The sequence below is a fragment of the Trachypithecus francoisi genome, unplaced genomic scaffold, assembly GCF_009764315.1.
Source record: "Trachypithecus francoisi isolate TF-2019V2 unplaced genomic scaffold, Tfra_2.0 Lachesis_group3, whole genome shotgun sequence".
NCBI lineage: Eukaryota > Metazoa > Chordata > Mammalia > Primates > Cercopithecidae > Trachypithecus > Trachypithecus francoisi.
The window spans coordinates 84,651,493-84,723,057 of NW_022681468.1; the positions used below are offsets into that span (position 1 = coordinate 84,651,493).

Below are 71,565 nucleotides of genomic sequence, written 5' to 3' on the forward strand. Positions count from 1 at the left end.
ATGAGGGGACCAAGGTTGTGGGATGGGAGCAGGAGTGAGGAGGAGGGTAGGGAGAGGATGAGGACACCACAGCAGGACAGGGGAGGTATGGCCTGCCTGCCTGGGTTGTGGATAGTGCTAGGTGACGGATAGTGCTGACCGAGCCTGCTGCTTTCTTGCTATTGCTTTGCCTTCCCAGATCCCCATCCCACTCACCCCCACAGAGAAGGCAGCTCAGTTGTGGATGGTCAGATGCCCCATCTCCCACTGCCAATTTCTGGCCCCTACCAGCATGGAGCAAGTGGCAGCCGCTGCAGCAGCAACAGCAGGGTAACAGGAGGAAAGGTGGCCTGACAGCTGATAGCCTATGTAGCAGACTGTGGCACCGGGTATACAAAACCAGCATATGTCCAAAATAAAGAATCTCCATTTACCATCCCTTCCTGTACTGCCATCAATAACTCAGCAAAAGTGGATGATCAAGTTCAAAAGGAGGATGATGAAACATGCTGATGACCTAGACATCTTTACTGGTGATGACGCATTGGAAAACCTACATATACAACAAAAAGCCCATCCATCATGGTCTAGTTGAAGATGAGAACTCGATGGAAAGCTTTATAGAGCAAGTGATCTTTAAATATTTAAGGGCAGGGCCTGAAGACTATTATTTTCTTTTGACTGGACCTCCACTGAATACTCCAGAAAGCAGGGAACACACTCCTGAAATAGTGTTTGAGTCCTTCAATGTTCAGGTTTGTACATTGCTGTGCAGGCTGTTCTTGCGTAGCTACATCCTGGACCACAAGACAAATAGGGGAATAGATGTAGACAAGTAGAAACGGTGTCACTCATGGCATTTCTGCGCCTGAAGGGTATGTGATTGGCAGCTGTATTAAACACATTCCAATTGCAGGATGAGCTATAACATATTTTATTCAGCAACTACTGAGAGACCAAGAAGTAGGAATCCCTCCAGAGCAATCCCTGGAAACTACTAAGGCAGTAAAGGAGCACTATAGTTATGCTAGCTCAGATTTAAAAAATAATTTAAAAAATAAATTAAAAAGTAAGGTGCAGATGGGTCACAGCGGATTTAAACAGTATATAAGAATCAATGCCATATCAAATAAATAATTTTCCACTGATATTGGATATGAGAGGTTATTGGGACCTGAAATCTTTTCTCATCCAGAGTTTGCTAATCCAGACTTTATACATCCCATCTCAGATGTTGCAGATGAAGTAATTCAGGATTGTCCTTTTGATGTCAGACATCCTCTCAACAAGAATATTCTTGTCTAGGGAGTTTCAACTCTGTTCAGGGACTTTGGACATCACTTGCAATGAGATATGAAAAGAACTGTAGATGTCAGGCTGACCTTAAGTGAGGAATTAAGTGGCAGTAGATTGAAGCCAGAAGCTATTGATGTACAAGTCATTACACACCACAGAGAGCAATACACAACTTGGTTTGGAGGATCAATGCTGACTTCTGTGCTTGAGTTCTATCAAGTATGCCACCCCGAAAAGGATTATGAAGAAATCGGACCTAGCATTTGTCATCACAAGCTAGGATTTGGAGTCATGCCATAAAATTGAGTTTATACTTACCGGGGTTAGGGAGGTAGGGCAGAGATAATCTTTCTGATTACCCATTTTGTCTGGATGGCAGATTTTCAAGTTTTATATCTGACTTGAAATAGTAGGCCGGGCACGGTGGCTCAAGCCTGTAATCCCAGCACTTTGGGAGGCCGAGACGGGCGGATCACGAGGTCAGAAGATCGAGACCATCCTGGCTAACATGGTGAAACCCTGTCTCTACTAAAAATACAAAAAACTAGCCGGGCGAGGTGGCAGGCGCCTGTAGTCCCAGCTACTCGGGAGGCTGAGGCAGGAGAATGGCGTGAACCCGGGAGGTGGAGCTTGCAGTGAGCTGAGATCCGGCCACTGCACTCTAGCCTGGGCGACAGAGCGAGACTCCGTCTCAAAAAAAAAAAAAAAAAAAGAAATAGTAATACCAAATGTGATTATGCAGGAATATTTTAATAAGTGTATCAACATGCAACTTAGAACACAGTAAAAATGATTGCTTTTCTTCAGATTGACTATTTGAATCTTACGTGTGACAAAAATAAAGTGGGTTTACTTCCTTCTGTGCTCTGATATTTTGTATGTGCATGAATTATCCAAGATTTTATGCAGTTTATCAGTGTGTAAATAGTTCTATAACTTCTTTTTGTTTTTTGGTTTTTTAGTTGTTTTTTTTTTTTTTTTTTGAGACAAAGTTTCACTCTGTCGCCCAGTGGCACGATCTCAGCTCACTGCAACCTCTGCCACCCAGGTTCAAGCGATTCTCCTGCCTCAGCCTCCTGAGTAGCTGGGATTACAGGTGCCTGCCACCATGCTCGGCTAATTTTTTATTATTATTATTATTTTATTTTTGTATTTCTAGTAGAGATGGGGTTTCACCATCTTCAACAGGCTTGTCTTGAACTCCTGACCTTGTGACCCACCTGCCTCAGCCTCCCAAAGTGCTGGGATTACAGGTGTGAGCCACCATGCCTGGCCCGATAGTTCTATGACTTATAACTGTACAATACAAGAGCTTGTTTATATTTTATACTTCATATGTTTTATCCTTTGAGGGGAAAAAGTTAAGGAAAAATAGTACTTATTATTTGAGAGAAAAAAATGACCAAGTAAAGGATAAATTCAAAAAACAGCCTCATGAGACTTGGCACAGTCATGGGATTCCAGTTATTACGATGTGCTTCAATCCTCCTCCACCCCTCCCCCTTAAAAGTTTTTCTTTGCAAGTGCTTTTGGAATTAAGAAATTAATGTCTTGTGTTAACTGATGTCTTCTACTGCTTTCTGATTACTCGCATTCTGTTTCTTGCCTTAAAAGACAAGGCAGACTGGGTGCCGTGACTCACACCTATAATCCCAGCACTTTGGCAGGCCGAGGCATGCGGACCACCTGAGGTCAGGAGTTCGAGACCGGCCTGGCCAACACACTGAAACTCTGTCTCTACTCAAAATACAAAATTAGCCGGGCATGGTGATGTGCACCTGTAATCCCAGCTACTTGAGAGGCTGAGTCAGGAGAATCACTTGAAACTGGAAGGCGGAGATTGCAGTGAATTGAGATCATGCCACTGCACTCCAGCCTGGGCAACAGGTGAGACTCTGTCTCAAAAATAAATAAACAAACAAAAATAAAAGACAAGGCAAGACTGTGGGACGGGGGGAAAAAAAAGATATTTGACTGTCATGTTGCTAATGGGTGGTAGAGAAAGGCTTTACTGGAGGGACCCAGTGTTTTATCTGGTAAATGCACATGCCTTTACACAAAATGTACTCTGATTAAATCCTGGTATGTCCTTTAGTGAGACATCATGATACAGTGGAGTAGAAAGAGCATAGGTATTTAAAAACTACACTGGATTTGAATCCTGACTTTTCCACCTACTGGAAATATGGCCTTGAGCAAAATTCTAATTAAACTCTCTGAACTTAGTTGCCTCTTCTGTAAAATAAGGATATTCATATCTACCTCAATAAGCATTGAATAACACTTGTAAAGCTCTTAAACATGGGAGGTACCCAATAAATCATAATAAACATCATCATCCATATTGTATTATTAGTAGTAGCATAAATAAAGAATCTTTAAAAAGATGTGTCAGAAATTTGAGAACAAGGATCTTGCTCTGAGATTACCAAGTATGGATGACTGTGGGATGAGAAAAATTATTTGATGAAAATGGCCACAATCCCCTACAAGAGGCAGAGTGGGCCATTCTACGGCAGGTGACCAACCAAACCAAAGAGATAACGTAAAAAACAAAAAGCGTCCAGGCACGATGGCTCACGCCTGTAATCCCAGCACTTTGGGAAGCTGAGGCGAACGGATCACAGGGTCAGGAGATAGAGACCATCCTGGCTAACATGGTGAAACCCCGTCTCTACTAAAACTACAAAAAATTAGCCGGGCGTGGTGGCCGGCGCCTGTAGTCCCAGCTACTCGGGAGGCTGAGGGAGGAGAATGGCGCCAACTCGGGAGGCAGAGCTTGCAGCGAACCGAGATCGCGCCACTGCACTCCAGCCTGGGAGACAGAGCCAGACTCTGTCTCAAAAAAAAAAAAGAAAAGAAAAGAAAAAGAAAAAGAAAAAAAAAGTACATTTCTTAAGTAGTAGAAAAAAGCAAAATGAAAATAATATTTCATGGTACATGAAAATTATGACATTCAAATTATAGTGTCTATAAGTATATAATTAAGTAAATAAATAAAACCATGACAGGGCTGGGCTAGGTGGCTTATGCCTGCAATCCAAGCACTTTAGGAGGCTGAGATGGGCAGATCACCTGGGGTCAGAAGTTCGAGACCAGCCTAGGCAACATGGTGAAGTCCTGTTGCTACTAAAAGTACAAAAATTAGCTGGGCATGGTGGTGGGTGCCTGTGATCCCAGCTACTTGGGAGGCTGAGGCAGGAGAATCGCTTGAAAGCGGGAGGCAGAGGTTGCAGTGAGCCAAGATCCTGCTGCTGCACTCCAGCCTGGGCAACAAAGTGAGACTCTATCTCAAAAAAAAAAAACCATGCGCATTTCTACGTGTATTTTATGGCTGCTTTCGCGTACAATGGCAGAGCTGAGTAGCTGCAACAGACACTGTATGGTCTTCAAGGCCAAAAACATTTGTTATCTGCCCCTTTAGAGAGAAAGTGTGCTTACCTCTGCCCTAGACACTTTAACACAATTGTGGCTTGGAAGCTATAGAGACCTCCACAAAAGTTTGGTGATAAAAATAATAAAACTAAACCACATACAAGGTGTTCTCTTACAACATAAACCATCTCTGGACATTTGAAGAAAGTTTGGGAAAAGGGTTCAGACAACACCAAATATAAGTCTAGAGGAAAATAAGTTAGATCAAACTCAAAGTATTCAAAGAAACAAGACCAAGAAATACTAAGAAAAATAACAGGCCAGGTGCAGTGGCTTGCACCTGTAGTCCCAGCATTTTGGGAGGTAGAGGCGGGAGGATCACTCGAGCCCAGAAGTTCAAGACCAGCCTGAACCATCTAGTGAGACCTCGTCTCTACAAAAAATTTAAAAATTAGTCAGGTGTGGTGGTATGTGCCTGTAGTCCCAGCTCAGCCACTTGGGAGGCTGAGATGGAAGAATTGCTTGAACCTAGGAGGATGAGGCTGCAGTGAAGTGAACCGTGATTACGTCACTGCACTCCAGCCTGAGCAACACAGCAAGACCCTGTCTCAAAAAATAAATAAATAGGCTGGGCGCAGTGGCTCACGCCTGTAATCCCAGCACTTTGGGAGGTGGAGGTGGGCAGATCACGAGGTCAGCAGTTCGAGACCAGCCTGGCCAACATGGTGAAACCCCGTCTCTACTAAAAATACAAAAATTAACAAGGCATGGTGGCAGGTGCCTGTAATCCCAGCTACTCTGGAGCCGAAGGCAGGAGAATCGCTTGAACCCGGGAGGCAGAGGTTGCAGTGAGCCGAGACCGCACCATTGCACTCCAGCCTGGGCGACAGAGTGAGACTCTGTCTCAAAAAATAAATAAATACATGTATACATACATGCATACATACATACATAGTAAAATTAAAAAAGAAAAATCACTGTTCAAGGAGCTTGACTTAAAACACTACAGATAATAGGCCGGACATGGTGGCTCACGCCTGTAAACTCAGCACTTTCAGAGGCTGAGGCGGGAGGATCACGAGGTCAAGAGATTGAGACCATCCTGGCTAACACGGTGAAACCCCGTCTCTACTAAAAATACAAAAAATTAGCCAGGTGTAGTGGCACGTGCCTGTAGTCCCAGCTACTCAGGAGGCTGAGGCAGGAGAATCACTTGAACCCGGGAGGCGGAGGTTGCAGTGAGCCGAGATCCTGCCACTGCCCTCCAGCCTGGGTGACAAAGCAAGACTCGGTCTCAAAAAAAAAAAAAAATTACAGATGATAGTTGGATCGGATGACCTCTAATGTCCCTCCAACCTTGAAATTCTATGTTTCTTCTAATCTATGAAGATCTATGTTAGCACCTTAGTAATTCAAAATGTGAATTTCATAAAATGTGAATGCACCAATAAGAAAACATCTCTTGGGGGCCGGGCGCGGTGGCTCAAGCCTGTAATCCCAGCACTTTGGGAGGCTGAGACGGGCGGATCACGAGGTCAGGAGATCGAGACCATCCTGGCTAATACGGTGAAACCCTGTCTCTACTTAAAAATACAAAAAACCAGCCGGGCGACGGCGACGAGGCAGGCGCCTGTAGTCCCAGCTACTCAGGAGGCTGAGGCAGGAGAATGGCGTAAACCCGGGAGGCGGAGCTTGCAGTGAGCTGAGATCCGGCCACTGCACTCCAGCCTGGGTGGCAGAGCAAGACTCCGTCTCAAAAAAAAAAAAAAAGAAAAGAAAAAAAGAAAACATCTCTTGCCAAGTAACAACCATGTTAGCTTTTTCTTCCCTTTTTTTCCAAATTTATTTTGGAACAGAAGGAAAACCACAGATCTGAAGATTTCAACGAGACCTGTTAAGCCCCACAGACTTTGTTCCACCTGCTGTTACAAAATTGGAAAAAGCTAGAAACCCCAGGGAGTCTCCTAGGAAACAAACTTGGATATTGGTCTTGCCTATCACAGGAGTGCTATTACAATATTCCCCAAGCTAAAGGTTTCACACATAAAAACTGACTCTGAGAGAAATAAAAGAAGTAGAAGAACACAGGAGAGACCAACCTTAGCAGTTACCTTCAGTAAGAGCCGTAGCTCTTCCCCCAGTTCATAATGAAGCTGGAAGCAAACATATACAAATAAGCAGGCAAAGAATAAATTAAGTTTCCATAGTTTGACCCTTTACTTTGATCCAGCCAAAAGTAATTAGTTGGGTCTTCTGTCACGAGCTCTTCACAATAATTGCTGCTGACTCTATGAGATATTCAAGTTTCTCTAGGAATAGATTTGTATCCTTTCCCTCTGATTGCAAGAAGAATTTTTGATGGATGCTGACACCTCCAGGTGAGAGTACTCTCCTCTTCTCAAAATAGCACATGCCACTGTTCTAATCCCATTTTTCAGAGATAAATGTTAAGTCCAAACATTGTGTAAGGGGTTTCTCTACTCTGAGTCACTTCATCTCTCTATATCCTTACTTGTTTAGTTATTTAGTACAGTTATTTTTCTGCTGTCACAAAAATTTTCTTTACTGTTCTGCTTATATGACTATGTAACTACCATTTAGCCTTTTTACAAATAGTGGCTAATAGGCTGGGCACAGTGGCTCACACCTGTAATTCCAGCACTTTGGGAGGCCGAGATGGGCGGATCACCTGAAGTCAGGAGTTCAAGACCAGCCTAGCCAACATGGTGAAACCCCATCTCTACTAAAAATACAAAAATTAGCTGGGGGGGGTGGTGGGTGGTGCATGCCTGTAATCTCAGCTACTTGGGAGGCTGAGGCAGGAGAATCAATTGAACCTGAGAGACAAAGATTGCAGTGAGCCAAGATAGCACCACTGCATTCCAGCCTGGGCAACAGAGCAAGACTCCATCTCAAAAAAAAAAAAAAAATAGTGGCTAATAGTAGGATAACACTATTTCCCTCAGGCCTTTAATCGGCTGCATTTTCCTCCAAAGCTATTCCCCATTAAAGGACCATTCACTGCCTGGTTTTAATACCAACCACACTAGGAAGAGCATCTTGGAGTTCTGTGGTGGTGCCACCCTTGCTCTGTTCTTTTGGTCCTTGCCAGGTCCCTCTACCACCTATAAGACAAGTTCTCTGCCCAAAATTTGAAAAATGGACATGAGTAAAGCTATAATCTGGTTTCTTAGTTGGCAAATATTTTAAACAGACAATTCTAACTCATTGCTAGTAAGGGTTTTACATTTTAATAGAAGTTCTCTCTCATGTCTCACAATTTAATAACTCAAACTTTTCTCATGGTGTATATGTATATATTTGTTCCAATGTTATTCATCTTTAGATTGCTTTCCATTTTATATGTCTTATTGTGAAATTCATTTTAAAAAATCAATTGTGCCGGGCGCGGTGGCTCAAGCCTGTAATCCTAGCACTTTGGGAGGCCGAGACGGGCGGATCACGAGGTCAGGAGATCGAGACCATCCTGGCTAATACGGTGAAACCCCGTCTCTACTAAAAAATACAAAAAACTAGCCGGGCGAGGTGGCGGGCGCCTGTAGTCCCAGCTACCTGGAAGGCTGAGGCAGGAGAATGGCGTGAACCCGGGAGGCGGAGCTTGCAGTGAGCTGAGATCTGGCCACTGCACTCCAGCCTGGGTGACAGAGCCATACTCCATCTCAAAAAAAAAATAAAAAATAAAAAATCAATTGTATTAGCTTTCTAAATATTTGAAACACTTTTTATAAATACAAAAGTGTGCTTTGAGTCAATTTTCAGATAATAATAAAAATTTTTAAAGTTTTCTTCATGGCCATTTGAAAGATGGGTTAGGGATATAGTTTGGGACCAAAATTAAGTAAAATTCATTTGCTGAAATGGTGTTAAGTCTGTGCCCTTTGCCTCACTGGAAAAGGTGTCTAATCTCCTTGGTTAATCAAAATTATACACATATTTAGTTTGTGGTCCCCTAATATTTCTCATATATTTTTCTTTTTTTTTTTTTTTTTTTTTTTTTTGGAGACAGAGTCTTGCTCTGTCGCCCAGGCTAGAGTGCAGTGGCCAGATCTCAGCTCACTGCAACCTCCACCTCCCGGGTTTACGCCATTCTCCTGCCTCAGCCTCCCGAGTAGCTGGGACTACAGGCGCCCGCCACCTCGCCCGGCTAGTTTTTTGTATTTTTTAGTAGAGACGGGGTTTCACCATGTTAGCCAGGATGGTCTCGATCTCCTGACCTCATGATCCGCCCGTCTCGGCCTCCCAAAGTGCTGGGATTACAGGCTTGAGCCACCGCGCCCGGCCATCTCATATGTTTTTCAAACATTCTTGTACTAGATGGTCTTTATTATTTATTTTGTTTTGTTTTATTTTTATTTTATTTTTTTTTTTTGAGACGGAGTCTGGCTCTGTCGCCCAGGCTGGAGTGCAGTGGCCGGATCTCAGCTCACTGCAAGCTCTGCCTCCCAGGTTTACGCCATTCTCCTGCCTCCGCCTCCCAAGTAGCTGGGACTACAGGCGCCCGCCTCGTCGCCCGGCTAGTTTTTTGTATTCTTTAGTAGAGACGGGGTTTCACCGTATTAGCCAGGGTGGTCTCGATCTCCTGACCTTGTGATCCGCCCGTCTCGGCCTCCCAAAGTGCTGGGATTACAGGCTTGAGCCACCGCGCCCGGCCATTTTATTTTATTTTATTTTTGAGATGGAGTTTTGCTCTTGTTGCCCAGGCTGGAGGGCAATGGCGTGATCTCAGCTCACTTTAACCTCTGCCTTCTAGGTTCAAGCTATTCTCCTGCCTCAGCCTCCCGAGTAGCTGGGATTACAGGCGCGTGACACTATGCCCACCTAATTTTTGTATTTTTAGTAGAGATGAGGTTTCATCATGTTGGTCACACTGGTCTCAAACTCCTGACCTCAGGTGATCCACCAGCCTTGTCCTCCCAAAGTGCTAGGATTACAGGCGTGAGCCACCAAGGCCAGCCTTTAGATGGTCTTTAATATTTGATATCAGATGAGAATTCAAAAATACATTTCATCAATACCTCCAAAGACTAAGTACCTGTGAAACAAAAACACTACTAAACCTTCAGGCTTTTTTTTTTTCTTTTTTTTTTTTTTTTGAGTCGGAGTTTTGCTCTTTTTGCCCAGGCTGGAATGCAATGGTGCGATCTCAGCTCATCACAGTCTCGGCCTCCCAAGTTCAAGCAATTCTCCTGCCTCAGCCTCCCGAGTAGCTGGGATTACAGGCATTTGCCGCCACGCCCAGCTAATTTTGTACTTTTAGTAGAGATGGGGTTTCTTCATGTTGGTCAGGCTGGTCTTGAATTCCTGACCTCAGGTGATCTGCCCGCCTTGGCCTCCCAAAATGCTGGGATTACAGGTGTGAGCCACCGCACCTGGCCTCCCTCAGGCTTTTTTAAGAAACACTCAGTCTGGCCGGGCGCGGTGGCTCAAGCCTGTAATCCCAGCACTTTGGGAGGCTGAGATGGGCGGATCACAAGGTCAGGAGATCGAGACCATCCTGGCTAACACGGTGAAACCCCGTCTCTGCTAAAAAATAAAAAAATTAGCCGGGCAAGGTGGTGGGCGCCTGTAGTCCCAGCTACTCGGGAGGCTGAGGCAGGAGAATGGCGTAAAACCCAGGAGGCGGAGCTTGCAGTGAACTGAGATCTGGGCACTGCACTCCAGCCTGGGCGACAGAGCGAGACTCCATCTCAAAAAAAAAAAAAAAAAAGAAACACTCAGTCTAATAGATTGTCAGACAATGAAAGAAGTCGGGCAACTTCATGAATTCATGTTAACAAAATTTCACTCTAGTTTGATTTTAGAACTTGCTCTTAACTCCACTACACTCAATTTTGAAATAGGGTAGTAACACCAGTTTAGAATCCTTGACAGAATGTACCATAAAACTCTTAAAAGTGTTATTCAGTTCACGTGATTTACTACATTATTTTGATTTGGTTCCTTGTGGGAAGGAATTTTCAGTGAAATGGAGAAAGAGTGCTGGACTAGAAACAATACGATCTGGTTGGAGTCCTCGCTCCAGCATTATACAACTATGAGACTCCTCTGTCATTTAACCTCTAAGGATTATAAGAACACTACACAGGTGCAAAATACCATCATTATTCTCTGACTTTTTATCACTCTGGTCCCCTGAGGTTTCATAGGTGCCATGTTTCCTTCTCCCTGTGCCATGTCTCTCTCTCTCCCTCCATGTCTCTTTCTCTCTCTCCATATCTCTCTCTCTCTCTCTTTGATTTTTGAAAGTCTCAGAGCCACATGTGGGATATTAATGAAACAGAGAGCATACAGAAGGGTGGTTACCTAGCAAATACTAAGCTTTACGCTTGGAGGTTTATGATAATGGCAGTGACACAGGGAGAAAGGTCATAACAGATCAGAGGTAAAGGGAAGTTTTCCTATTAATATTTATAACTTAATGAGGAGGAAAAAGTTAGAGAAACAAAAAGAAGAAAACAAAAAGAGGTAACTGGGATGAAATCACACCCAATAAAGATACTTGGTATTACAAATAAAACTGCATTCCTTCCTCTCATTCTTCCCACTAAGATGGTTCTAAATTCTAAGGATAAAGTTAGAAAATACTATTCTCTCTGGTTGAGTAAAACAAGAATCATCATACTATGGGTGGACTATCATTCCCTATCAATGGAAAATTTTGCAAAAGAAATAACACTTTTTAGAGAGTAAATCATAGAATATTCTCCAAAACAAATAAGAAAACAGTATGAAAAATAGGGAAGAATAATTAGGGAACTCTAAAAAGTTAGGAAAATGTTGAAAAAGAGCCAATGGAAATAACAAAGGCAATCTAAAAAGATAGAAATTCAGGAAGAAAATAATTAGAATAAAACTTTGTTGATGTATCTTCATTACTGCTCAAGGGAAAAAGATAACTGTATCTGAAGGGAAAATTGAAGTATTCCCTTAGATAAAGATGCTGTGTGATTTACCAGGTGTAATTCATTGTGACCTAAATTAAGTGTGCTTCATGAAATTCCCCTTGCTGTGATTCAAAACTCAGAAATACACATTTGATTCCTAATTTGATTTCCAGGGACCTTGATAGTATTAATAAGTGAGTGCCCTAGGTAGCAGACACATCATTTCTGTCATGGGAGCAAGATCTCCCACTGTAAAGTAACAAATTATTTGTTTGGTTTTTAAGACATTCTCTCAGGTACTTGAACAGTGTGAATTGATTTCCCACAGCCTGATTTCCCCCAGAGAGACCTAACCAAATCAGGCTTCTAAATCTGAACACTTTAACATCAGACCTCAGTGACCTCAGAAAACTACAGCATCGGCCGGGCGCGGTGGCTCAAGCCTGTAATCCCAGCACTTTGGGAGGCCGAGACGGGCGGATCACAAGGTCAGGAGATCGAGACCATCCTGGCTAATACGGTGAAACCCCGTCTCTACTAAAGAATACAAAAAATTAGCCGGGCGACGAGGCGGGCGCCTGTAGTCCCAGCTACTTGGGAGGCGGAGGCAGGAGAATGGCGTAAACCTGGGAGGCGGAGCTTGCAGTGAGCTGAGATCCAGCCACTGCACTCTAGCCTGGGCGACAGAGCCAGACTCCGTCTCAAAAAAAAAAAAAAGAAAAGAAAAAAAACTACAGCATCCCATGACACGACACACAGACCAGAGCAGCCACCTGACCTCCTTCAACCCAGGGCTGCCATTGTGCACTGCCATTAATTTCCCAAGGAACCTGTGTGGGAACTTGAGCTTCTATACTTTCTGAAGTCAAGGAACTCGGGGAGAAGGCCAGCATCTGTAGCTCTGGCATCTGGAAGAGGATTGTGGTCAGCTTTTTGAAGTTCAACCACCACTGTGTTCCTGTGACTATAATGTTTAAAACTGAAGAATTTATAAACTGCGTTTTATTTACTTGAAAGAGGATAAAATGGCATGGGGTGGCAGGATTTACTGCTTCTTTTTTTAAGTTTCATAACAGAGATGGTTAAATGATGAGAGTTAAGCTCTGAAAGAGCTTGGGTACAGCAGTTTTAAAGCTAAGTGTTTAACGTAAAGACTATTGAGCCGAGCACGGTGGCTCACGCCTGTAATCCCAGCACTTTGGTAGACTGAGGCGGGCAGATCACGAGGTCAAGAGCTGGAGACTAGCTTGGCCAACATGGTGAAACCCCATCTCTACCAAAAATACAAAAATTAGCCGGGCATGGCGGCACATGCCTATAATCCCAGCTACTCGGGAGGACAAGGCAGGAGAATTGCTTGAACCCGGGAGGCAGAGGTGGCAGTGAGCCGACATGGTACCACTGCACTCCAGCCTGGGTTACAGAGCAAGACTCCCTCTCAAAAAAAAGATTTGAACATAACTACGCCTTGCTTTTCACTATTTGCCAAAATTGGGTTCACAGTCTCATTCCGCATCCTCACAGCCCCAGTGAAGAAATTGAAACCCAGAGGAGTTGGCTTTTTTGTATGTTGTTTATGTTTTTGTTTTGAGACAGAGTCTCTCACTCTGTCACCCAGGCTGGAGTGCAGTGGTGCAATCTGGGTTCACCTTGACCTTCTGGGCTCAAGCAATCCTCCCACCTTAGTCTCCCAAGTATCTGGGAACAGAGGTGTGTGCCACTACGCCCAGTAAATTTTTTTTATTATTTTTTATAGAACACGGTTTTGCTATGTTGCCCAGACTTGTCGCAAACTCCTGAGCTTAAGCAATCCTTCCGCCTCAGCCTTCCAAAGTGCTGGGATTACAGGCGTGAGCCACCACACCCAGTCCCAGAGGAGCTTTGAGACTCAAAACCAAGAAGTGAGCTAATGAACAGATCCATTATGACAAGCTGACGATTGAGATCCATTATAATGTTTACATTTGTTGTTCTCAGCCAGCAGCAGAACCATCTGTCTATGATGACTTACTTCTTCACAAGGGATGCCAGTTCCCTGCTGTCCACAATCCCCTGACCCAAGGCAGAATGCTACCCTGTGCAAGAGTGAAGGTAGAGGGAATCATTAATCAGAAAGCTCCTGACATTGCCCTGTTAATCTTACTCTCTTCCTTCTGAGTGTATGGAAATGAGTCCAGAGAAAAAAAAATCAATCGATTTCAATTTTTTGGACATCCTACCTCAAGCCATGAGTATTTTTCACTAAAAATTTACATCAAGTCTGTTTTATTTAAACTTTTATTTTTAATTAATAAATAATAGTTATATCTATTTATGGGACACAATGTGATGTTTTCATAGATGCATATACACTGTAGAATGATTATATCAGACCTGGGGCAGTGGCTCATGCCTATAATCCTAGCACTTTGGGAGGCCGATCACCTGAGGTTGGGAGTTCGAGACCAGCCTGACCAATAAGGAGAAACCCCGTCTCTACTAAAAGTACAAAATTAGCTGGGCGTGGCAGCACATGCCTGTAATCCCAGCTACTAGGGAGGCTGAGGCAGGAGAATCGCTTGAACCCGGGAAGCAGAGGTTGCAGTGAGCCAATATCGTGCCATTGCACTCCAGCCTGGGCAACAAGAGCAAAACTCCGTCTCAAAAAAAAAAAAAAAAGAATGATTATATCAAACTAACATATCCCATTACCTCACATACTTGTCATTTTTTTGCAGTAAGAATGCTTAAAATAAGCTCTTTTAATAATTTGAAATACATTACGTGTGTGTGTGTGTGTGTATGTGTGTGTGTATTTTTTTTTTTTTTTTGAGACAGTCTCGCTCTGTCACCCAGGTTGGAGTACAGTGGCATGATCTCGGCTCACTGCAAGCTCTGTCTCCCTGGTTCACGCCATTCTCCTGCCTCAGCCTCCAGAGTAGCTGGGACTACAGGCGCCCGCAACCACGCCCAACTAATTTTTTGTTTTTTTTGTTTTTTGTTTTTTGTTTTTTTTTTTTTTGAGACGGAGTCTCGCTCTGTCGCCCAGGCTGGAGTGCAGTGGCCGGATCTCAGCTCACTGCAACTCTGCCTCCCGGGTTTATGCCATTCTCCTGCCTCAGCCTCCCAAGTAGCTGGGACTACAGGCGCCCGCCACCTCGCCCGGCTAGTTTTTTGTATTTTTTAGTAGAGACGGGGTTTCACCGTGTTAGCCAGGATGGTCTCGATCTCCTGACCTCGTGATCCACCCGTCTCGGCCTCCCAAAGTGCTGGGATTACAGGCTTGAGCCACCGCGCCTGGCCTTTTTTTTTTTTTTTTTTTTTAGTAGAGATGGGGTTTCACCGTATTGACCAGGATGGTCTCGATTTCCTCACTTCGTGATCCACCCGCCTTGGCCTCCCAAAGGGCTGGGATTACAGGCATGAGCCATTGCAACTGGCCTATTATTATTAATTATGGTCACCATACTGTTCAATAGGTCCTGAAAACTTACTTCTCCTGTCTAACTGAAACTTTGTACTTTTTTTTTTTTTTTTTTTGAGTCAGAGTCTTGCTCTGTCACCCAGGCTGGAGTGCAGTGGCACGATCTCGGCTCACTACAACCTCCGTCTCCTGGGTTCAAGCAATTCTCCCACCTCGGCCTCCTGAGTAGCTGGGATTATAGGCACATGCCACCACCCTGGGCTAATTTTTTTATTTTTAGTAAAGACAGGGTTTTGCCCCCACCCTGGGCTAATTTTCTTATTTTCAGTAAAGACAGGGTTCCGCCATGTTGGCCAGGCTGGTCTCAAACTCCTGACCTCAACTGATCTGCCTGCCTTGGCCTCCCAAAGTGCTGGGATTACAGGCGTGAGCCACTGCACCCAACTGAAACTTTGTACCTTTTGATCAACATCTCTGCATTCCCCATCCCCAGCTTCTAATAACCACCATTCTCTTTTTCACTTTTGTAAGTTCAATTTTTTTTTATTCCACATATAAGTGAGATCATGCAATATTGTCTTTCCATGCCTGGCTTATTTTGTTTAATATAATGTCCTCCAGGTTCATTCATGTTGCCACAAGTGACAGGATTTCCTTCTTTTCTAGGGCTGAATAGTATTTTGTTGAATATATATGATATTTTTCAGACAAATGTTGTAGAACTTTTCCCGTTTTCTTCTAGTAGTTTTACAGTTTCAGGTCTTATGTTTAAGTCTTTAATTCATTTTGAACTGATTTTTGCTAATAGTGTGAGATAAAGGTCCAATTTCATTCTTCTAAATATGGATATCCAGTTTTCCCAACACTATTTATTGAAGAGACTGTCCTTCCCCATTGTGAAACAAAAAGACACTGAATAGCCAAAGCAATCTTGCACACACTCAGAAAAAGTCACAGGCATCATATTATCTTACCTTAAAATATAAAGTTATAGTTATCAAAACAGCATGGCACTGGCATAAAAACAAACACATCAACCAATGACAGAATACAGAGCCCCAAAATCAACCCTCCCATTTAAGGTCAGTTCATTTTCAAAAAATGTTCCAAGACATGAGTTTAGATAACTGAACTAAAGGTACTAGGAGGAATTTTAAAAGCTCATTGTTCCAACCCTTTTTGTCATTGTTGTTTTTATTTGTTTGTTTGAGACAGAGTCTCGCTCTGTCACCCAGGCTGGAGTGCAGTGGTGCGATCTCTGCTCATTGCAACCTCTGCCTCCCAGGTTCAAGCGATTCTCCTGCCTCAGCCTCCCAAGCAGCTGGGAGTACAGGCGCCCACCACCACACCTGGCTAATTTTTGTATTTTTAGTAGAGACGGGGTTTCACCATATTGGCCAGGCTGGTCTCGAATTCCTGACCTTGTGATCCACCCACATCAGCCTCTCAAAGTGCTGCGATTATAGGAGTGAGCCACTGCACCTGGCTTTTTGTTTTGTTTTGTTTTGTTTTGTTTTTTGGAAACAGAGTTTCACTCTTTTGTCCAGGCTGGAGTGAAGTGGTGCAATCTCAGCTCAATTCAATCTCCGCCTCCCAGCTTCAAGTGATTCTCCTGCCTCAGCCTCCCGAGTAGCTGGGATTATAGGTGCCCACCACCAAACCTGGCTAATGTTTGTATTTTTAGTAGAGGCAGGGTGTCACCATGTTGGCCAGGCTAGTCTCAAACCCCTGACCTCAGGTAATCCACCCTCCTCGGCCTCCCAAAGTGCTAGGATTACAGGCATGAGCCACTGAGCCCACCCTCCAACCCTTTTCTTTAGGTTAAAAAATGCCTGTCAAGCTGGGTGTGGTGGCTTATGCCTGTAATCCCAACACTTTGGGAGACCAAGGCGGGCAGATCACTTGAGGCCAGGAGTTCAAGATCAGCCTGGCCAACATAGTGAAACCCCGTCTCCACTAAAAATACAAAAATTAGCCAGGCATGGTAGCACATGCCTGTAATCCCAGCTACTCGGAGGCTGAGGCATGAGAATTGCTTAAACCCGAGAGGCAGAGGTTGCAGTGAGCTGAGATCGTGCCATTGCACTCCAGGCTGTGTGACAGAGAGAACTCTGTCTCAAAAAAAAAAAAAAAAAGTGCCGATCAATGATTTGGACTAAGAACTTAAAATAATTCTTCCACACTGAGAGTGGTTTGCTCTGGTCTAGCAATCCTCTCATCCTCTCTAATCATTCTTTTTTTTTTTTTTTTTTTTTTTTTTGAGACGGAGTCTCGCTCTGTCTCCCAGGCTGGAGTGCAGTGGCGGATCTCAGCTCACTGCAAGCTCCGTCTCCCGGGTTCCCGCCATTCTCCTGCCTCAGCCTCCCGAGTAGCTGGGACTACAGGCGCCCGCCACCTCGCCCGGCTAATTTTTTTTTGTATTTTTTAGTAGAGACGGGGTTTCACCGTATCAGCCAGGATAGTCTCGATCTCCTGACCTCGTGATCCGCCCGTCTCGGCCTCCCAAAGTGCTGGGATTACAGGCTTGAGCCACCGCGCCCGGCCTCTCTCTAATCATTCTTTAATTTTCCTTTAATCCCTGACTTCTCACTAGAGACAGCCCTCATTTCTTCTTTCTGTCCTCTCTTTGACATGTCTTAAGGCTAAATGATTACATACAAAGCAACTGAATTATATAGCACCAAGTACCAACCACAGTGCATGGTGGTGATAGTCCTCACTTTATTTATGTACTTACATCTTCATGGTCATTCTCCTCCTTTTAATGGTAAAGAACTTGGAAAGTAGATCGTACAGCATCAAGCACTATCACACATAAAAATTTTGATTAGCCATTTAATCAAAATTCTATTTCATTCTTTATACACAAATGAGTTTCTGCATTTCCTTTCTGCATATTCCCCACTCTATGTAAGTTTATGTCTTGGCAGAGATAAGAGTGAGCCAGTGGCCTCTGGAAGATTCTGAGCTGGCAGAGCACCTAATGAAACAAATACCCTTTCTCACATACGTCATGTTTCCGGGAAATCCTGACCTGTACTAATAGAACAGTCAATGATTATTTGCCAAAGGTTATTGGAAAAAGTGCTCTGAGTGTACAAAACCCTAGGTGCAAACTTTTTCTATAAATGTCCGGGGAGTAAATAGCTTATGTTTTGCAAACTAAATGCAACCACTCATCTCTGTCATAGTAGCTCCAAAACAGTTACAGACAATATGTAACTAAATGAGAAAGGCTGTGTTCCAATAACATCTTGTTTACAAAACACCTACCAGAGAACATTGTTTCTGCCTACTTGTCATCTTTCCACATAAGAAAGAAACTTCTCTGCCGGGCGTGGTGGCTCACACCTGTAATCCCAGCACTTTGGGAGGCTGAGGCAGGTGGATCACCTGAGGTCAGGAGTTCGACACTAGGCTGGCCAACATGGTGAAACCCCATCTCTACTAAAAATACAAAAAATTAGCCAGGCGTGATGGCACATGTCTGTAATCCCAGCTACTTGGGAAGCTGAGGCAGGAGAATTGCTTGAACCTGGGAGGTGGGGGTTGCAGTGAGCCAAGATCATGCCATTGCACCCCAGCCTGGGCAACAGAGCAAAACTCTGTCTCCAAAAAAAAGAAAGAAAGAAACTTCTCTGCCACCATCCCTAGTTTTTACAATCTCTTTTTCTAATTCCCCCTCACTTTCCTCTCACCTCTATGTTAACTCTTGTTTTGTCCATTCTCTAGATAAGATTCTCTGGGATATGGAAAGGGTCAACAACACACTGTTGACTGCGTTTATCCTGACAGGAATTCCTTATCCACTCAGGCTGAGGACACTCTTTTTTGTGTTCTTTTTGCTAATCTACATCCTGACTCAGCTGGGAAACCTGCTTATTTTAATCACTGTCTGAGCAGACCCGAGGCTCCATGCCCGCCCCATGTACATCTTTCTTGGTGTTCTCTCAGTCATTGACATGGGCATCTCCTCCATCATCGTCCCTCGCCTCATGATGAACTTCACTTTAGACGTCAAATCCATCCCATTTGGTGGCTGTGTTGCTCAACTCTATTTCTATCACTTCCTGGGCAGCACCCAGTGCTTCCTCTACACCCTGATGGCCTATGACAGGTACCTGGCCATATGTCAGCCCCTGCACTACCCTGTGCTTATGACTGCTAAGCTGAGTGCCTTGCTTGTGGCTGGAGCCTGGGTGGCAGGATCCATCCATGGGGCTCTCCAGGCCACCCTAACCTTCCGCCTGCCCTACTGTGGGCCCAATCAGGTGGATTACTTCTTCTGTGACATCCCTGCAGTGTTGAGACTGGCCTGTGCTGACACAACAGTCAATGAGCTGGTGACCTTTGTGGGCATTGGGGTGGTGGTTGCCAGTTGCTTCTTCCTGATCCTCCTGTCCTACATACTGATCATTCAGGCCATCCTGAGAATCCATACAGCTGATGGGCGGCGCCGGGCTTTTTCAACCTGTGGAGCACATGTAACCGTGGTCACCGTGTACTATGTGCCCTGTGCCTTCATCTACCTGAGGCCTGAAACCAACAGCCCCCTGGATGGGGCAGCTGCTCTGTTCCCCACGGCCATTACTCCTTTCCTCAATCCCCTTATCTACACTCTGCGGAACCAAGAGGTGAAGCTGGCCCTGAAACAATGCTCAGAAGCCCAAGAACTATGAGTGAGGTTTGAACGTGTCTTTCTCCCACTAGGGAAGCTGTCACAATTAGAATTTATTATAATGTTTAGGCTTCAGTAATTTTTCTTTTCTTCTTGCTTTTCCTCTTTTATATAGCCATATTGTATGATCAAACACAGTTTAAGGTAAAATACTAACTTCCTTTTTTTTTTTTTCTGAGATGGAGTCTCGCTCTGTCACCCAGCCTGGAGTGTTGTGGCGCGATCTCGGCTCACTGCAAGCTCCGCCTCCCGGGTTTACGCCATTCTCCTGCCTCAGCCTCCCGAGTAGCTGGGACTACAGGCACCCGCCACCTCGCCCGGCTAGTTTTTCGTATTTTTTTAGTAGAGACGGGGTTTCACCATGTTAGCCAGGATGATTTCGATCTCCTGACCTCGTGATCCTCCCGTCTCGGCCTCCCAAAGTGCTGGGATTACAGGCTTGAGCCACCGCGCCTGGCCTGTAAAATACTAACTTTCTAACAGTTCCTTAGTATCCTCTCAAGATAACTCTCAGCCACTACAAGAGTACGGAATGACACCAAATTCTCACAAATTAAACCACATTAAACAATCCAGAAGAAAGAATGCAATAGTGTATTTTAAAATGTCTCAGTAGAGTTCAATATGATATTTCCCAATATGGTATCTGACGGTTAATACTGAGTGTCAACTTGATTGGATGGAAGGATACAAAGTATTGATCCTGGGTGTGCCTGTGAGGGTGTTGCCAAAAGAGATTAACATTTGAGGGCTGGGAAAGGCAGACCCACCCTTAATCGGCGTAGGCACAATCTAATCAGCTGCCAGCAAGGCTGGAATATAAGCAGGCAGGGAAATGTGAAAAGAAAGACTGGCCTAGGCCGGGCGCGATGGCTCAAGCCTGTAATCCCAGCACTTTGGGAGGCCGAGACGGGAGGATCACGAGGTCAGGAGATCGAGACCATCCTGGCTAACACGGTGAAACCCCGTCTCTACTAAAAATACAAAAAACTAGCCGGGCGAGGTGGCAGGCGCCTGTAGTCCCAGCTACTCCAGAGGCTGAGGCAGGAGAATGGCGTAAAACCCGGGAGGCAGAGCTTGCAGTGAGCTGAGATCCGGCCACTGCACTCCAGCCCGGGCGAAAGAGCAAGACTCCATCTCAAAAAAAAAAAAAAAAGAAAGACTGGCCTAGCCTCTCAGCCTACATCTTTCTCCCGCCCTGGGTGCATCCTACTCTGGAACATAAGACTCCAGGTTCTTCAGTTTTGGAACTCGGACTGGCTCTCCTTTCTCCTCAGACTGCAGATGGCCTATTGTGGGACCTTGTGGTCGTGTGAGTGAATACATGTGAGTTTATATATAAACTCTCCTTTATATATATATATATATATTCTATTAGTTCTGTCTCTCTAGAGAACCCTGACTAACATAGGGGTGAAAGATAAAAGACTACATATTGGGCCTGGCGCGGTGGCTCAAGCCTGTAATCCCAGCACTTTGGGAGGCCCAGACGGGCGGATCACAAGGTCAGGAGATCGAGACCATCCTGGCTAACATGGTGAAACCCCGTCTCTACTAAAAAATACAAAAAACTAGCCAGGCAAGGTGGCGGGCGCCTGTAGTCCCAGATACTCGGGAGGCTGAGGCAGGAGAATAGCGTGAACCCGGGAGGCAGAGCTTGCAGTGAGCCAGGATCCAGCCACTACACTCCAGCCTGGGTGACAGAGCGAGACTCCGTCTCAAAAAAAAAAAAGACTACATATTGGATACAGTGTACACTGCTTGGGTTATGGGTACACCAAAATCTCAGAAATCACCACTAAAGAACTTATCCATGTAACCAAAAACCACCTATACCCCAAAAACTATTGAAATAAAATTTTCTTAAAAAGCATTGTTTTAAAAAATACTATTTCTGGGGCTGGGCATGGTGGCTCATGCCTGTAATCCCAGTACTTTGAGAGGCTGAGGCAGGCAGGTCACCTGAGGTCAGGCGTTTGAGACCAGCCTGGCCTACATGGCAAAACCCCGTCTCTACTAAAAATACAAAAATTAGCCAGGCGTGGTGGCACACACCTGTACTCTCAGCTATTCAGGAGGCTGAGGCAGGAGAATTGCGTGAACCTGGGAGGCAGAGGTTGCAGTGAGCCAAGATATAGCTCCACTGCACTCCAGCCTGGGTGACAGAGAGTAACTCTGTCTCAAAAAAAATTAAAATAAAAATAAAAAATACGTTTTCAAAGCCATAGCCACAAGAATCTCAGGAAAAATTTTCCAAAAAGAGGGAAAAGCTAATGCAAGGCTCTAGGATGGAAAAGCAAAAAAAATTGGCATGTTTGAAAGGAAAGCTAGTGTTGGTAAAAGGTAGTGTATGGGGGAGAGGTTACATAACCACACTACCCATGAAGGGTAGATATTGTAAAGCCTCAGAAACTATGTAGGAAGTTTGGATTTAATCTAACATAATAGATAACGTGTTAGCGGCACAAATTTAGCGCCTTAAACAACATCCAGCCAGGCGCAGTGGCTCACGCCTGTAATCACAGCACTTTGGGAGGCCAAGGCGGGTGAATCACCTGAGGTCAGAAGTTTGAGACCAGCCTAACCAACATGGAGAAACCGCGTCTCTACCAAAAATACAAAATTAGCCAGGCATGGTGGCGCACGCCTGGGAGGCTGAGGCAGGAGAGAATAGCTTGAACCCGGGAGGTGGAGGTTGCAGTGAGCTGAGATTGCACCTTTGCACTCCAGCCTGGGCAACAAGAGCCAAACTCCGTCTCAAAAAAAGAAAAAAGAAACAACATCCAATTTATTAGCTCACAGATTTATAGGTCAGCAGTCCATGCACAGGGTCTCACAAGGTTAAAATCACTGTGTCCCTGTGTCACTGAGCTGCATTCTCTTTGATTGTTTTTGTAGAGACAGGGCTGAGGCAGGAGGATTGCTTGAGATTGGGAGGTCAAGCCTCCAGTGAAGCCGTGATAGCACCACTGCACTCCAACCTGAGCGACAGAGCGAGACCTTGTCTCAAAACAAACAAACAAACAGGAAAGAAAGAAAAGAAATTTGGCCTAGCACGGGAGCTCATGCCTGTAATCCCAGCACTTTGGGAGGCCGAGGTTGGCAAATCATAAGGTCAGGAGTTCAAGACCAGGCTGACCATCATGGTGAAACCCCGTCTCTACTAAAAATACAAAAATTAGCCAGATGTGGTGGCACACACCTCTAATCCCAACGACTCAGGAGGTTGAGGCAGGAGAATCACTTGAACCCAGGAGGTGGAGGTTACAGTGAGCCAAGATTATGCCACTGCACTCCAGCCTGGGCAACACAGCAAGACACCGTCTCAGTAAAAAAAAAAAAAAGAAAGAAAAGAAAAAAGAAATTATACAAACATTTCTGTTTGTTTGTTTGTTTTTTGAGACAGTCTCACTCTATCGCCCAGGCTGGAGCGCAGTGGCACAATCTCGGCTCACTGCAACCTCCACCTCCCGGGTTCAAGCAATTCTCCTGCCTCAGCCTCCCAAGTAGTTGGGACTATAGGCGCACACCACTATGCCCCTCTAAATTTTTGTATTTTTAGTGGAGACAGAGTTTCACCATGTTGACCAGGCTGGTCAGACTTCAGGTGATCCGCCCTCCTCGGCCTCCCAAAGTGCTGGGATTACACTTGTGAGCCAGCGCGCCCTACCCTCATGTCAATTCCTATTGCATTGAGAGCCCAAAAACCCATAGTCTGTAACATCACCACTATTAAATAACATTGTTCTGAAAACACTAGCCAAAATTATTAGACAAGTGAAAAAATAATGAGTGAACGTTTGAATGCAGGATCTGAAGAGGAAGTGGTTATATCCCAGTTGATGCCATTGTGAAGGGCCCCCAGTACAAAGACAAAACAGAGCATTCTTGCTCCCTGGCCATCTTGGCATCTGCTCTGGGTTGGGGTCCTTCCCGCACCTAAGGCCAGAAGATGGTGACCACAAAGAAGACAAAATGTCGCTGGAGTCTATCAACTCTAGGCTCCAATTCATCATGAAAAGTGGAAAGTACATCCAGGAGCACAAGCAGACTCTGAAGATGATCAGACAAGGCAAAGCCAAATTGATCATCGTCACCAACTACCAGGCTTTGAAGAAATCCGAAATACAGCACTATGCCATATTGACCAAACTGGTGTCCATCACTGCAGTGCAATAATACTGAATTGGATTATTCACGGTTGCTCATGCCTGTAATCCCAGCACTTTGGGAGGCGGAGACGGACGGATCATTTCAGGTGAGGAGTTCGAGATTAGCCTGGCCAACATGGCGAAAACACATCTCTACTAAAAAAGTACAAAAATTAGCTGGGCATGGTGGTACACGCCTATAATCCCAGCTACTCAGGAGGCTGAGGCAGGAGAATCGCTTGAACCTGTGAGGCAGAGGTTGCAGTGAGCCGAGATCACGCCACTGTATTCCAGCCTGGATGACAGAGCGTGACTCTGTCTCAAAAAAAAGAGAAAAAAGTAGGTTGGGCACTGTGGCTTATGCCTGTAATCCCAGTAGTTTGGGAGGCCAAGGCGGGTGGATCATGAGGTCAGGAGTTCAAGCCCAGCCTGGTCAAGATGGTGAAACCCCGTCTCTATAAAAAAAACAAAAAAGAAAAAAAAAAAAAACAGCCCGGCATGATGGCAGGCACCTCTAATGCCACCTACTGGGGCGGCTGAGGCAGAGAATTGCTTGAACCCAGGAGGCAGAGGTTGCAGTGAGCTGAGATCACGCCACTGCACTCCAGCCTGGGCGACAAAGAGAGATTCCGTTTCAAAAATAATAATAATAATATTGAATTGGGCACAGAATGCAGAAAACAGTACAGACTGTGCACACTGGCTCTCACTGATCCAGGTGATTCTGATGTCATTAGAAGCATGCCAGAATAGACTGGTGAAAAGCAAACCATGCAAAATTTTCCTTTAATTAAATTTATAGAGTTTGTTTTATTTTATATATATATATATATGCGGTTGGGAAGTTGGAAGGAATGTCTGTGGACATCCCAGAGAGAAGACAGGAGAGAGGCAAATCCTGAATATGACTGAAATGGCTAAGAATTATCAAATTTCGTGGAATTTACCTGGAAGTGCCTCAAACAGACTGGATGTGGTGGCTCACATGTGTAATCCCAGCACTTTGGGAGGCCGAGACAGGTGGATCACTTGAGGCCAGGAGTTCAAGACCAGCCTGACCAACATGGTGAAACCCCATCTCTACTGAAAACACAAAAACTTAGCTGGGCAGGGGGCGGGGTGGTACTCAAGAGGCTGAGGCAGGAGAATCACTTCAACCCAGGAGGAGGAGGTTGCAGTGAGCCGAGATCACGCCATTGCACGGCAGCCTGGGCAACAAGTGTGAAACTCTGTCTCAAAAAAAAGAAAGAAAGTGGCTCAAATAAGTGGGTTTTTTTGTTTGTTTGTTTGTTTTTTGACAGAGTCTCGCACGGTTGCCCAGGCTGGAGTACAGCAGTGTGATCTCACTGCAACCTCTGCCTCCCGGGTTCAAGTGATTCTCCTGCCTCAGCCTCCCAAGTAGTTGGGATTACAGGCGTGAGCCACTGCGCCCGGCCGACTTTTTATTTATTTTTTGAGACAGAGTCTCCCTCTGTGATCCAGGCTGAAGTGCAATGCCGAGGTATCAGCTCACTACAACCTCTGCCTCCCAGGTTCAAGTGATTCTCCTGCCTAAGCCTCCTGAGTAGCTGGGACTACAGGTGCACACCACCACAGCTGGCTAATTTTTGCATTTTTAGTAGAGACAGGGTTTCATCATGTTGGCCAGGCTTGTCTCGAACTCCTGACCTGAAGCAATCTACCCCCTCGGCCTCTCAGAGTGCTGGGATTATAGACATGAGTCACAGGCCCTGGCCAAAGGATATGTAATTTTAATATTCATAGATATTACTATGTTTCTTCCCCCAAAATTGTAGCAATTCATGCTCCTAATTCATACACCCACCAACCATATATATGTGTGTTTGTGTCTGTATGAATGCCTATTCCCACACTGTCACCCACACTGAATCTTATCAACTAATTTTTGCCAATCTAATGGGCAGTTCATTTTCGTTTTAATTTCTCCTGATGAATAAAGAGACTGAGTAGCTTTTTTTTTTTTTTTAATGTAGAAAAGCAATGTATTCCATTTTAAACACTTGCACAGTTAGTCATGGAGAGTAACAGGCTTGCTAGTGAAACAGGTCACCCAAAATGGAGATGGCATCAAACTAGTGGTCAAGGACTAACTCCTAAAAAAAAAAAAAAAAAAAAAAAGCAACTTTTATCAAGCATTAATTTAATTTTTAAAACAAATACAAGTTGGCCGGGCACGGTGGCTCAAGCCTGTAATCCCAGCACTTTGGGAGGCCGAGACGGGCGGATCACGAGGTCAGGAGATCGAGACCATCCTGGCTAATACGGTGAAACCCCGTCTCTACTAAAAAATACAAAAAACTAGCCGGGCGACGAGGCGGGCGCCTATAGTCCCAGCTACTCGGGAGGCTGAGACAGGAGAATGGCGTGAACCCGGGAGGCGGAGCTTGCAGTGAGCTGAGATCCGGCTACTGCACTCCAGCCTGGGCGGCAGAGCAAGACTCCGTCTCAAAAAAAAAAAAAAAAATACAAGTTATTGATTCACTCTTCTCAACTTGACAATCTGCCTGTGGTATTACTGTCAGGTAAAAACATACATCTTTACAACTTGATAGTCCCAAGTTAAAAAAAAAAAAAACATTTCACAGAAAGGAAAAAAGCAACATGAAAACAGCTTAAGAAATACACGAACGGCCGGGTGCGGTGGCTCAAGCCTGTAATCCCAGCTCTTTGGGAGGCCGAGACGGGCGGATCACGAGGTCAGGAGATCCAGACCATCCTGGCTAACACGGTGAAACCCCGTCTCTACTAAAAAATACAAAAAACTAGCCGGGTGAGGTGGCAGGCGCCTGTAGTCCCAGCTACATAGGAGGCTGAGGCAGGAGAATGGCGTAAACCCGGGAGGCGGAGCTGGCAGTGAGCTGAGATACGGCCACTGCACCCCAGGGGACAGAGCAAGACTCCCTCTCAAAAAAAAAAAAAAAAGAAAGAAAGAAATACACGAATGAGCAAAAATATATGGGGAAAGAGGAACGTGTAGTTCTGACTTAACTGAAGAAACCAAGAGTAAACTGGTCTACTTGTTTCCTGGTCTACTGGTCTTCATGTGCATCCTGGAAATTCAGGTGTCAAGATTTTCGAGTAGGAATTTATACGATTTGAATCTCCCTTATTTCCTGAATAAAAGGAACATCTTTCAGTATTTATACTTCATGGCTCAGACACCTACCTCATTTGGCTCTATTCCTTACTCACTCTAGCCTTTACTTAAATGAGTCTGAAAAACTTGGGGATATAGCATAAGAAGAAGAATAATCACACATAACATTCCCCTTTCTGTAACTACTTTAGACCTGGTTTTTTTACTACAAATTCCTGAAGAAAATTTCAGTGTAATAAGTCTGTGGATTTGCTGAATCAAGCCCCGCCATTAATATTTAGAAAAACACCCATTGTTTGGGCTAATAGCATTATTAGTGGTACCTATTATATAGAGGGATAGCTGAACAAAGTTTGTGTCTCAAAACCAGTGTTAAATCACTCTCAGGGTTGAGAAGAAAAAAGGGGAGTCTAAAATCACAAGAAGTAAAGATACATCTAAGACTCTATCCTTCTGGATCCACACTCCCTTCAGGGTCTTCACCGTTATAAATGTTCTCTGCCATTTGCCACACTTCCATGATGTTGTTTTCTGATACAGAACAAATCATCCAAGGTTCATTGGGATTCCAGGAGAAATCAGGTATCTTAGCAGTGTGACCATCATGAATAAACAACTCTGGAGGCCCATCTTCTGCATCTTCTGGGGATTGTTCCTCTGCAATTTTACTTAAATCCCAGACATTCAGTATGCAATTAGTACCACTGGAAGCCAAAATAGTCTCATTGTGAGGTGACCACTGAACCTGGAATATTTCATCCTTATGTGACTCAAAGGAATGCAACTTAAGTTTCAGATTTCTCAGATCCCACAAGGCAACAGTCTTGTCAGCTGATCCTGTGGCAAGAGTGAACTCACTGTAAGGACTGAAAAAGAGGTAGTTCACTTCAGCAGTGTGAGCGTCAACTGAGTGGCTTGGTTTGGAAGTATTTTTTAAACGAGTATCCCAAATCGTAAGTTTCTGATCATCAGCAACTGACCCAAACAAAGGCTCATGAAGCAGATGCCAGAAAACATCTTCCACTACTGCTGTATGCCATGTAAGATCGTCTTCCACTTTTCCCTCCTTTGGATGGCACTGATGTCCCACAGGCAGATGGTGTTGTCATCTGAAGCACTAAGTAAGTGCCCACTGAGATTTGGGTTCCATGAAAGCCTATAGCCTTCCTTCTGATGTCCATGGAGATGCAAGTCTAGGTTGCACTCTCCAGAAGGATCTGGTTTAGAAGGATGTTTTGTATAGTCAAAGACAAGAACATCACTGGAAGGAGTCTTTGTTGCAATGATACATGGGTTCTGGGGCGTATAACGGGCCCTGTTTACCTCTCCTTCATGGTTGATCTTGATTTCTATTTCAATTTTTCCACTAACTGAATCAAAACCTCCAAACTCTCCTTTCTCACTGTCATAGTGTGATGTATCAAACTGAGCATTATCATTAGGGGTTGCACACTGGCTATAACAAGATGATTTTGTTCATCCGAAGTATGTGTCCCCAGGACAAGTTGGTGAATGCTGAAATCTTTTGCTTCTGGTCTAGTTTCATCTGGAAGCCACTGGGCAGTTAGGCTGGGCCACCGCAGAGCATGGGTCATCACAAAATTGTAAAGAAAAGGGGTGTTCTTTTTCCGTATTTTGTACTCATCGTTGATCACTCATTCTTTCAAAGTGTCATCGAAAGCTGGTTCCTTGACGGCCATGGCAGGCAGGCGAATCGGAGGAACCCAGGGGTCTAGTACTGCGGGAGGGGTGGGAAGGCTGCGTGGGTAGCTTTTATTAGACTTAGTTACCATTCAGAATTGCTTGTCTGCCTTTTGTCTGTTTATATTATTTGCCTATTTTTCTATTGAGTTGTCAACTTTTTCTTCCAATACTAGGTCTTTGTATATTAGAAAATTCATCCATTGATGGTATGTATGCAAATATTTTCTACCAACTTTATTATTTGTGTTTATGCGGCTTTTTTCATCCAAAAGATTTTATTTTTGTGTAATAATATTTTATTTATAGATTCTGGGCTATTTTGCTTAAGAAGCGCATCCCCATGGCCGGGCGCGGTGGCTCAAGCCTGTAATCCCAGCACTTTGGGAGGCCGAGATGGGTGGATCACGAGGTCAGGAGATCGAGACCATCCTGGCTAACACAGTGAAACCCCGTCTCTACTAAAAATACAAAAAACTAGCCGGGTGAGGTGGCGGGCGCCTGTAGTCCTAGCTACTCCGGAGGCTGAGGCAGGAGAATGGCGTAAACCCGGGAGGCGGAGCTTGCAGTGAGCTGAGATCCGGCCACTGCACTCCAGCCCGGGCGACAGAGCAAGACTCCGTCTCAAAAAAAAAAAAAAAAAGAAGCGCATCCCCAGGTCAGGCATGGGGGCTCACCCCTATAATCCCAGCACTTTGGGAGGCCGATACGGGCAGATCACGAAGTCAAGAGATCGAGACCAAGATCGCGCCATTGCACTCCAGCCTTGGTAATAGAGCAAGACTCTGTCTCAAAAAAAAAAAAAAAAAAAAAAATTAAGCACATCCCTATCCCAAGATTTATAGAGTCCTAAATTTTCTTCTGTTTTTTTGTTTGTTTTTTTGTTTGTTTTGTTTTGTTTTGTTTTGAGATGGAGTTTCACTCTTGTTGCCCAGGCTGGAGTGCAATGTGCCATCTCGGCTCATTGCAACCTCTGCCTCCGGGGTTCAAGCAATTCTCCTAACTCAGCCTCCCAAGTAGGTGGGATTACAGGCATGCACCACCACGCCCAGCTAATTTTGTATTTTTAGTAGAGACGGGGTTTCGCCATGTTGGTCAAGCCAGTCTTGAACTCCTGACCTTAGGTGATCCACCCGCCTCGGCCTCCCAAAGTGCTGAGATTATAGGCATAAGCCACTGCACCTGGCTTTCTTCTAACATTTTTATAGTTTTGTTATGCTCATTTATATCTTTATTCCATCTGAAATTTACTTTTGCACATGGTATGCAATAATAATCTAGGTTTATTTATCTTTTCTTTTTTGTTGTTTGTTTGTTTTTGAGACAGGGTCTCCCTCTGTCACCCAAGCAGGAGTGCGGTGGCACAATCACAGCTCACTCTACAGCCCCGACTTTGCGGGCTCAGGTGATTCTCCCACTTCAACATCCCAAGTTGCTGGGACTAAACATAAACCTTACCTAAACAAAATCTTAAAACCTCTGAGGCCAACAAAAACTGCTCTGCTCCAATTTAGATTAATCATCCTATCCTCTATATTACTTATAAATTTATTCTATTGGAAACCTACTTTACATCAGCATAAGAGAAAAGCCTCACTAGCTTCCCCCTTTCTCTCATTCCACCCTACTTCTAAGAACTTCACTTACAGCCCCTTATTCACTGTTATCCTCCCACTCTTCTCCCCAGGGCCACAGTAGGGTCATCACAACTACCTCAGCCCCTCCAGTGAAAGAAACACTTCCCAGCTGGGCAGTGACTCACGCCTGTAATCCCAGCAGTTTGGGAGGCTGAGGTAGGCAGATCACCTGAGGTCAGGAATTCAAGACCAGCCTGGCCAATATAGTAAAACCCCATCTCTACTAAACATAAAAAAATTAACCGAGTGTCGTGGTGTGTGCCTGTAATCCCAGCTACTTGGGGGCTGCGACAGGAGAATCGCTTGAACCCAGGAGGCAGAGGTTGCAGTGAGCCGAGATCGTGCCATTGCACTCGTGTGTGCTCCTTACTTGACCTGAGGCTAAGGCTCCTGGAGAGTTAGGTCCTAGAGGTTCTTAGACTAAAGAAGTCTTGAGCCTCTTTTCTCTTAGGATGTGTTGTTATAGTACCCAGCTGTAGGTGGTGGAAGACTGTATGGGGTGAGACTAAGTAACTTGGGTACTGATCCATTATTTTCTGACGTTGTAAGATACTGATAATTTCTGGCCTGATACCCAAAACAGATCTCATTGTATTCTCCACTTAGTGAATCCAAATACCAAGAGCTGAATTTTCCTGGGGATAGAACTCACATAGCCTGAAGTGTGAAATGAGGCAAAGGCAAGGCAGCCTAGACTCCTGGGTCTCCAGGACAGCTTTGTCTCCACTCTCTGTTGCAAATTATATAGGGAAGGGAGCTTATGGTATGGAAGGCCAGGTATTAGTCTTCTAGGTCTGCTATAACAAAATATCACAGACAGGGTGACTTAAACAACAGAAACTTATTTTCTCAGAGTTCTGCAGGCTGGAAGGCTAAGAGCAACATGCTAGCAGGATTGGAAACCAACCTGAGGTCCCTCTTCATGGTTTGCAGATGGTAGCTTCTCATTGTGCCCTCACATGGCCTTTCCTTTGTGCCCACATATTCCTGGTGTTTCTTCTCTTCTTATAAGAACGCTAATCACACTGGGTGCAGTGGCTTATGCCTGTAATCTCAGCACTTTGGGAGGCCGAGGCAGGTGGATCACGAGGTCAGGAGTTCGAGACCAGCCTGGCCAACAGGGTGAAACCCCATCTCTACTAAAAATACAAAAATTAGCCTGGCATGGTGGCCCATGCCGGTAATCCCAGCTAGTCAGGAGGCTGAGACAATCACTTGAGCCCGGGAGACTGAGGTTGCAGTGAGTCGAGATCGCTCCATTGCACTCCAGCCTGGAAAACAAGAGCCAGACTCCGTCTCAAAAAATAAAAATAAAATAAAATAAAATAAAAACGCTAATCAGGACAGGCACAGTGGCTCATGCCTGTAATCCCAGCACTTTGGAAGGCCGAGGCAGGCGGACCACCTGTGGTCAGGAGTTCGAGACCAGCCTGGCCAACATGGAGAAACCCCATCTCTACTAAAAATACAAAAACTAGCCAGGCGTGGTGGTGTATGCCTGTAGTCCCAGCTACTCAGTAGGCTGAGGCAGGAGAATCCCACAAACGCAGTGAGCAGAGATCACGCCACTGCACTCCAGCCTGGGCAACAGAGCAAGACTCTTGTTTCAAACAAACAAACAAATAAAACACCAATCAAATTGGATTAGGGCCCTACCCTCATGATATCATTTAACTTAATTACCTCCTTAAAGGCCTATCTTCAAATACAATCACATTGGGAGTTACGGCTTCAACATATGAATTGGGGGTTAAAGGAAACACTTTCACTCATTTTTGTTTCTTTGTTTGTTTGTTTTTGTTTTCTTTAGACAGGGTCTTGCTCTCTCACCCAGGCTGGAATGTTGTGAGCCTTGACCTCCTGGGCTCAAGCAATCCTCCCACCTCAGCCTCCTGAGTAGCCGGGACTACAGAAGAGGGCCACCACACCCAGCTAATTTTTGTATGTTTAGTATACCCTGTCTTTCTTTTAAAAAACATTGTAAGTTACTTATTTTTCCTCAATATAAAAGTATTCATGCCGGAAAAAAAAAATCAGTTGTTAAGCTTCTTCTCTTTTTTATAATTTTGTTTTTGTCTTTTGAGACTGTCTCACTCAGTCACCCAGGCTGGAGGGCAGTGGCTTGATCTCCTCTCACTGCAACCTCTGCCTCCCAGGTTCAAGTGATTCTCCTGACTCAGCCACCAGAGTAGCTGGGATTACAGGAACCCGCCATCACGCCCGGCTAATTTTTGTATTTTTTCGTAGAATGGGGTTTTGCCACGTTGGCCAAGCTGGTCTCAAACTCCTGAGCTCAACCAATCCACCCACTTCGGCCTCCCAAAGTGCTGGGATTACAAGGCATGAGCCACCACCTTGCCACCTGTCTTTAAAAAAAGAAAGAAAGGCCAGGCACAGTGGCTCACACCTGTAATCCCAACACTTTGGGAGGCCGAGGTGGGTGGATCACATGAGGTCAGGAGTTCACGACCAGCCTGACCAACACAACGAAACCCCGTCTCTACTGAAAATACAAAAATTAGCCAGGCGCAGTGGTGCACACCTGTAATCTCAGCTACTCTGGAGGCTGAGACACGGAGAATCTCTTGAACCCAGGAGGCAGAGGTTGCAGTGAGCCAAGATCATGCCATTGCACTCCCGCCTCGGCGACAGTGAGACTCTGTTTCCAAAAAAAAAAAAAAGTAAAATTAACCGGGTATGGTGGCATGCACCTGTAGTCCCAGCTACTCAGAAGGCTGAGGTGGGAGGACTGCTCAAACCTGGTAATTAGAGGCTGCAGCAAGCCATCCATGATAACATGACTGCACTCCAGCCTGGGTGACAGAGTTACACTGTCTGAAAAGAAGACAAAAAGAAAAGAAAAAAAAAAAAAGAAAACAGATGAGACAGTGGAGCAAAGCTTCTGCTTTTCCTTTGTAAGCCAGCAAATGCTACCCTATGGAAGGGAAAGGACAGGAAGAGAAAAGTACTGTCCAGCTCCACTGAATCTGTAGCAACGGCATGACATTCAGGTAAAAGATATCTAATATGGCTGGGCACGGTGGCTCATGCCTGTAATCCCAACACTTTGGGAGGCCGAGGCGGGTCCATCATCTGAGGTCAGGAGTTTGAGACCAGCCTGGTCAATATGGTGAAACCCCGTTTCTACTAAAAATCCAAAAGTTAGCTGGGCATGGTGGTGCGTGCCTGTAGTAGTCCCAGCTACTCGGGAGGCTGAGGCAGGAGAATCGCTTGAACCCGGGAGGTGGAGGTTGCAGTGAGCTGAGATTGCACCACTGCACTCCAGCCTGGGTGACAGAGTAAGACTCCATCTCAAAAAAAAAAAAAAAAAAAAAAATCTAGTGTTGAGTTGGGAGAGATGAGACTAAACCTCATGTTCATATATTTGAATTGGATGCCAAAAAAAAAAAAAATTCGACCCGGCGTGGTGACTCACGCCTGTAATCCCAGCACTTTGGGAGGCTGAGGCAGGCGGTTTACCTGAGGTCAGGAATTCAAGACCAGCCTGGCCAACAGGGTGAAACCCTGCCTCTACAACAATACAAAAATTAGCTGGGCATAATGCAGGTGCCTGTAATCCCCAGCTACTCGGGAGGCTGAGACAGGAGAATCGCTTGAACCTAGAAGGCAGAGATTGTAGTGAGCTGAGATTGTGCCACTGCACTCCAGTCTGGGTGACAGAGAAGACTCCGTCACAAAAAATAAATAAATAAAATAAACGAAAATTCACCAACATAAAGATGATATTTAAATCTGTATATGTGAGAAGGAACAAGTCCTAACTGCATCACAAACAGTTTCCTAAGAGCGGCTCCTGAATGTTACTTCTTTGTATCTTATTTTTGTATCTGAATGTTACTTCCTTGTATACTTATTGGCCTGTATTACAGGCTTTCACTTGTTAATTGAGTTCTCTCTTACGTAATTTGGCATTTCTACCACCAGATGGAGATGTCCCACTGTCTTTCATTTACTCATTGTCCAACGAGAGGCTCTTAAAAGAATTTGGGGGTGGGGGGAGGGGTCAGGTTATGTCCTTCTACTAGTTATACAAATAAGCACTTGCCTTCATGTTGAAAAGCGAAAAGAATTTGGAGGGGGAGGGTAAGAGGTCAGGCAGTGGCTGCCTCTTCCTCCCTATTTGTTTTCTTAGTCGTTTGGTTTCCATGGGAATCCATGTTTGAGCAGCAACTCTGAATCCATTTACTGCCCCTCCAGGCTTGGGGCTGAGCCCAGAGACAAGCTGTGAAGAACAGCAGATGGGTAGAAAGAAGGGGGAGATTTATTTGGTAAATTTGGATAGCAAAAGAGGCCAACAGGTGCCGGGGGAGGAGTAGTGAGGTGGAGTGCACGAATGCACGAAGGAATGTGAAAGGCAGACAATGTTTTTTAGTTCACATAAAATTTGGGAACATTAAAATAGTTTCCAAAACTCTTCAGTCAGGGATACGCTATTCTGTCCCCATAGATGATCATCTTAGGACACACTCTGGGTCTTGTATATTACCAGGTCCTCCCTATCTCTTATCCAGAAAAAATCAACAGGCTTCAACCTGTAAAATCAACAGGGCTCACACCTGTAATCCTGACATTTTGGGAGGACTAAGCAGGAGGATCACTTGAGCCTAGGAGTTCGAGACCAACCTGGGCAATAGAAGGAGATCCCATCTCCACAAAAAAAAAAAAAATAATAAGCTGGGCATCATGGCTCACGCCTATAAGTCCCAATTACTCTGAAGGTTATAGTGGGAGGATTGCCTTAGCCAGGAGTTCAAGGCCACAGTGAGCCGTTATCTTTTTGCCAGCCTGGGCAACAGAGCAAGACCCTGTCTCAACAAAACAAAACAAAACAAAAAGGTCAGCAGACAAGTGTCAGAACCTGCCCAAGTTTCTCCTCATGTGTCCTCCTGTTCCAAAAGCCCTTTGGAGTAAGAGGAGAACTCCAAGGAAAGAACTCCACTGCATTCCCCAGGCAAAGTGCCACATACAGTAAGCTCTCAGTAAAATATTGGTTGAATGAATGAATGAGCAATAAGAATCAGATGGCCTTGACTAGCCTTACTTAGTTCCAGCTTGAGATAACAAACTCAGCACAAAGAAAAATAATCTATTCTGTCATCAAAATCATGAGAATGTGAATGTTTTCATTCACAGATTGAGTCATTCAAAGAATGATGAGGGTGTTTTGTTGTTGTTGTTCTGCTTAAATCAGATGTTTTTCATACTTGCATTACTAATACCCTAGTTTCTAAGAGTATTTGCATTTCAGTTTGTGACAATATTCGGGTATCCATTCACAGATAGCAGTTGATCTACATATGAACAGCTTTCTACCTTGAGATGGAATCAAGTCTTCCCTCTAATTCCTTACCCACCAGCCCCACTCTTCCTCTTCACTTTCTGACCCGCTACCCTGTTTAATTATCATTCTGCAGTTATCTTGTTTATTTGCTTACATTTTTATTGCTTGTCACTTCTATGAATGATAGATGACAACTTCTTTCTTTCTTCCTCACTAAGTCTTCTGTAAGTTTTATCGTCTAAATGTTCATCTTACATCTTACTTTTTTTTTTTTTTCTTTTGAGGCAAAGTCTCGCTCTCTCGCATGGCTGGAGTGCAGTGGCGCCATCTTGGCTCACCTCAACCTCCGCCTCCCAGATTCAAGTGATTCTCCTGCCTCAGCCTCCTGAATAGCTGGGATTACAGGTGTGCACCACCACAACCAGCTATTTTTGTATTTTTAGTAGAGGCGGATTTTCACCATGTTGGCCAGGGTGGTCTCGATCTTCTGACCTCGTGATCCACCCCTCTCGGCCTTCCAAAGTGCTGGGATTACAGGCGTGAGCCACCGCGACAGGCCCTTAACATTATTTTGAAATCCACAATTTAAGTGACTTCTGCCGGGTGCGGTGGCTCACGCCTGTAATCCCAGCACTTTGGGAGGCCAAGACCGGCGCATCACGAGGTCAGGAGATCGACACCATCCTAGCTAACACGGTGAAACCCCGTCTCTACTAAAAAATACAAAAAATTAGCCAGGCATGGTGGTGGGAGCCTGTAGTCCCAACTACTCGGGAAGCTGAGGCAGGAGAATGGCGTAAACCCGGGAGGCGGAGTTTGCAGTGAGCTGAGATCCAGCCACTGCACTCTAGCCTGGGCGACACAGCGAGACTCCGACTCAGAAAAAAAAAAAGTGACTTCTTCATGACTCTAATTTAATCTGCTCTGCTCACCCTCCTGCCCTCCAATTGGAAATGGCCTTTCCTTCCTCTGAACTTGTGCGCAGTTGATCCGCATTGCTTATAGCACTCACCTCTTGTTCTCTATGCAGAACAGTATAATAATATTAACTATCAAATGTTGTGAACTTGGTGGCTGGGCACAGTGGCTCATGCCTGTAATCCCAGCACTTTGGGAGGCCAAGGCAGGTGGATTACCTGAGGTCACGAGTTCAAGACCAGCCTGGATTAGCCAGGCATGGTGGGGGGTGCCTGTAATCCCAGCTACTAAGGAGGCTGAGGCAGGAGAATCATTTGAACCCTGGAGGTGAAGGTTGCAGTGAGCTGAGATCCTGCCGTTGCACTCCAGCTTGGGGGCCAAGAGCAAGACCCTGTCTCAAAAAAAAAAAAAAAAAAAAAAAAATGTAGTGAACTTGGGAGGTTGACCAGACACTGGACTGAATGCCTTAACCGAGTTTTGCTAAATCCACCACAATCCTATGAAGTAGGTGCTATTACCCTAATTGTGTATATGAAGAAACTGAGGCACAAATAAAATGCCCAAGGTCATGCAGTTGCTATGTGGTGAAGGTAATTTAACCTCAAAAAGTTACACAGCAGAATCTACATTGTCTTTAGAGCATAAACTTTGTTGTAAAATAAATGTGTTAGAGCCTTGGTTCCGTTAAGTGAAGGGTGCATAATCTTCAGCAAGTTGTTAGCCTCTTTAAGCCTCAATTTCCTAACTGATAAAATGAGAATAATAATATAACTAAGATTACTGTACGGCATGTGGAACTATAAGTCCAATTAAACCTCCCTTTCTTCCCAGTCTTGAGCATGTCTTTATCAGCAGCATGAAAATGGACTAATACATCTCTCGATATTGAATTTTTAAAAATTATTCCTCCATGGCCGGGCGCGGTGGCTCAAGCCTGTAATCCCAGCACTTTGGGAGGCCGAGACGGGCGGATCACAAGGTCAGGAGATCGAGACCATCCTGGCGAACACAGTGAAACCCCGTCTCTACTAAAAATACAAAAAACTGGGCCGGGCGCGGTGGCTCAAGCCTGTAATCCCAGCACTTTGGGAGGCCGAGATGGGTGGATCACGAGGTCAGGAGATCGAGACCATCCTGACTAACACGGTGAAACCCCGTCTCTACTAAAAAATACAAAAAAAAAACTAGCCGGGCGTGGTGGCAGGCGCCTGTAGTCCCAGCTACTCAGGAGGCTGAGGCAGGAGAATGGCGTGAACCCAGGAGGCGGAGCTTGCAGTGAGCTGAGATCCGGCCACTGCACTCCAGCCTGGGCGACAGAGCAAGACTCCGTCTCAAAAAAAAAAAATAAATAAAAAATAAAAAAAACTAGCGGGGCGAGGTGGCGGGCGCCTGTAGTCCCAGCCACTTGGGAGGCTGAGGCAGGAGAATGGCGGGAACCGGGAGGCGGAGCTTGCAGTGAGCTGAGATCTGGCCACTGCACTCCAGCCTGGGCGACAGAGCAAGACTCCGCCTCAAAAAAAAAAAAAATTCAGTGTCTTCTCATTATATTCAAATTTGTTAGTATAGCATAAATGGTCTTTTACACTTGCCCCAAATTTCTTTTTTTTTTTTTTTTTTTTTTTTTTGAGGCAGAGTCTCGCTCTGTCGCCCGGACTGGAGTGCAGTGGCCAGATCTCAGCTCACTGCAAGCTCCGCCTCCCGGGTTTACGCCATTCTCCTGCCTCAGCCTCCCGAGTAGCTGGGACTACAGGCGCCGGCCACCTCGCCCGGCTAGTTTTTGTATTTTTAGTAGAGACGGGGTTTCACCGTGTTAGCCGGGACGGTCTCGATCTCCTGACCTCGTGATCCGCCCGTCTCGGCCTCCCAAAGTGCTGGGATTACAGGCTTGAGCCACCGCGCCCGGCCGCCCCAAATTTCTTTTCAAATTTTTTTTCCCTATACATTTCTACTCTTTTTTTCTTCTTCTTCTTCTTCTTCTTTTTTTTTTTTTTTTTTTTTGAGACAGAGTCTTGCTCTATCTCCCAGGCTGAAATGCAGTGGCCTAATCATAGCTCACTGCAGCCTCAACCACTTGGGCTCAAGGAATTCTCCCACCTCAGCCTCCCAAACAGCTGGGACTACAGGCATGTGCCACCACACCTGGCTAATTTTTGCATTTTTTGTAGAGACAGGGCTTTTTTTTTTTTTTTTTTTTTTTTTTTTGAGACGGAGTCCTGCTCTGTAGCCCGGGCTGGAGTGCTGTGGCCGGATCTCAGCTCACTGCAAGCTCCGCCTCCCGGGTTCCCGCCATTCTCCCGCCTCAGCCTCCGAGTAGCTGGGACTACAGGCGCCGCCACCTCGCCCGGCTAGTTTTTTGTATTTTTAGTAGAGACGGGGTTTCACCGGGTTAGCCAGGATGGTCTCGATCTCCTGACCTCGTGATCCACCCGCCTCGGCCTCCCAAAGTGCTGAGATTACAGGCTTGAGCCACCGTGCCCGGCGGAGACAGGGCCTTACTATGTTGCCCAGGCGGGTCTCAAACCTATAGGCTCAAGTGATCCTCCCGCCTCGGCCTCCCAAAGTCCTGGGATTACAGGCATGAGTCACCGTGACTGGACTCCCCATTTCTTTATTCGTCTAAACCATATGGCACATAACATCCATCTTACATATGACCTCCTCTGAAAATCTCTTCAGTTCACTCAGGGAGTGTTATTCAAGTCTCCCTTCTTCCCAGGGAACTTTATGACAGTTTCTCATATTGTATCATCTTTATCTGTTCAAAATTGCCCTCTTCCCAGGGAGAAGCCGGGCCCGTGTCTTATTTGCCTTTGTAACCCCAGCATCCCAGTTCTCTCATCTCTCTCTTAATGTGAGCATGAATGTGATTCTATGTTGAGAAATGTCTACTCGTTTATTCTACTTTCCCCCTAAATGCAGGCCTGGTAAGTGAAATCTCAAATGCATTTGCCAAATGTTTGTTGAAAATGTAACAAATTGGAAGATCCACCTTGGAGCTTATGTCCCAAAAGAAGGAAAGGATTTCTATGGCCTGGGCTAAATCCTGAGGTGATTCTGCCATCTGGAGATACAGAATCATGAACGTTGAAGCTGCTTTGGTTTTTGATTGGACTTAACTTCTGGAGGTCACAGAAGTTAGCAGGCCTGAGGTTTGTTGATGGACTTTCATATTTTAATTGAATTTAATACAAGTTAATTTGAATATGCAAATTAAACTATAATTGGGATCCCCAACAACAATGTAAAGAATGCAATGGAATCCCACTCTGGCATTTCATGCAGTGAGCCCAGGTTGAGTCCCTCTGCCCTCTTGTCCCTCTCTATGTAAGCATGAGTGTGACTCTATATTGACAAGTGCATAGTTTTTATTCTACCTACCTTATAAATAAATGCAGGCCACCTACTTCCTCCAGTATTCAACCAAATAAATGACAAGAACTTGTTATAATACCAGAGCAAGAGCAGTCTCTGGGACATTCCTTCCTCAGAAATTTTTCAACTTTGACTCTAGACTTTGTCTTAAGCAATGCTTTAGAAATGACCATCAGAGGCCATGTGAGGTGGCTCACCCCTGTAATCGCACTTTGGGAGGCCGAGGTGGGCAGACCACTTAAGTCCAGGAGTGCAAAAACAGCCTGGCCAATATGGCAAAACCCTGTCCCTACAAAAAATACAAAAATTAGCTGGGCATGGTGGCGCTGAGGTTGAGCGGCTGAGGTGGGAGGATCACTTGAGGCCAGGAGGCAGAGATTCTACCACTGCACTCCAGCCTGGGCAACAGAGTGAAACTCTGTCTCAAAAAAAAGAAAGAAGGCGGGCGGGCGCGGTGGCTCAAGCCTGTAATCCCAGCACTTTGGGAGGCCGAGACGGGCAGATCACAAGGTCAGGAGATCGAGACCATCCTGGCGAACACGGTGAAACCCCGTCTCTACTAAAAAAAAATACAAAAAACTAGCTGGGCGAGTTGGCGGGTGCCTGTAGTCCCAGCTACTCGAGAGGCTGAGGCAGGAGAATGACATAAACCCGGGAGGCGGAGCTTGCAGTAAGCCGAGATCCGGCCACTGCAGGGCAAGGCAGGGCAGGGCAAGGCAAGGCAGAACCATCATTGATTTATTATTGTAGGACCCTATGTAGAAATTGTTGCAATAGATGCATCTTGCTGATTGATATAGATGTCCACATATACAAGCACAAAGTGTTAAAGCTGGGTAAGAAAATCATTGGGTCTAATTCCATCAGTACAGATTGAAGTCTGAGAGGTAAACACTTGGGAAAATTCCTAAGGGGATTGTGCAGCAGTATAATCACTGCTCACTGCAGCCTCAATCTGCCAGGCTCAAGTGATCCTCCTGTCTCAGCCTCCCAAGTACCTGCAACTACAGGTTGCCACCAAGTCTGGATAATTTTTTTTTTTTTTTTTTTTTTGAGATGGAGTCTCGCTCTGTCGCCCAGGCTGGAGTGCAGTGGCGCAATCTCGGCTCACTGCAAGCTCCGCCTCCCAGGTTCACGCCATTCTCCTGCCTCAGCCTCCCGAATAGCTGGGACTACAGGCACCCGCCACCATGCCCAGCTAATTTTTTGTCGTTTTAGTAGAGACGGGGTTTCACCGTGTTAGCCAGGATGGTCTCGATCTCCTGACCTCGTGATCCTCCCGTCTCAGCCTCCCAAAGTGCTGGGATTACAGGCGTGAGCCACAGCGCCCGACCTTTTTTTTGAAGAATCTCATTCTATTGCCCAGGCTGGAGGGCTGTGGCACGATATTGGCTCACTGCAACCTCCACTCCTGGGTTCAAGCGATTCTCCTGCCTCAGCCTCCTGAGCTGCTGGGATTACAGGTGTGCACCCTGACGTCAGGCCAATTTTTGTATTTTTACTAGAGATAGGGTTTCACTATGTTACCCACGGTGGTCTTGAATGCTTGGCCTCAAGTAATCTGCCGACTTTGTCCTCCCATAGTACTGGGATTACAGGCGTGAGCCACCATGCCTGGCTTTTTTTTTTTTTTTGAGTAGAGATGAGGGCTCACTATGTTGCTCAGGCTGGTCTCATACTATGAGTTCAAGCAATCCTCCTGCCTTGGCCTCTCAAAGTGCTAGGATTACAGGCATGAGCCACCATGCCTGGCCCCAAGGGGATTTAACTGGGAATAGAAAGAATTTGACTAGAACCGAAGTTCCATGATTTTTCCACTAAAAGTGAAAATGTATGTCACATGAGTTCTATTTGTCAAGTAGACTTTCAATATAAATTCTAGGAGGTTGGAAAGGATATGAAGTTATATTCACATGCATCATGCCCAGCTGGCATAGAGTGGATGCCCAGTAGGTATTTTTTGTAGAGATGGGGTCTTGCTATTTTGCCCAGCCTGGTCTTGAATTCCAGGACTCATGCAATCCTCCCACCTCAGCCTCCCAAAGTGCTAGGATTATAGGTGTGAGCAACTGTGCCTAGCCTAGTGGGTATTCTTTTTTTTTTTTTTCTTGAGACAGAGGTCACTCTTGTTGCCCAGACTGGAGTGGAATGGCGCAATCTCAGCTCACCACAACCTCTGCCTCTTGGGTTCAAGCAATTCTAGTTTAGTTCATTTGGATGATAACAGCATCGATTAATATTATTATTTATTATTATTATTATTTTTGAGACGGAGATTCACTCTTATTGCCTCAGCCTTCTGAGTAGCTGGGATTACAGGTGCATGCCACCACACCCAGCTAATTTTTGTATTTTTAGTAGAGACAGGGTTTCACTATATTGGTCAGGCTGGTCTCCAACTCCTGACCTCATGATCCACCCACCTCGGCTTCTCAAAGTGCTGGGATTACAGGTGTGAGCCACTGCATCCGACCCCTAGGTTTGTTTCAAGAATCTCATGAGGTCAGGTGCAGTGTCTCACGCCTGTAACCCCAGCACTTTGGGAGGCCAATGTGGAGGAATCATTTGAGCGCAGGAGTTCGAGAAAAGCCTGGCCAACATGGTGAAACCCTGTCTCTACTAAAAATACAAAAATTAGTTGGGTGTGGTGACAGGCACTTGTAATCAGATTACAAATGTTGTGTATGGAAGGATAGTAGATGTTTGGAGGGTAGAGACAGAGGTAGGTAATGGAAAGAATAATTTATCTTGACCGGGCACGGTGGCTCACACCTGTAATCCCAGCACTTTGGGGGGTCGAGGTGGGTTGATCACGAGGTCAGGAGATCGAAACCATCCTGGCTAACATGGTGAAACCCCATCTCTACTAAAAATAATAATAGTAATAATACAAAAAATTAGCCGGGCATGGTGGCGGGCACCTGTAGTCCCAGCTACTCAGGAGGCTGAGGCAGGAGAATGGCATGAACCCAGGAGGCAGAGCTTGCAGTGAGCCAAGATTGCACCACTGCACTCCAGCCTGGGAGAAAGAGTGAGACCATCTCAAAAAGAAAAAAGAAAAAAAAAAAAGAAGAATTTATCTTGAGTAACAGGCCTGTTTCTCCAAGGTCTCTCTCCTTCGCCTCCCTTTTCTTCTAGACTTCCATCCAATTTTTTGGAAACACACACACACATCCTGGTAATATTTATCCCTTGACCAAAAGATGGGACCAGAGGTCACTGAATCAAATAAGGAAACTATAGTCCTAAATCTCATAGACATACAGTGTGGTCATTAAGTCCTTCCCCTACAATCCCCACTTTCTTCTACCAAACCCAGTGATCCTCAACTTTGAGTCTAACTCCCCCACGTCCCAGCCACCCTGTTCATAGTCACTATCAGGTACTCTTTCCCATCTACTTCCAAAAAAACCTTCTGCTATCAACTGTCACTACCTCCAGCAATTTCTACATATCATTGGCTGCCTTCCTGGCTTGCGTGTTGGGACCCCTTAAAAATCATCACAGGCCGGGCGCGGTGGCTCACGCCTGTGATCCCAGCACTTTGGGAGGCCGAGGTGGGTGCATCACGATATCAGGAGATCAAGACCATCCTGGCTAACATGGTGAAACCCCATCTCTACTAAAAATATAAAAAATTAGCCAGATGTGGTGGCATGCGCCTGTAATCTCAGCTACTCAGGAGGCTGAGGCAGGAGAATTGCTTGAACCCGGGAGGTGGAGGTTGCAGTGAGCCGGGTTCATGTCACTGCACTCCAGCTTGGGCAACAGAGAGAGATTCCATCTAAAAAAAAAAGAAAAGAAAGCATCACACGGCCTGGCACTGTGGCTCTCACCTCTAATCCCAGCACTTTGGGAGGCTGAGGCGAGTGGGGGAGTTCAAGACCAACCTGACCAACATGGAGAAAATAAAAATTTAAATTAAAAAATAAAAATACATGGCCGGGTGCGGTGGCTCAAGCCTGTAATCCCAGCACTTTGGGAGGCCGAGACGGGCGGATCACGAGGTCAGGAGATCGAGACCATCCTGGCTAACACAGTGAAACCCCGTCTCTACTAAAAAATACAAAAACTAGCCGGGCGAGGTGGCAGGCGCCTGTAGTCCCAGCTATTCGGGAGGCTGAGGCAGGAGAATGGCGTAAACCTGGGAGGCGGAGCTTGCAGTGAGCTGAGATCCGGCCACTGCACTCCAGTCTGGGCGACAGAGCGAGACTCCACCTCAAAAAAAAAAATAAAAAATAAAAAAATAAAAAAATAAAAAAAATAAAAAAATAAAATAAAAATACAAAATTAGCTGGGTGTGATGGCGCATGGCTGTAATCCAAACTACTCGGGAAGCTGAGGCAGGAGAATCGCTTGAACCCAGAAGGTGGAGGTTGTGGTGAGCTGAGGTTGTGCCACTGCACTCCACCCTGGGTGACAGACGAAGACTGAGTCTCAAAAGAAGACAAACAAACAAAAAAAACAAACCTAGGGCTGGGCACAGTGGCTCACACCTGTAATCCCAGCACTCTTGGAGGCCAAAGCAGGTGGATCACCTGAGGTCAGGAGTTCGAGACCAACCTGGCCAACATGGTGAAACCCTGTCTCTACTAAAAATACAAAAATTAGCTAGGTGTGGTGCTGGGTGTGGTGGCTCACGCCTGTAATCCCAGCACTTTGGGAGGCCAAGGCAGGCGGATCATGAGGTCAGGAGATTGAGACCATCCTGGCTAACATGGTGAAACCCCGTCTCTACTAAAAATACAAAAAAATTGCCGGGAGTGGTGGCAGGTGCCTGTATTCCCGGCTTCTTGAGGGGCTGAGGCAGGACAATGGCATGAACCTGGGAGGCAGAGATTGCAATGAGCTGAGATTGTGCCACTGCATTCCAGCCTGGGTGACAGAGCGAGACTCCATCTCAAAAATAAAAAATAAAAAAATAAAAATTAGCTAGGCATGGTGAGGGGCGCCTGTTATCCCAGCTGCCTGGGAGGCTGAGGCAGGAGAATCTTTTGAACCTGGGAGGCAGAGGTTGCAGGGAGCAAAAAAAAAGGCCGGGTGTGGTGGCTCACACTTGCAATCCCAGCACTTTGGGAGGCCAAGGCAGGCAAATCACGAGGTCAGGAGTTCAAGACCAGCCTGGCCAACATGGTGAAACCCCATCTCTACTAACAATACAAAAAATTAACTGGGCGTGGTGGTAGATGCCTGTAATCCCATCTGCTCGGGAGGCTGAGGCAGAGAATCGCTGAACCTGGGAGGCAGAGGTTGCAGTGAGCCCAGATCGTACCACTGCACTCTAGCCTGGGCAACAGAGTGAGACTCTGTCAAAAAAAAAAAAAAAAAAAAAAGCCGAATGCCTCAGTTTCATATAAAGGGGTATTAAAATAATGATTACTGCCAGGCCTGTTGGCTCACACCTGTAATCCCAACACTTTGGGAGGCCAAGCAGGTGGATCACAAGGTCTGGAGTTCAAGAGCAGCCTGGCCAAGGCAGTGAAACTCTGTCTCTACTAAAAATACAAAATTAGCCAGGCACAGTGCCAGGGCTGTAATCCCTGCTACTCAGTAGGCTGAGGCAGGAGAATTGCTTGAACTGGGCAGCAGAGGTTGCAGTGACCTGAGATCATACCACTGCACTCCAGCCTGGGTGATAGCCAGAGTGAGACTCCATCTCAAAAATAAAAAATAAAAAATAAAAATTAGCTAGGCATGGTGAGGGGCGCCTGTTATCCCAGCTGCCTGGGAGGCTGAGGCAGGAGAATCTTTTGAACCTGGAGGCAGAGGTTGCAGGGAGCAAAAAAAAAGGCCGGGTGTGGTGGCTCACACTTGCAATCCCAGCACTTGGGAGGCCAAGGCAGGCAAATCACGAGGTCAGGAGTTCAAGACCAGCCTGGCCAACATGGTGAAACCCCATCTCTACTAACAATACAAAAAATTAACTGGGCGTGGTGGTAGATGCCTGTAATCCCATCTGCTCGGGAGGCTGAGGCAGAGAATCGCTTGAACCTGGGAGGCAGAGGTTGCAGTGAGCCCAGATCGTACCACTGCACTCTAGCCTGGGCAACAGAGTGAGACTCTGTCAAAAAAAAAAAAAAAAAAAAAAAAGCCGAATGCCTCAGTTTCATATAAAGGGGTATTAAAATAATGATTACTGCCAGGCCTGTTGGCTCACACCTGTAATCCCAACACTTTGGGAGGCCAAGCAGGTGGATCACAAGGTCTGGAGTTCAAGAGCAGCCTGGCCAAGGCAGTGAAACTCTGTCTCTACTAAAAATACAAAAATTAGCCAGGCACAGTGCCAGGGCCTGTAATCCCTGCTACTCAGTAGGCTGAGGCAGGAGAATTGCTTGAAACTGGGCAGCAGAGGTTGCAGTGACCTGAGATCATACCACTGCACTCCAGCCTGGGTGATAGCCAGAGTGAGACTCCATCTCAAAAATAAATAAATAAATAAATAAATAAAATAATGCTTACTGATATGGTTTAGCTCTGTGTCATCCAAATCTCATCTTGTAGCTCCCATAATTCCCATATGTTGTGGGAGGGATTGATGCATTGAGAAAAGACTAATACAGTAAATTGGTACTGGGAGTAGGGTGCTGCTGAAAAGATACCCAAAAATGTGGAAGCAACTTTGGAACTGGGTGACAGGCAGAGGTTGGAACAGTTTGGAGGGCTCAGAAGAAGACAGGAAAATGTGGAAAGTTTGGAACTCCCTAGAGACTTGTTGAATGGCTTTGACCAAAATGCTGAAAATGATATGGACAATGAAATCCAGGCTGAGGTAGTCTCAGATGGAGACGAAAAACTTGCTTGGAACTGGAGTTAAGGTGACTCTTGTTATGTTTTCGCAAGACACTGGTGGCATTTTGCCTCTGCCCTAGAGGTTTGTGAAACTTTGACCTTGAGAGAGATGATTTATAGTATCTAGTGGAAGAAATTTCTAAGCAACAAAGCATTCAAGAGGTGACTTGAGTGCTGTTAAAGGCATTCTGTGGCTAGATGTGGTGGCTCACGCCTGTAATTCCAGCACTTTGGGAGGCCGAGTCGGGTGGATCACCTGAGGTCGGCAATTTGAGACCAGCCTGACTAACAGAGAAAGCCCGTCTCTACTAAAAATACAAAATTAACTAGGCGTGATGGCATGTGCCCGTAATCCCAGCTACTTGGGAGGCTGAGGCAGGAGAACCGCTTGAACCCGGGAGGCGGAGTTTGCAGTGAGTCGAGATCGCGCCGTTGCACTCCAGCCTGGGTGACAAGAGTGAAACTCCTTCTCAAAAAAAAAAAAAAAGGCCGGGCGCGGTGGCTCAAGCCTGTAATCCCAGCACTTTGGGAGGTCGAGGCAGGTGGATCACGAGGTCAGGAGATCGAGACCCTCCTGGCTAACACGGTGAAACCCCCTCTCTACTAAAAATACAAAAAACTAGCCGGGCGAGGTGGCGGGCGCCTGTAGTCCCAGCTACTCGGAGGCTGAGGCGGGAGAATGGCGGGAACCCAGGAGGCGGAGCTCGCAGTGAGCCGAGATCGCGCCACTGCACTCCAGCCTGGGCGACACAGGGAAACTCCGTCTCAAAAAAAAAAAAAAAAGACATTCTTTTTCAAAAGGGAAACAGCATAAAAATTGGCATAATTTGCAGCCTGACAATGCAATAGTAAAGAAAATCCCATTTTCTGAGGAGAAATTCAAGCCAACTATAGAAATTTGCATAAGTAATGAGGAGCCAAATGTTAATCAACAAGACAATGAGGAAAATGTCTCCAGGGACCTTTGTGGCAGCCCCTCCCATCACAGGCCCCAAGGCCTAGGAGAAAAAAGTGGTTTCCTGGCCAGATCCAGGGTCCCCATACCTCGTGCCACCTAGAAACTTGGTGCCCTGCATCCCAGACACCCCAGCCATGGAGCCATGGCTGAAAGAAGCCAACGTAGAGCTCAGGCCGTGGCTTCAGAGGGTGCAAGCCCCAAGCCTTGGCAGCTTCCACATGGTTCTGAGCCTGCCAGTGGACAGAAGTCAAGAACTGAGGTTTGGGAGCCTCTGCCCTAGATTTCAGAAGATGTATGGAAATGCCTGGATGCCCAGGCAGAAGTTTGCTGTAGGGGGTGGGGTCCTCATGGAAAACCTCTGTTAGGGCAGTGTGGAAGGGAAATGTGGGGTAGAAGCCCCCACACAAAATCCTCGCTGGGGCACTGCCTAGTGGAGCTGTGGAAAGAGGGCCACTGTCCTCTAGACACCATAATGGTAGATCAACCAACAGCTTGCACCATGCACCTAGAAAAGCCACAGACACTGGCTGGACATGGTGGCTCATGCCTGAAATCCCAGCACTTTGGGAGGCCGAGGTGTGCGGATCACAAGGTCAGGAGATGGAGACAATCCTGGCTAACATGGTGAAACCCCATCTCTACTAAAAATAGAAAAATTAGCCAGGCATGGTTGCCGGCGACTATAGTCCCATCTACTTGGGAGGCTGAGGCAGGAGAATGCCGTGAACCTGGGAGATGGAGCTTGCAGTGAGCTGAGTTCGCACCACTGCACTCCAGCCTGGGCAACACAGTGACACTCCGTTTCAAAAAAAAAAAATGAAAAGAAAAGAAAAAAGAAAAGCTGCAGATACTCAACACTAGCCTGTGAAGGCAGCCATGCAAAGTTACAGGGACAGAGCTGCCCAAGACCATGGGAACCTACCTCTTGCATCAGCATGACCTGGATGTGAGACGTGGAGTCAAAGGAGATCATTTGGGAGCTTTAAGATTTGACTGTTCCGCTGGATTTCAGACTTGCATGGGGCCTGTAGCCCCTTTGTTTTGGCCAATTTCTCCCATTTGGAATGGGTGTCTTTACCCAACACCTGTACCCCCATTGTATCTAGGAAGTAATTAACTTGCTTTTGATTTTGCAGGCTCATGGACAGAAGGGACTTGCCTTGTCTCAGATGAGACTTTGGACTATGGACTTTAGAATTAACGTTGAAATTGGCCGGGCGCGGTGGCTCAAGCCTGTAATCCTAGCACTTTGGGAGGCCGAGCGGGCGGATCACGAGGTCAGAGATCGAGACCATCCTGACTAACACGGTGAACCCTGTCTCTACTAAAAACTACAAAAAACTAGCCGGGCGAGGTGGCGGCGCCTGTAGTCCCAGCTACTCGGGAGGCTGAGGCAGGAGAATGGCGTGAACCCGGAGGCGGAGCTTGCAGTGAGCTGAGATCCGCCACAGCACTCCAGCCTGGGTGACAGCGCGAGACTCCGTCTCAAAAAAAAAAAAAAAAAAAAAAAAAAAAAAAAAAAAAAAAAGAATTAACGTTGAAATGAGTTGAGACTTTGGGGACGGTTGGAAGGCATGATTGGTTTTGAAATGTGAAAATATGAGATTGAGAGGGACCACGGTTGGAATGATATGGTTTGGCTCTGTGTCTCCACGCAAACCTCATCTTGTAGCTCCCATAATTCCCATGTGTTATGAGAGGGACCTGGTGAAAGATGATTGAACTATGGGGGTGGGTCTTTCCCCTGCTGTTCTAGTGCTAGTGAATGGGTCTCACGAGATCTGATGGTTTTAAAAACGGGAGTTGCTCTGCACAAGCTATCTCCTTGCCTGCCGCCATGTAAAACATGTCTTTGCTCCTCCTTTGTCTTTCACCATGATTGTGAGGCCTCCCTAGCCATGTGGAATTGTGACTTTCCTCCATAAAATACCCAGTCTCAGGTACGTTGTTATTAGCAGCGTGAGAGCAGACTAATACACTTACTTTCCTGGACCATGCCAATAAAAATCACAAAGAGATACCACCAAAAGAATGAAGTCCACAGCCAAGTTTGGTGGCTCATGCCTGTAATCCCAGCACTTTGGGAGACCCAGGTGAGAGGATGGCTTGACCCCAGGAGTCTGAGATCAGCCCTAGCAACATAGTGAGATCTGTCTCTACAAAAAATTAGTGGGTCATGGTGGTGTGTTTCTGTAATCCCAGCTACTTGAGAGGCTGAGGCACAAGAATCCCTTGAATCTGAGAGGCAGAGGTTGCAGTGAGCCAAGACTGTGCCACTGCACTCCAGCCTGGGCAACAGAGTGAGACCCTGTCTCAAAAAGAAAGAAAAAAAGAATGAAGTCCAAATAATTACAAAATGGTGGTATAATAATCAACAGGGCAGAATCTGTTTTATTTCCTGTTGTATACTACATACTTAGCACATAGGAGGTGCCCAAAAAATATTTGTTGAACTAAGTATATGTAAATGAATAAACTCTACCAAGGGCATATTGAAATAATTTTCACTTAAAATATAATTAGGAATTAATTAGACATCATGAAGTATTTTCTCATTATCTGTTTCCTGGGATGATCTCTAAAATGGGGAATGGATTATTAACCTATTAAAAGGGTTTTTGTTTTGTTTTGTTTTGTTTTTTGGTTTTTTTTGAGACAGAGTTTTGCTCTTCTTGCCCAGGCCAGAGTGCAATGGCATGATCTTGGCTCACCACAACCTCCCCATCCCAGGTTCAAGCGATTCTCCTGCCTCAACCTCCTGAGTAGCTGGGATTATAGGCATGCACCACCACACCTGGCTAATTTTGCATTTTTAGTAGAGATGGAGTTTCTCCATGTTTGTCAGGCTGGTCTCGAACTCCCAACCAGGTGATCCACCTGCCTCCTCCTCCCAAAGTGCTGGATTACAAGCGGGTGTGAGCCACCGCGCCCGGCCTGTTCCTTTTTTTTTTTTTTTTTTTTTGAGACCGAGTCTCTCTCTGTTGCCCAGGCTGGAGGAGTACAATGGCATGATCTCGGCTCACTGCAACCTCCGCCTCTCGGATTCCAGAGTCTCCTGCCTCAGCCTCCAGAGTAGTTGGTATTACAGGCACATGCCCCACGCCCGGCTAATTTTTTTTTTTTTTTTAGTAGAGATGAGGTTTCACCACATTGGCCAGGCTGGTCTCAAACTCCTGACCTGAAGTGATCCTCCCACCTCGGCCTCCCAAAGTGCTGGGATTATAGGCGTGAGCCACCACGCCTGGCCAGCCTGTTCCTCTTCTTAAATGTTTCTCCTGGATGCTCTGACCACATTTCTATTATAAGTTATCGGTTATTCATATTTTCTGTCATACTTCTTTTTTTTTTTTTTTTGAGACGGAGTCTCGCTCCGTCGCCCAGGCTGGAGTGCAGTGGCCGGATCTCAGCTCACTGCAAGCTCTGCCTCCCTGGTTTACGCCATTCTCCTGCCTCAGCCTCCCAAGTAACTGGGACTACCAGGCGCCCGCCACATCGCCCAGCTAGTTTTTTTGTATTTTTTTAGTAGAGACGGGGTTTCACCGTGTTAGCCAGGATGGTCTCGAACTCCTGACCTTGTGATCCACCCGTCTCGACCTCCCAAAGTGCTGGGATTACAGCCTTGAGCCACTGCGCCCGGCTTCTGTCATACTTCAACCCATATGTTCCAGTTCCTCCAAAGACTTGCCTCTGCCACTTAACTCTTTCTTTCCCATCATAGATTTGTTTTCCTTTTTGATTGCTCTGTTTATCTTTTTGTGTGTTTTTTTGCCTTTCTCATTGTCCTCTCTCCTCATGCTACGGTTTCTACTTGATCCCCATCCTCTGAGGATTTTTTTTTTTCTAATGGTCAACCTTAGGATCCCCAGAACTTTAACAAATTATCCTTATAATTTATCCCTCAAAAGCACTCTCTCTCCCCCACCACTCCCTGCCCCCACCCTATCTTTCTCCCACTGGCTGCTAGGCTCTTGGCCCTTCCCCCACAACCTCCCTTTCCTGTCCGACTACCTTGTCCTCTTTACACACTCTGGATTCCCTTATATTTAACATGAGGAATGAGAAGAGGAAAAATGAAGAAAAGCAAAAAGAATAAAGTCTATCCTTCCTCCTCTGAATATTTAAATTCCTTCCATCTTCTGCCGAATGAACTCTGAAAAGAAACACCAGACAACATTCAGTCTGAATGACCCTCCTTGATCTTCACTCCCTCCCTCTTCCCCTAAAACACCATGGCAACTGCCACCTGAAAGAGGTTAGGCGGAAATCATCTAATAAGACCAGGGTTGTTTGCCAAGGCTTTCTTATTTAGGAAAGTTTTGCAAAAGGCGCTTTACCCTAACTCGTTATTCTCTCACCTCCTTGATGCTAGCAAGACAAAGAACATGTGACAGTATATGTTATTATAAGATCCATAGTTTTAGTAAATGTTGACTTTGTACATCTTCAAATTTTCTTTAGAATTTATAAGTTTAAGTTATCCTCCAGGTCTGCAGCCAGAAGGCAAGGCCCATAACAGAAGCAGAAATCACCAGGATGGCAATAAAGTCTTAAATTGTGTGAAAAAAACAGGCTGTCCAATCAGGCACTGCTTGCACAAATTTCAACCCTGCTCTTTATCAGCTACAAGACCTTGCGCTATTAAGCTATTTTGCCTCTCTAAGCCTCAGTTTCCTTATTTGTAAATTGGGGTGTTCTCCATGTGTGAGGTGGAAACTATGCAATGCTTCCTTTGCAAAATTATTTTAAAGATTTAATGAGATTATGTGTTCAAAGGGCAGTTTGCACAGAATGCACCGCAGCTATGAATATTGCTATCAACTGAAACAGTACAGGTGTTTCTAGATTCCTAGTTCAGTTCTCCTGCAATTAAATCAAGTCATAAGATCATAGGATTCTAACGCTTCAGAAGGTAGAGAAAATGCCTCCACAATACCTCCATTTCTGAAAACAGACTAGAAAAAGAAGAATAAGAGCAGAGTGTTTTCCTGAGAGAAAAGGCACTGAATGAAATGGCAAAAAGTTTTCCGGACTCCCTCATGACTATCTTTTTTTTTTTTTTTTTGAGACGGAGTCTCGCTCTGTCGCCCAGGCTGGAGTGCAGTGGCCGGATCTCAGCTCACTGCAAGCTCTGCCTCCCGGGTTCACGCCATTCTCCTGCCTCAGCCTCCCGAGTAGCTGGGACTATAGGCGTCCGCCACCTCGACCGGCTAGTTTTTTGTATTTTTTAGTAGAGACGGGGTTTCACTGTGTTAGCCAGGATGGACTCGATCTCCTGACCTCGTGATCCGCCCGTCTCGGCCTCCCAAAGTGCTGGGATTACAGGCTTCAGCCACCGCGCCCGGCTGACTATCGTTTTATTTTTAGGGAAAAAACCCCCTAGAAGCTTAGAAGCTTTTCTTTTTTTCTTTTTTCTTTTTTTTTTTTTTTTTTTTTTGGGGGGGGACAGACTCTCACTCTGTTGCCCAGGCTGGAGTTCACTGGTGCAGTCTTGGTTCACTGCAATCTCTGCCTCCTGGATTCAAGTGATACTCCTGCCTCAGCCTCCGAAGTAGCTGGGATTACAGGAATGCACCAACATGCCAAACTAAACTTTGTATTTTTAGTAGAGATAGAGTTTCACCATGTTGGCCAGACTGGTCTCAAACTCCTGATCTCAGGTCATCTGGCCGCCTACACCTCCCAAAGTGCTAGGATTACAGGTGTGAGCTACTGCACCCGGCCAGAAGCATTATTTATTTATTTATTTATTTATTTATTTATATTTTTTGAGGCAGAGTTTTGCTCTTGTTGCCCAGGCTGGAGTGATGTTGAGCTCTCTGCTCACTGTGACTCCGGGGTTCAAGCAATCCTCCTGCCTCAGCCTCCTGAGTTGCTGGGATTACAGGTGCCTGCCATCCATGCTTAGCTAATTTTTTGTATTTTTAGTAGAGATAGGGTTTCGTCATATTGGCCAGAGTGGCCTCGAACTCCTGGCCTCAGGTGATCCGCCTATCTTGGCCTCCAAAAAAAGTGCTGGGATTACAGGCGTGAGCCACCACGCCCAGCCCAGAAGCATTTTTTAGATGGAGTCTCCCTCTGTTGCCCAGGCTGGAGTGCAGTGGCACGATCTTGGCTCACTGCATTCTCCACTTCCCAGGTTCTTTGCCTCAGCCTCCCGAATAGCTGGGATTACAGGCGCCTGTCACCATGCCCAGCTAATTTTTGTATTTTTAGTAGAAACCGGGTTTTACCATCTTGGCCAGGCTGATCTTGAACTTTTAACCTCGTGATCCACCTGCCTTGGCCTCCCAAAGTGCTGGGATTACAAGCGTGAGCCACTGCGCCGGGCCAAGTGTATTCATCTTAACATCAAAACATCTGGCTAAAGGCAGTACACACATTTGTGAAGCATGTTATGTATTTGGTCCACAAGCAGTGCTTGGTTCGTGGGTACCCAAAACCAGTCAAACATAATTGTTTCACACTTAACTCTGCAAAGGAATCATTTAATAGCTTGTTTAAATATCTTAGGTTCCCCCTTCCCAGAGATTCTGATTAAGTAATCTGTGGGGGAGCCCAGGAATGTGAATTCTCCATAAATTTCCCTTGTGATTGTGGTGTCTGGGAGTCACTAGACCAAAAGAGAGTAGAGAGCTCTGGCAATAAGCATTCTTGACTGGCTCCTCATCTTTCTCTTCCTGAGATGTCACTCCAATCACCTTCTCCTTGCTCCTCACAGTTCCTGCCTTTGTGTGTGTGTGTGTGTGTGTGTGTGTGTGTGTGTGTGTGTGTCTGTGTGTGTGATGGAGTCGCGCTCTGTCGGCCGCTGGAGTGCAGTGGCGCAATCTTGGCTCACTGCAAGTTCCGCCTCCCAGGCTCACGCCATTCTCCTGCCTCAGCCTCCTGAGTAGCTGGGACTACAGGCGCCCACCACCACGCCCGGCTACGTTTTCTATTTTTAGTAGAGATGGGGTTTCACCGTGTTAGCCAGGATGTCTCGATCTCCTGACCTTGTGATCCTCCCACCTTGGCCTCCCAAAGTGCTGGGATTACAGGCGTGAGCCACCGTGCCCAGCCTCCTGGTTTCTTTAACTGGGGTGTTGGGCTGATATCACAAAACAACATGTAGGAAACTCTGAGAGTCAAATACAATGACTAACATTTTTTATTTTATTTTACTATTTTATTTTCTGAGACAGGTTCTCACTCCACCCAGGCTGGAGTGTACTGGCTTGATCACTGATCACAGCTCATGGAAGCCGTGACCTCCTGGGCTCAGGTGATCCTCCCACCTCAACCTCCTGAGTAGCTGGGACTACAGGCATGCGCCACTATAGCTGGCTAATTTTTTGTATATTTTTGTAGTGACAGAGTTTTGCCATGTTGCCCAGGTTGGTCTCTAAACTCATGTGATCCACCCACCTCAGCCTCCCAAAGTGCTGGGATTATAGACATAAGCCATTGCGCCTGGCCAGCTTTCTTTTTTCTTTTTTTTATTTTTATTTTTATTTTTTTTTGAGACGGAGTCTCGCTCTGTCGCCCAGGCTGGAGTGCAGTGGCCAGATCTCAGCTCACGGCAAGCTCCGCCTCCCGGGTTTACGCCATTCTCCTGCCTCAGCCTCCTGAGTAGCTGGGACTACAGGCGCCAGCCACCTCGCCCGGCTAGCTTTTTTTTGTATTTTTTAGTAGAGACGGGGTTTCACCGTGTTAGCCAGGATGGTCTCGAACTCCTGACCTCGTGATCCGCCCGTCTCGGCCTCCCAAAGTGCTGGGATTACAGGCTTGAGCCACCGCGCCCGGCCCCTTTTTTTCATTTTTATTTTTTTGAGATGGAGTCTATATCTGTCGCCCAGGCTGGAGTACAGTGGTGCGATCTCGACTCACTGCAACCTCCGCCTCCTGGGTTCACTCCATTCTCCTGCCGAGTAGCTGGGACTACAGGCGCCTGCCACAATGCCCTGCTAATTTTTTGTGTTTTTGGTAGAGATGGGGTTTCATCGGGTTAGCCAGGATGGTCTCGATCTCCTGATCTCGTGATCCACCCACCTCGGCCTCCCAAAGTGCTGGGATTACAGGCGTGAGCCACTGCGACCGGCCTTCTTTTTTCTTTTCTTTTCTTTTCTTTTTTTTTTTTTGAGACAGAGTCTTGCTCTGTCACCCAGGCTGGAGTGCAGTGGCGTGATCTTGGCTCACTGCAGCCTCCACCTCCTGGGTTCAAGCGATTCTTCTGCCTCAGCCTCCTGAGTGGCTGGGACTACAGGCACGCGCCACCACGCCTAGCTAACTTTTGCATTTTTAGTAGAGACGGGGTTTCACCATATTGGCCAGGCTGGTCTCGAACTCCTGACCTCGTGATCTGCCCGCCTCAGCCTCCCAAAGTGCTGGGATTACAGGCGTGAACCACCGCACCTGTCCAATTTTTTGTGTTTTTAGTAGAGACGGGGTTTCACCATGTTAGCCAGGATGGTCTCCATCTCCTGACCTCGTGATTTGGCCTCCCATAGTGCTAGGATTACAGGTGTGAGCCACCGCACCCGGCCCCGCTTTCTTTCTTTCTTTTTTTTTTTTTGAGACGGAGTCTGGCTCTGTCTCCCAGGCTGGAGTGCAGTGGCCGGATCTCAGCTCACTGCAAGCTCCGCCTCCCGGGTTTACACCATTCTGCCTCAGGCTCCGGAGTAGCTGGGACTGCAGGCACCCGCCACCTCGCTCGGCTAGTTTTTTGTATTTTTAGTAGAGACGGGGTTTCACCGTGTTAGCCAGGATGGTCTCGATCTCCTGACCTCGTAATCCGCCCGTCTCGGCCTCCCAAAGTGCTGGGATTACAGGCTTGAGCCACCGAGCCCGGCCCCGCTTTCTTTAAAAAGCAACAACAGCGGGACGCAGTGGCTCATGCCTGTAATCCCAGCACTTTGGGAGGCAAGGCGGGCGGATCACCTGAGGTCAGGAGTTCGAGACCAGCCTGACCAACATGGAGAAACCCCATCTCTACTGAAAATACAAAATTAGCCAGGCATGGTGGCAGATGCCTGTAATCCCAGCTACTCGGGAAGCTGAGGCAGGAGAATTGCTTGAACCCGCGATGCGAAGGTTACAGTGAGCCAAGATCTCTCCATTGTACTCCAGCCTGGGCAATAAGAGCAAAACTCTGTCTAAAGAAAAAAAAAAAAGTGGCCGGGCGCTGTGGCTCAAGCCTGTAATCTCAGCACTTTGGGAGGCCGAAATGGGCGGATCACGAGGTCAGGAGATCGAGACCATCCTGGCTAACACGGTGAAACCCCGTCTCTACTAAAAAATACAAAAAAAAAAAAAAGCTAGCCGGGTGAGGTGGCGGGCGCCTGTAGTCCCAGCTACTCGGGAGGCTGAGGCAGGAGAATGGTGTGAACCTGGGAGGCGGAGCTTGCAGTGAGCTGAGATCCGGCCACTGCACTCCAGCCTGGGTGACACAGCAAGACTCCGTCTAAAAAAAAAAAAAAAAAGCAACAAGGTACTACTACGTAGAAGATGAGGGTAAAAAAATAAAATAAAAAGCAACAAATTCTTTTTTTTAAAGGATTTAATTTTGACACCTTAACATTAATTTTAACTAATCCAGAGACAACCTGTGCACAGAAATGAAGGAAACAGAGATTATGCTCAAGTGGCCTGGCTTGAAAATTGACTCCTTGACACCTCAACAGTGCTGTAAACTATTTCTGAAGATAGATAAATTATTAGACCAACACCCAATAGGGAAGCCAAAATAAGAAAGGTTGATAAAATTAGAAAATATCATAAGAATGAACCACAAATCCAGAAAAAAGAGCCCATCTTCACCACCAGTTCCCCCAGTCCAGAATATTACACACCCCTCGCAACCACCCCAGAGCCTCTCTAGCTCTGGCTCCTGTGTATGGGAAGAAACTGGGGGTGGGGTGCCAAGACAAGTCCATTTTTCCTATCTTTTATTATCTCCCATGCTCTCAAGTGCCTCTTCAGCTTCTTGGGAATGTAAGCCCTGAGTTTACAAGGTCAAAAGACCAAGGAACATTTTCCAAAAATTAGATTACCAATTGAAGAAAGGAAAGTGGTGTTGTTATTTTTAATATTCCCTTCTAGTATTAAGTTTGAGTGTCTCTCTTCTATTTCTCTCTCTCCTTTCATTCTCTTGCTCTTTTTCTCTCCCTCCCTTCTTTTCCCTCTATCCCTCTCCTTCCCCTCCCCTCTCCACTTCACCACACACAGAAACCCCTTTTCAAAGGGGCTTTTTTCCAACTCAGTGAAGTAAAGTCTTTGCCCCTTTGTGGGGAAGGCTCATTAACATTCCCACAGCAGCATCTCTTCAAGGATTTTACTTTTGTAACTCTGTGGGGAGGTCAAGAGGCCACAGTGGAGAGGTAAAAGGAAAAAAAAATGGTAAACTGGGGAGGGCGGAAGAAAGAAGAGGAGGGGAAAGAGTCCTTCCTTTCACAATAAGACCCACAAGAAGGAGGGGGAAAAATAGGAAAAGATGAAGACAGCCAAGATTCAGGAAAAAAGACAAATGTGGACCCTGAAATCTGCTCCCTTGGAGATTTCAGACTCCTGAGAGAAGCAGAAAGCTATGTTCCTTCTCTCCTTTCCTTTCCTGGAAGGAAATAAATGATGGAAACAGTGGGGTGAGAGGATGACAGGACTCAGTCTATTCCATGGAGGAATTAGAAGTTTTCCTAGGCTCAGTACCTCCATTTCTCCTACAATGGTCTAGTAATAAATAATGACACCTGTCTACCACAGGGAAGTTAACAGGATGAATTAGATAATGTCAGCAACAAGAGTTCCAAGGGTAGGCTTGAGAAAACCACCCGGGGCCCTGACACCAAAGGACTGGATAAATAATGGAGATTCAGTGAACTCCAAAGCAAAGATGAGAGCATTTTCCAAAACTCTTCAGATGTACTGTTGATACCTGCCTCAATTATTACTAGCAGCACCCCCTGCCACCTGCTGTCTCCCTTTTCCTTTCTTAGTATTGCCAAACTAGCCTGGAATCGTGTAAGGGAAGAAATGCATAAACCTTCAAATTTGCACCCAAACCTGTGAGTGAGCTTTATTTTGCTTTTCTCTGCAGATAAAGCCATCAGAGATTTACATTACTAACCCTAAAAGGGGAAAATACTTCCCACTTTTCCAACTGATAGTGTTTCAGATGCTATCTCAGCCAGAACAGTAAAACAGAAATCACGCTAAAATAAAGGGGCCCAGGCATTATTGCCAGAAGATAGGGCATATCCAGAATATTCTATGCCCAGTAGTTCAGTAGCACTCAAATACAGGTAGGAACATCACAGCCAGAAGTTAAAGAAAAATAAATGAATCACCCTCAGTGTGCAGGTTGAGCAGGAGATACCTGGTTGTTGCCAAACAATGTATTGTGGAGATGGAGGGATTCTTTTTTTTTTCTTTGAGACGGAGTCTCGCTCTGTCACCCAGGCTCGAGTGCAATGGCGTGATCTCAGTTCACTGCCACCTCTGCCTCCCAGGTTCAAGGGATTCTCCTGCCTCAGCCTCTGGAGTAGTTGGGATTACAGGCACCCACCACTATGCCCAGCTAATTTTTGTATTTTTAGTAGGGACGGAGTTTTGACATGTTGGTCAGGCTGGTCTCGAACTCCTGACCTTAGGTGATCTGCCCGCCTTGGCCTCCCAAAGTGTTGGGATTACAAGCGTGAGCCACCGCGCCCAGCCTAATTTTTGTGTTTTTAGTAGAGATGGGGTTTCACCATGTTGGCCAGGATGGTCTCCATCTCTTAACCTCATGATTTGCCGCCCACCTTGGCCTCCCAAAGTGCTGAGATTACAGGTGTGAGCCACCATGCCCAGCCATGGTTATTTTAAATGAGATTCCTTCAGATCAATCACTTTTTTTTTTCATAATAGTAGTTTGGTGGCATATTGTGTCTTTAGTGATATAGGGGAAACAATGTTAGGCTACTGTCAGATGCACCTGGATTCCAGGCCTGTGTCTGATACATCATAGCTGTGCAACTTTGGAGAGGTTACTTAACCTCACTGGGCCTTTTGATTCATCTATAAACGGGCTCAACTATAAATAGGAGTAGTAAAGCCTACTGTGTTCATCTCAGACTTATAATATTCAAAACACATTACAAATGAAAATATTCTATAAATTATGAAGATCTATACATACATTACTCATAATCAGGACATATCAGAAGGTTCTTATTTCAGTTTATACCCCAGAAGCAGCTACATTATCAGAGGGGCATAGAAATATGACAGAACCAAAAAGCACAGTGAAGATCTTGGAAGAAGAGTTAGAGAAACAAGCCAGGGACAGTTTCTGAACAGACAGCACAGGGAGAGACCCAGAGCCCTTGCAGGGAGGAGAGGGTTAAATCCTTTCCTCTGCAGTACAAAAGAAAAGAGTGTGCGGAAAGATTAGGATTTTTGCTTTTACAATGGGAGCTGCAGAAGCGTAGGGAAGAAGCTGAAGAAAAAAAGGGGGCGTCTCCCCTTTAAAGACTTGCAAAGATTGAGAGAGAAAGAGAGAGAGAGTCAAGAACAGAGAATCAGAGAGAGAGAGAGAGAGTCTGTCTGTCTCTGGGAAAGGAGAACATCTCTGCTTCACAGTGATTTGCGCTGGGGGAGAGGCATCAATTGGCTTCGGACCCAAGGGGGAGAGGAGACCAGGTCACCCCGGTTAAGACTAAGTGAGCGTTGCCCCTCCCTCTCCCAACTCTCTACCCGGGAATGTCTCGGCGAAAGCAGCGGAAACCCCAACAGTTAATCTCGGACTGCGAAGGTCCCAGCGCGTCTGAGAACGGTGGGTGCCTGGGGAGGGGTGGGGGGCCCCTAAGTCCAAGCCTGTGTGGGTCAGGCCAGGGCAAGGGGAGGGCACTCGGGCCATGGGCGAAACCAGGCGGGGGCGGACTTGGTCACTGGGAGTTTGAAGGAGTTGAGATGCAGGGAGTAAAGAGATGACCTGCGCTGGGGAGAAGCCCGGCTTGTTACTTGGGATTGATTCTGTTTGTGTTTTCCTTGTTTTTCTCTGGATGAAATGGAGTTTTCAAACTGGCTCTGTCTCCCCACCCAAGAGTTTTCTCCTCAGGTCTCCCTTTGCTCACTGGTCTTTGTGCCGTTGCTAAGTAACGTCCTCAGACCTGAAGACCGTCTCTTAGGGGTGGGATTTTCCCCCCTTTTCTTTCTGGAGAGTTGGGTTGCAAGAGAATGAATCGGATAAATGTGAAGGCTCCCCGAGGGAGATGAGAAAAAAGTTTCTCATTGTTGGGCTGAACTGAGAGCCGATCAGAGCTCCCAGAGGGAGAGAGCTAATGTCGGTCAGAATGCAGCCTGGTTTGGGGTATGTATGCGTGTCACCTGGAGGAGAGCTGAAGGCTAGGTCTGGATGAGGGGCTTAGGTTTGTGCTTCAAGGAAAGCAAAGCAAAAAAAAAAAAAAAAAAAAAAAAAAGTGCAAGAAAATACACCTGTTACTACATGCGTATCATTTTATGAGGATACTGTGTTTTGAAGCAACAGGTGTCCCTTATGAGGGGGAAAAAAATGTATGTATTCTTGTAACATTCCGTTAAGTGACAGGCAGACAGTAGAGCAAGCAGGGAACCGACGAGTGAAATTGCCCAGAGTCTGAGAGACAGAGGCAAAATCAGGACAAAAACTTAAATTTCCTAATGCTCAGGGCTGGTGGTACTCACTCCACTAAACCTGGGTTTTAAAAACTTGCCTGATTGTGAGTACATCTGAGCCAGGGTGTGGGAATCTATATATTTTGCAAGTTGCAGGTAATTCTTAGGATCAAAGAGGTTTTGGACATACTTGTCAGTGGTATGGCTCCATATGTGCAGACTGAAAGTCTGGAAGTCCTGGCTCCAGAGAGGCAACTGTTTAGCATGCAGTTGATACACCCAACAGTATAGTATAGGATTAAGCACAAGGGTTCTGAAACCAGACTTTTAGACAAATCCCAGCTCCACCACTTGGTTAGCTATGTGACCTTGACTGGTTTATTTTGCCTCTCTATGCTTCAGTTTCTTCATCTGTAAAATAGAGATGTGTCTACTAGCTACCTCATTAAGTTGTTGTGAAAATCAAAATGAGTTAATATGTGTAAAACCCTTGGAAAAATACCTAGCATAAATAAGTGCTTAATACATGTAGTAAAGTACCTAGCATAAATAAGTGCTTAGTATGTGTGAATATTGTTATTATCATTATATGTGAATGCAGTGGCACTTCCTGCAGGTGCTGTAATATGACCAAAACTCAGGAACCTCTTGGCAAACGTCAGCATTTCTTTATGAGACATGTGTCATGAAAAGCTCTAAGATAGTGTATTGGTGGCGATTAAAATTATAGATTAAACTTGCCTTTCCACTTGTTAAAAAACAAAAGCTTGAGGTCAGATCAGTGCTCCATGTGCTACGAAATAACCTTAACAGACATATTATGTTTTGGGCAGAATACATCCTCCCGGAATCACTGCTTTTCTGGGATCCTACTGTGCCCATCTTTAGAGGTTCTGTGGTGGTGGCATCCTTCCCTCCTGAGACACATTAGCCCTTCTTAATGCTGCTATAGGCCGGATGTTTCCTACTTGTGCTCTACAGGAGACTTCCCCTAGAGCCTCAACTCTTCCCCAGAGTTGCCTCACAGTTCTGCTCTCCTGCTGGTTTGATTGTGGAACTATGCTGAACACCCCTCCAAGCCCCCAAGAAGCATCCTCTCCTCTTCTTCCTACTTCTCCCATCTGCTCACCCATTCCCCATACCATAGCTGAGGAAAAATCTTCTGTGAGGGAGTCAAAAACTATCTTTAGCAGATGTCCTGAATGGATTGTCAAGCCCTTTAAGATATAGCTCCCACTTGGAGGCATGGTAATGCTGCTACAAAGTCATCCCCATAGAAACAGTAAAGACTTAAACCCAATGGCATCAACAAATTTTTGATGAAAATTTGCCTTTGAGCTCTGAAAGGCAGAAACAAATGTAAGGAGCAAGGAAGCAGTAGTACCCTCTGTTAAGATCTACCTTAAGAAAGCTCATCAGAATTCCCCTGGAGTGAAAGATCCTAGGCTACTTACCATCTGGATGTCATTGGGCCTCATCTGCAAAATGAGGTGGCTCTATTTTATCACATCTGAAATTCCTCCTTGATCTTACAAGCTTACAATATGTAAATTCCACATTTTATGCTTTTCTTTTAAATTAATAAATTTCCTTAATCATGAATGGGGCAGCATCCATTCTGCAAAATAGAATGAGAGCTCTCCTTTTCCCTAATTTTTTATAGACAGGGTTTCTATTCACTTATGTGACCCTCAGGCATCTGACTTCCTTCTACCCCACAGCATGCCCCACAGTTAGGTAGGAAGGGCTTTTATTTAGGGGTACACTATATCCTTTGGTGTACCTGTGAAATGACGGATATCATCATGAGTATCAGAAGACATTTATTTAGTAGTCTAGGGTGCCAGTAATGTTTCCAGGAGTCTTTTGCCTTCTTTTAAGCAATATGTGCCATATACAACAAGCAAATGCTGAACCTTTGTTGCATATTCTAAAAGCCAAAATTCTACAGTGACCTAAAACATCACCAAGAAACAGTCTGAAAAATCTCTTTTCCAGCCGTTTTTGCTCAGCTTCCCTGACTAGAACATCAAAACTTAACAGAATAGTTATTTCATATAAGTGATGGGCAGGAAATACTCTATTTACTTAAAAACTCTAGAGAGGGGGGAAAAAAACACCTTCTCTCTCCCCTACAGAGTCTAGAAATCTGGATTAGAGAACATAAGGGATGTGACTGGGGGAAAAATGCAAACCAGTACATCTGGGAAATAAAGGAAACGATCAGAAACCCAGATATTTAGTGAGAAGGAGAAACCAGGACAGCAGCCAAACAGATCTAGAGGGAGAGAGGGGAGTACTTTATTTATTTATTTATTTTTTTTTTTTTTGAGACGGAGTCTCACTCTGTCGCCCAGGCTGGAGTGCAGTGGCCGGATCTCAGCTCACTGCAAGCTCCGCCTCCCGGGTTCACGCCATTCTCCTGCCTCAGCCTCCCAAGTAGCTGGGACTACAGGCGCCCGCCACCTCACCCGGCTAGTTTTTTGTATTTTTTAGTAGAGACGGGGTTTCACCGTGTTTGCCAGGATGGTCTCGATCTCCTGACCTCGTGATCCGCCCGTCTCGGCCTCCCAAAGTGCTGGGATTACAGGCTTGAGCCACTGCGCCCGGCCCAAGAGAGGGGAGTACTTTAAATGGAAGTTGGCAGACAGCAAGAACAGCAAGAGGGAAAGAAGGCAAAGGTAGAGTTTTGGGGGCTCTGTTTACATTTGGAAGTAGAGAGCCTCATCTCTCAGGTTATTGATCCCTGGGCCACCCAACCCTAGGTATTCCCAAATCAGAAAAAAAGACATTTTGGAATAGAGAGTATCTCAGGCCTGGTGTTACAGAGCACTAGATAAGAAAACAGAAAACTTGGTTTTCAATCTAGTGTAGACCTTGAAGCTATGTGATCTTGGGCACATGTGACCTTTCTTATCCCAGGGCTTCATTCAGCTTTCGACATTCAAATAATAACTAACACTCATGGCTAATATTTGTGGAGCATTCAGATACTGTGCTAGGCCCTTTTTGCATTTCCTCTTTTTCCTCCCAACTCCCTTATTTTTTTATTTTTATTTTTTTTTGAGACGGAGTCTCGCTCAGTCGCCCAGGCTGGAGTGCAGTGGCGCGATCTCGGCTCACTGCAAGCTCCGCCTCCCGGGTTCACACCATTCTCCTGCCTCAGCCTCCTGAGTAGCTGGGACCACAGGTGCCCGCCACCACGCCCGGCTAATTTTTTGCATTTTTAGTAGAGACGGGGTTTCACTGTGTTAGCCAGGATGGTCTCGATCTCCTGACCTCGTGATCCACCCACCTCGGCCTCCCAAAGTGTTGGGATTACAGGCGTGAGCCACCGTGCCCGGCCTACTCCCTTATTATTACAAAAAAAGTTTTTTTTTTTTGAGACCAAGTCTTACTCTGTTGCCCAGGCTGGAGTGCAGTGGCACATCTCAGCTCACTGAAACCTCTACCTCCAGGGTTCAAGAGATTCCCCTGCCTCAGCCTCCTGAGCAGCTGGAATTACAGGTGCATGCCACCACACCTGGCTAAAATTTCTTTATTGTAGTAAAATATGTGTAATAAAATTTACCATTTCAACCATTTTTAAGTATACAATTTAGTGGCATTAAGTACATTCACTATGTTATGTAACCATTACCAATGTTGCAATAACTTTTTCATCATCAAACAGAAACTCCATAACCGTTAAATAATAAATCCCCATTCTCCCATTCCCTCAGCCCCTATTAGCCTCTATTCTGCTTTCTGTCTGTATGAACTCGCCAAATTTCATATTAATGGACTCATATAATATTTGGGTACCTCATACTAATGGAATCATACAATATTTGTCCTTTTGTGTCTGCTTTATTGCACTTAGTTATGTTTTCTTTTTTTCTCAATTAAAATCAAATTTGTCTGAAAGCATAATGTTTTCATCTTCATTCATGTTGTAGCATGTATCAGAATTTCCTTCCTTTTTATGGCAGTACCCCCATTTTATTTTATTTATTTATTTATTTTTTGAGACAGAGTCTCACTCTGTCGCCCAGGCTGGAGTGCAATGGCACGATCTCGGCTCACTACAAGCTCCACCTCCCGGGTTCACGCCATTCTCCTGCTTCAGCCTTCCTAGTAGCTAGGACTACAAGCCCCCGCCACCATGCCCGGCTAATTTTTTGTTTTTTTGTTTTTTGTTTTTTTTTTAGTAGAGATGGGGTTTCACCATGTTAGCCAGGAGGGTCTCGATCTCCTGACCTCGTGATCCACTCGCCTCGGCTTCCCAAAGGACTGGGATTACAGGCTTGAGCCACTGCACCCGGCACACGGCAGTAGCTTCATTTTAAAGAAGATAAATCAGCTGGGCATAGCAGCGCAGCTCATGCCTGTAATCCCAGCACCTTGGGAGGCTGAGGTGAGCAGATCACTTGAGGTCAGGAGTTCAAGACAAGCCTGGCCAACAAGGTGAAATCTCGTCTCTACTAAAAATACAAAAATTACCTGGGTGTGGTGGCACACACCTGTAATCCCAGCTACTTGGGAGGCTGAGGCAGGAGAATCTCTTGAACCCAGGAGGCAGAGATTGCAGTGAGCTGAGATTGCGCCATTGTACTCCAGCCTGGATGACAGAGAGAGACTCCATCTCAAAAAAAAAAAAAAAAGAGAGAGAGAGAAATCAAACTCTGGGAGAGATTAAGACATTTTCCCAAGATCACAAAGATTAGGATGTTGTAGAGCTGGGACTTAACTCAGGTCTGACTCACTGTGCACAATGGCAATGACAGTGTCAGATCTCTAAAGTCCCAGCTCCAAAATGGTATGAATTCTATGTTAAGTGTTGAGTCCTTTGATGTCAAAGAAATTTTCAGTAAAATAGCATTCTTTTTTTTTTTTTTTTTTTGAGACGGAGTCTCGCTCTGTCGCCCAGGCTGGAGTGCAATGGCACGATCTCGGCTCACTACAAGCTCCACCTCCCGGGTTCACGCCATTCTCTGCCTCAGCCTCCCGAGTAGCTGGGACTACAGCGCCCGCCACCTCGCCCAGCTAGTTTTTTGTATTTTTTAGTAGAGACAGGGTTTCACCGTGTTTGCCAGGATGGTCTCGATCTCCTGACCTCGTGATCCGCCTGTCTCGGCCTCCCAAAGTGCTGGGATTACAGGCTTGAGCCACCGCGCCCGGCTAAAATAGCATTCTTTTTTTTTTTTTTTTTTTTTTTGAGACGGAGTCTCGCTCTGTTGCCCAGGCTGGAGTGCAGTGGCCGGATCTCAGCTCACTGCAAGCTCCGCCTCCCGGGTTTACGCCATTCTCCTGCCTCAGCCTCCCGAGTAGCTGGGACTACAGGCGCCTGCCACCTCGCCCGGCTAATTTTTTGTATTTTTTTTTTTTAGTAGAGACGGGGTTTCACCGTGTTAGCCAGGATGGTCTCGATCTCCTGACCTCGTGATCCGCCCGTCTCGGCCTCCCAAAGTGCTGGGATTACAGGCTTGAGCCACCGCGCCGGCCTAAAATAGCATTCTTTTTTTTTTTTTTTTTTTTTTTGAGACGGAGTCTCGCTCTGTTGCCCAGGCTGGAGTGCAGTGGCCGGATCTCAGCTCACTGCAAGCTCCGCCTCCGGGTTTACGCCATTCTCCTGCCTCAGCCTCCGAGTAGCTGGGACTACAGGCGCCTGCCACCTCGCCCGGCTAATTTTTTGTATTTTTTTTTTTTAGTAGAGACGGGGTTCACCGTGTTAGCCAGGATGGTCTCGATCTCCTGACCTCGTGATCCGCCCGTCTCGGCCTCCCAAAGTGCTGGGATTACAGGCTTGAGCCACCGCGCCCGGCCTAAAATAGCATTCTTATGTTTGATCTAAGATACTCCTGTTCTGGAATCAAATATATTTTTCTCACTTAGCACCAGGTGTACTAATCATTGTGCCTATTAGTTTGCTGTGTTACACAGGCCGTAGTTACATTAGTAGGTCTGGGTTTCTAAGGATTATTATGTGTCTACATTTAGGAGAGAGGAGTAAGGAGATGAGATATTTCACTAAGAAGTAGTCAGTAGCAATAGTTACAGAATCAATTCATAATTATGGAAGCTACCATTTAGCATTGTTCAGTGTCAATAATAAGTAAGTGGGCCAGATGCAGTGGCTTACATCTGTACTCCCAGCACTTTGTGGGGACAAGGCAGGAGGATCCCTTGAGCCCAGGTATTCCAGACAGCCTGGGCAACATAGTGAAACCTCATCTCTACAGAAAAAAAAATTTTAATTAGCTCGGCATGATTGTGCATGCCTGTAGTCCCAGCTACTCAGGAAGCTGAGGTGGGAGGATCCCCTAAGCCTGGGAGGTAGAGTCTTCAGTGAGCTATGATTGTGCCACTGCACTCCAGCCTGGGCGACAGAGTGAAACCATCTCTTAAAAAAAAAAAAAAAAAAAGTAAGTTAGTTTAAGCAGGTGCTTACATAGTGTGCTTTGTTTCCTTAATGTGTAGATGATGCTTGAACTCTGTAGAACAAAGCCTTTCACCTTACAATTAGAAATATGGCTCAAATATCAATTAAAAAAGAAAAAATTCGCTTCAAGGTACTCATATCTGGGAAAGAAATGCAGTCACTTAAACTTACAGTAAGGTGTAAATTATATCAAATTGTATTCATGGAAGCAGATTTTTCACTGGGAAAGGATACAAGGAAGCTAATGTGTGGTTGTGGGCACTGTAGGGAGGGAAACTGATGGGAAGGTTTAGCACTGAGAGTTCATTTTGTCTGTGTCCCAGTTGTGGCCAAGTTTAGCTCAGGTAAGATTTGTGAGGAGCAGGGTGGAAGGTGTGATGGAAAGGGCAGTCCTCCATGGGGTCTCATCATTGTGTCACCGTCTTTGTATTCTCATTGGAATCACCTGAGGAGCTTTATAAAACTAATGCTGGATCCTATCCTCGGGGATTATGAATTAATTAGCCTGGGATGTGGCCTGGACATAGGGAATTTTTTTTAAGTTTGGTTGGTTGGTTGGTTGATTTTGCAGAGATGGGTGGCGTCTCACTATGTTATGCAGGCTGGTCTCAAATTCCTGGCCTCAAGTGATCCTCCTGCCTTAGCCTCCAAAAGTGCTAGGATTATAGGCATGAGCTACCCACTGTGCCTAAACTTTCTTTTCTTTCTTTCTTTCTTTTTTTTTTTTTTTGAGACAGAGTCTCGCTCTGTCGCCCAGGCTGGAGTGCAGTGGCTGGATCTCAGCTCACTGCAAGCTCCGCCTCCCGGGTTCACGCCATTCTCCTGCCTCAGCCTCCCGAGTAGCTGGGACTACAGGCGCCCGCCACCTCACCCGGCTAGTTTTTTTTTTTGTATTTTTTTAGTAGAGACGGGGTTTCACCATGTTAGCCAGGATGGTCTCGATCTCCTGACCTCGTGATCCGCCCGCCTCGGCCTCCCAAAGTGCTGGGATTATAGGCTTGAGCCACCGCGCCCGGCCTCTTTCTTTTTTTTTTTTTTTCTGAGATTTTGAGATGGAGTCTCAAACCCTTGAGCTCAAGTGATCCTCCCACCTCAGCCTCCAGAGTAGCTGGGACTACAAGGAACAGGCCACCGCACCTAAACATAAAAATTGTAAAACTCTTTTCTGGTAATCCTAATGGGCAGCAAAATTTGAAAACCACTGTTCAAACATATCACCCTGCTACATACGACCCACCTATTTTTCTCTTTGTTCTCCCCAAGAGTTCTCTCTGAAGCCTAAAGCAGAAATTTGATGGGACACTAGGTTTAAAAGGGAAGCCACCTGGTTTCCCTTTTCTTTGTCATTTCAGCTCTCTATAAGTTTAAACAAGTTTTTCCAGGTCTTAGTCCCACCCCCGACTTTGCATTTGACGGGAGATAGCTTACCTCACCTTATCTGCTATCTAGGGACACCATTACCAGTTTAGTTTATTCCTGCATTTGTGACTTCATTCATGTTTGTGTAAGAATCCTGCCCCCCTTTTCAGGATAGGCAGTGAGTGCAAAGTACTGAGAAATAGAGGGCTCCTCTTACAGGTGGCTGTTGATCCAGTCACTTTTCACCAGGGACTGAATTTACCTTAAAGAAGAGCTTAGATCAAATTACGCATCAGAAAGCACATTTCATTAAAGAGCAAGAAAGGGGATAGTGTTTCCCAGGAGAAGATGAAAAGAAAAGGATTTCTTTTCTTGTCAGAAGACTTGACAAAACAGCAACTGGATATCAAATGTTCAATGCTAATTAACAAATGCTCAGTAGAAAGCCTCCATCTGATTCCCTCTCCCTGACTAAGGCCAGGGAGCAAATGGCAGGTAGAAGCCACACAGGGCCCTTTCTCTAGCATTAGGGAAGCCATACAATGTTGATGTGCTTGAGAAAGCATTGGACAGGAGTCAAAATTCTGAATGCTTGCTTCACTGAATTACTGTGTGAACTTGGAAAAGTCACTTAACCTCCCAAGCTTCAATTTCCTTATCTGTAAAAATAAACCGCATTGCACAAAACTGTGACTTGCCATGAATTGAAATAGAACCCCCTCTCCCTCATTTGTAAGGCCAGGCCTGGAAGCACAGAACCTATCCATTTCAGAACTATGACTCAAAATGCTAAGAGCTTTATTATCTGAAGTTTCAAAACATAATTCAGTAAAAAAAATTTCTTTTTTTTTTTGGAGACAGAGTCTCGCACTGTCGCCCAGGCTGGAGTGCAGTGGCGGGATCTCGGCTCACTGCAAGCTCCACCTCCCAGGTTCACGCCATTCTCCTGCCTCAGCCTCCCAAATAGCTGGGACTACAGGCGCCCGCCACCACACCCGGCTAATTTTTTGCATTTTTAGTAAGACGGAGTTTCACCGTGTTCGCCAGGATGGTCTGGATCTCCTGACCTCGCGATCCGCCTGCCTCCGCCTCCCGAAGTGCTGGGATTACAGGCGTGAGCCACCATACCCGGCCTGTAAAATGTTTTAAGTTTAAAAACATAGGCAAGGCCGGGCGTGGTGGCTCAAGCCTGTAATCCCAGCACTTTGGGAGGCCGAGACGGGCGGATCATGAGGTCAGGAGATCGAGACCATCCTGGCTAACACGGTGAAACCCCGTCTCTTCTAAAAACTACAAAAAACTAGCCGGGCGAGGTGGCGGCGCCTGTAGTCCCAGCTACTCGGGAGGCTGAGGCAGGAGAATGGCGTGAACCCGGGAGGCGGAGCTTGCAGTGAGCTGAGATCCGGCCACAGCACTCCAGCCTGGGCAACAGAGCGAGACTCCGTCTCTAAAAAAAAAAAAAAAAAAAAAAAAAAAAAAACACAGGCAAAATTTATGTTGAAAAGTAAAGTGGATTTTACTAATATTTTACATAGGTTGTTGTTTTTTTTTTTTTTTTTTGAGGCGGAGTCTCGCTCTGTCGCCCAGGCTGGAGTGCAGTGGCCGGATCTCGGCTCACTGCAAACTCCGCCTCCCGGGTTCACGCCATTCTCCTGCCTCAGCCTCCCGAGTAGCTGGGACTACAGGTGCCCACCACCTCGTCCGGCTAGTTTTTTGTACTTTTTTTTAGAGACGGGGTTTCACTGTGTTAGCCAGGATGGTTTCGATCTCCTGACCTCGTGATCCGCCCGTCTCGGCCTCCCAAAGTGCTGGGATTACAGGCTTGAGCCACCGCGCCCGGCCTTAAATAGGTTGTTTCAGCTCCCTGACTCCCTGCAAAAAAAGACTTCCTACCTTTGAAATATGCCACTGATATTAGCCAATATCTTACCTCAGAAATTAATAAGATTAGCAAGCAACATGGAAAACAGATCTACTTTTAGTATAGGTGTATTTAAGGCTACTTTGATGATTTTGCTACTGACAATGTAAATTCTCTAATTGATAAAATTCAGGACTCCCCAAACTTTAAAAATCTCACGTGTACCTGTCAATTTTTTTAGACTTTTTTTTGGTTGATCGGTTGCTTTTAAGTTTGGTTGGTTGGTTGGTTGATTTTGCAGAGAAGGGGGTCTCACTATGTTATACAGGCTGGTCTCAAATTCCTGGCCTCAAATGATCCTCCTGCCTTGGTCTCCAAAAGTGCTAGGATTATAGGCATGAGCTAACCACTGTGCCTAAACTTTCTTTTCTTTCTTTCTTTTCTTTTTTTTTTTTTTTTTTTGAGATTTTGGGATGGAGTCTCAAACCCTTGAGCTCAAGTGATCCTCCCACTTCAGCCTCCAGCTGAAGTTTCAAGTTTTCAAAGTTCATTCATGTTGTAGCATGTATCAGAATGTCCTTCCTTTTTATGGCAGTACCCTCATTTTATTGGAAGGTTTCCAATAAAACTGGGAGATGGAGTTTCGCTCTTGTTGCCCAGGCTGGAATGCAATGGCACAATTTCAGATCCCTGCAACCTCTGCCTCCTGAGTTCAAGCCACTCTCCTGGCTCAGCCGCCC

The 71,565-nt window shown here is 45.8% G+C and overlaps 2 protein-coding genes and 3 pseudogenes across 2 annotated transcripts in view; 4 read left to right on the forward strand and 1 right to left on the reverse strand.

Annotated features, from left to right (window-relative positions):
- Nucleotides 1-460: 460 nt before the first annotated feature.
- Nucleotides 461-1,644, forward strand: LOC117071416 (annotated as a pseudogene).
- A 17,063-nt stretch (nucleotides 1,645-18,707) lies between these two features.
- Nucleotides 18,708-19,648, forward strand: LOC117071579 (olfactory receptor 10G3). The gene is given in 2 exon segments (XM_033191691.1): nucleotides 18,708-19,608; nucleotides 19,611-19,648. Coding segments are annotated over 2 exon segments (939 nt in total).
- A 3,776-nt stretch (nucleotides 19,649-23,424) lies between these two features.
- On the forward strand, nucleotides 23,425-26,907 carry LOC117071051 (annotated as a pseudogene).
- Nucleotides 26,908-27,183: 276 nt separating this feature from the next.
- On the reverse strand, nucleotides 27,184-28,605 carry LOC117071418 (annotated as a pseudogene).
- Nucleotides 28,606-59,989: 31,384 nt separating this feature from the next.
- Nucleotides 59,990-71,565, forward strand: part of SALL2 (spalt like transcription factor 2) — an 18,551-nt gene continuing 6,975 nt past the window's right edge. Inside the window, exon 1 of the mRNA XM_033188648.1 lies at nucleotides 59,990-60,363. Coding sequence (XP_033044539.1) covers nucleotides 60,291-60,363 — 73 coding nt within the window. The 5' untranslated portion in view covers nucleotides 59,990-60,290. The remainder of the gene's footprint in view (nucleotides 60,364-71,565) is intronic.